Below are 72089 nucleotides of genomic sequence, written 5' to 3'. Positions count from 1 at the left end.
ACCACCCTTTCTTTTGCAGGATTAGGATTTTAATGCTTCAAAAGCCAAAATCTTCTCTCATGAGGTCCTCAGCCTATAATTTCCCCCTTTTAGAGTCACGTGGGTCCTTTGGATGATAGAGATATGTTATATAGATTTTTCTCCCGCGATGGGAAAGTAAACTTCTGTCAGATATCTTTTGATATTGTCATACATTAATTTACCATATTTCGATGCCGTCACAAGCACTTTTAATGTTTCAAAACCATATTCTCGAATCCTCTCTCCACACTCTCCATTAGTTTCTTGTAAAGCAATTCACCAGCCGCAGATACTGTAGACTGAATCGTTTAACTGCTATCTATTTGGTTTGCATCCTTTTGGCAGAACTAAGTTGAGTATAACCTCATTTAGAATCCATTTTGATCGAACTGTACACTTCAGCCACCAGAACTCTTGTTTTCCTTACTTTGCGCTACGAATCGTAGAATGACCTTGTTGTAATAATTTTTATCGTTTATATATCTTCTAGTAACAAATTTTGTTACTTTCAGAGATACAATTCCTTCGCCTTTTTAAAATGCAGTAGCCATTTGGGGCTAGCCTTGAGATTATTTAACTTTAATCCCTGCTTATTTTCATGTCCCTTTTTTAAAGATCAGCATTATGGATAACCAGCTGATGATCCGTAGCCATTAATATTTTCACTTAAGTCCAGCAGACTATCACTTTCATCTTACCACATTTTCACTGTGCCTCTGAAGTAACTTCGAAATGTTTATGTTTCATAGATGAAAGCGACATTTTTCTCTTCTGTCCGCTTTTCCAGAAATTAGCCGCAGATTTCTTATAACCAAAATTAAATCCGGTTTCTGAAGATAGTTGATATAAAGGACAACTCAAGAGTTTCTGACGAAAAGTCATCTTCAGTCATTGCTACATCATGGAGCAACAGAAGTCGTGTAGCAGTGTACAGTTCCGCCGTAGTAGCAAGAGACGTGGAAGCTTATTAAATTTTTGTTGTAACAAAAGCTTTCATTTTGCAAAATTAATTAATGTTGGTTAGGGTTTTCTGCAAACTTTCAGATTATTACAGAAGTTGATAATATAGTTTTCTAGAACTTTAATTTCATTTCAGCTTTTCTGTGAAACACATCTTTCATACTTCATACATTCGAAAATATTCTCTCTAAACCTAATACGCCAAATTACCTTTCGGGAAGTGTTTTACACGTTAAAAGTGAAATTAATCAAAAATAATCAAATACGTATTGCATTGTTTCGACCCCTCTGAACACTCGTAAGATTAATCAAAATCGAGTATTTACACCTGGGAATGTTCCCTTGTTGATTTTTATTTGAAATACGTCACAATTTTTGCTTGTATCTTTATAGCAGATGTACATTCAGATCATGATCTTCGTCATTCTGATATGTTATAGCGAACCAACTACCTTCTTGACATTCTTGATGTTTTCGATGTCCAACGGCTGTAATCATCATTTGGAAATATATCTGTATGGATGGGTGTGTGTATTCCATCACATAGTTCTAACTTGATTGCCTATATGGTGCCACATTACACCCATTCACGAATGAGGTTATTTTCAGACAACTGTACGCAACTAGAGAACATTTACGCCTTTTTTAACCATATTTATGTAAATGTAAGTACAAAATACACCTTCGCGAAGGTGATTGACCGGAGATGGCACATATTCATCACTAGATCAAAACTATATACAAATATCACTATACTTTGCCTCATGTACTCTTTCGTCTACAGCTTTGCCAGCAACCTGTCGATTTAGTTCACTTTCATACCAGAAATATCTGAGCATTTGACGTACGCCAAAAGTGCAAAACATGTAAAACAGATCTCACTAAAAATAGTCTTCGTTCAGTTTTTCACGTAATTATTTACAATATTCGACTTTAGTTGCCATGTTAAACTCAAAATGGTTAAGCCTGACATAAAATTCCCCATATTATGCAGGAAACTGCAAGAGTAAACACCCCCCAATATTTAGAGGTGTTTTTGATGATAGGTTCGTAAGGTACGATAATATGTTTACGTTGTCTCACATTTTTTAATTGCTACATCCTCTGAAGCATGAAATTTTTCGCAATGTTCCACTGGGAAATAGCCAAAAGTCGAAACTGCAATCATAGTGAAATTAATATTCTTTAGAGAGTCTTATACCGCTGCGAACCGCACCCAAGGAAAGGTATCTCGGATTTGTCGCCCCCATGTCCTTTGCTTTGTTCTTGGCTGAAGCCGATGTACCAGTGGCCCCAATCCGTGCAACGAGCCGGAGCGTCGTCGGCGATTGCAAACTGCGTGCTGTGGTACGGGCTGCCACGCAGCGCCGGACGCAGTTCTCGTGTTACGCCTCATACACGCACCCAGTACTTTCCTGGTATCAGTGACAATGACGACGTACCAGTGACGTTTCTCCACGCTCTATTGTTACAGTGGTCTTTAGTCCTAAGAATGGTTCGCTGCAGCCCTCCAAGCTGGTCTATTCTGTGCAGGCCTCTCGGATACACCGGTTCTCGTTCGATCGCCGAACGAAGACACACCGGCTCCTGTCAATAGCTGCGTTGGTTACTGCCTCGGTGCACCAAATGACGTTGCCGAAGTGACCTCGAATCGAAAAGACTTGCGTTGGCCGTTGCGCCATACGACATTATAACTATTACGTTTGTTGGTTTTCATCTTGTAACTTCTTTTCAAGGCACTACTCATTTCTCCCAACTGCCCTTTCAAGTCCGTTACCGCCTCTGGCAGAATAACAATGTCGGCAAGCCTCCTAGTTTTTATTCTTTTCCCTGAACTTTAATTCGCTTCCCAATTCTCCTTCTTCACTGCCCAAAAATGATTAACATTTGGGGGATACTGAAACCCTGTCTCATTCCTTTCTCAATTACTGTTTATCCTTCAGGCCTTTCGACTCATATAATTACGGTCTGGTTCCTGCGCAAGTTACAGTCACGAGGAACTCCCTGCTATCTGGATTTTTCCTCTGCTACCTTCAGAATTTCAACACTGGCAAAAGCTTTCTCTAAATCTAGACTTGCTGTAAACGTAGTTTCTCCTTTCTTCAGTTATCTTCTGAGGTAAATTCAAGGGTCAGTATGGCCGCAAGTGTCCCTATATTTCTCCAGAATCAAAACTGATATTCCCTCACTTTTTCATTCTCCTGTAAGTACTTCGTGTCAGTATCTTGCAACCTCGACTTATTAAACTGATGATTCTGTTATATTCACGCCTGTCAGCACCGCGGTCTGGTTTAAACATTGGTATAAACATTATTATACGAATTCTTCTTGAAGTCTGAGGTTAATCCGAGACCCAACTTGCATACAAGGTGGAATAGATTCATCATTGCTGGCTGTCCCAAGGTTCTCAATAATTCTGAACTTGATCTTAAAATAATTTTCAGCACTTATTACGCCAAGATTCTCATAGTGAATAGGTGGACGTAATATGGCTGATAACGTATTTTGGTGATGTACTACAGACTGTCAATAATACTTGGTAATTGTATTTAACTGAAATCACTGTAATGAATATTGTAGAAACCATGTATCTGAAAATGTAATTTGCCCGTATTTGCAGTAGTTCCTTTCACTGTATGTCATGTTTTATTTTTGTTTGAAATTGATGTAAAGCATATTTTATTTGTATGCATAGTATTTATTATGACTCTCTTCAGAATCATGCAAATGTAAAATTTGGAAAAAATCTCCGAGGGAATGGGGAAAAAGATGTCAATATCCGTGAAAGAGACAAATTTACAGAAGACAACAAATGATCTGGGAACAGTGTTCCAGTTTTCTTGTGATATCGACAGCTACAATTACAATAAATCTGTATAGAAATTAAGGACACTCAGTTAATGTTGTAACATGAGTGTAAATCAAGAAGAATTAATAGGTGACGAGAGCACTGAATGCAAGTGCCAAGTGGTATTTTGCAGAGTTAACTCATATGTAACAATTTTTCGGTGCGTGTCATTGATTTACAGCTCCTCTGCCCTGTACACAATACAATTTTGTCTTTACGCCTCTTTTATCGAGAGGCAGTTCGCGTCTGTGAAGCAGCGTGATCTTGTTAGGACTTCGTCTGTCTGATGTAGCGTCTAAAAGCTTAACCACGAACACTACAACAACAACGTTTGCACTTTACATACTGTATTTGACTACAATGCACCCTGTAACTCATCTTCACATAACTTCTTACGAAGATTTTAGTAGAAAAACCGTAGAACTGAATTATGCAGCACCAAAGTTTTCGACGCTCTTCGCTCCTCACCTTCGATTCGGTTTTCTGCTGAACATGGTGACCGCATCCACTGCTATAACAGGAATTGTGACTAGACTCATCTTGAGAAATTCCTCCTGAAACTCAAAGAGTCTTTTTACAACGTTCGGTCGCCACGTTCTGAAAGAACGAATGTTGAATATTAAATCTGTTCATTCGGCTTGGTACAGTTATTCAAGTTACTTTCTATGAAGATCAAATTTGCTTTTAAGATACAGAATGAAACTGAAAATACAGTCATTGACTTCATTTCATTACTTTATTACTTTTCAAAATTCAGTTAAAATTAATAAAGCAAATATGCTTTTGGAAATTTAAGAAAATGACTTTATGCAGACGAATTTTACTCAAGTGATGTACCAAAGTCAGCTATTAAAAATATAATTTTACAGTTTTAATGCTGAGATAACACTGCAACTATTGCGACTCGTAATGTAACGGACTACTGAAACTACCGACTACCGGCTAGCGAGGTGTGCGATGCCGTCAATCAACTTCAAGGAGCAAGTGAACTTTAACTAAGTGAACACAAACTGAAATACTATTATTTTGTTACAAAACTGTTAATATGAGGACAATCATGAGGTATATTGCCACAGAACTATATTATAAACACTTTTCATTTTTCATGTTATGGTTTTCATATATGTAAACGTGCGATGTGTTAAATATCAATATGCAACCAAGGTTGGCAGTACTGCACAGTTTGTAAGCTCTGTGAACAGGAGTCGGTTGTTGGCGGGTGTAGAGACAATGGGCAGTTGATGTTGAGACATCTTGTAATACGCTTGCTTTGAGAAGGTCAAGGATAGAGGGAACGAAATGATGTATTGGAAATCGTCACGATCAGAATTTAAAAAATAACAGTTGGAAGTTCAAATATGTGTCAGTTCTTACGCAGCAGAATACACACCCTGGACCTCAAATTGATTTAACAAACAGCGGATGGAGAGATTCATCACTAGACCACGAGCGTGCAACAGCGACCAATAAAGGTAAGAAAGTTACATTACTCTGAATTCAAATTGTGATGATACCTTTCTTTCTCCATGTCTTCAAATTTGTGTGTACTCTGCTGTTAGAGTGAACAGCGTGACGGGGACTTGTGATCAACTAGGCACACCAGGGAGACCACACAGGTATAAAATGATAATTTGTAGCTTAATATACTACTACTGATAATAATTAATATTTGTCTCCCAGAGAAAGAGGTGCATTACAGACTGCAACTATTTGAACGCAAAGTTGTAGAAAAATGAGACGGAGTTTGAAATAAATTAGTAACACTCGCTATGTAAAAATGACAATATATTGACCGAAAAGCACTTAATCACAGAACAAGCCGAATTAGGTCTGGCTCTCCTTCACATTAATGATGGTTAAAACGTTCATAGCTTTGCTTATTAATTGGAGTATAGTTGATCATGTGGTGCCAAAACGTACTTCGGTAAATTTCTTCGTATCTGTCTAAAGCGATATAGCAATGGTCTCGCCAAAGCCGAATAGACTGAACGTGCAACCACTGCAAACCCATAATTGAGCTGGTAATTCTTCAACCACAGCTAATAGTAGAGAGGAATTTTTAATACGTATTTACTAATAAACGTCTTCCTCCAATAATTTGTGCGGATATATCACAACGTGCAAAGTTTTGCAAAGCGCACCAGAAAACACGACTATTCAGTCACAGCTGTCTGACTCCTTCTGCCCTGCTCAGTCTGCATGGAGTAAAGTTTTTCCATGTGAAAGGTGATTCCAAAATGAAAGCGGCAAGGCCACCAGTTAACGCTATCTCAGCACTGTCCGCCTGGTATGACCACGTCGAGTTTCCTCTGGCAGAAAAGACGGTCTCCAGATGTAAACGCAAACGCCATCAGCTGGACCTCCTGCACACCCTATCCATCCTTCTTTCTTACGTGATTTTCGCTACTTCGTATATTAATAAATAATATTAATCTGTGGTCATACCGTCCATAAATGATTTGTCTTATCTTCTTAACACTAGAAGAATACACTGAAGAGCCAAAGACACTGATACACCTGCCTAATATCGTGTAGAGCCCCGCGAACACGCATAACTGCCGCAACAGGACTTGGCATGGACTCGACTAATGTCTGAAGTAGTGCTGGAGGGAACCGACAGCATCAATCCTGTATGGCTGTCCATAAATCCGTAAGACTACGAAGGGGTTCGAGGTCTCTTCTGAACAGCACGTTGCAAGGCATCCCAGATATTCTCAGAAATGTTCATGTCTGGGGAGTCTGGTGGCCAGAGGAAGTGTTTAACTTCAGAAAATTGTTCCTGGGTCCTCTCTGTGGTGATTATAGAGGTGTAAGGTGTCGCATTGCCCTGCTGGAACTACCCAAATCCGTCGGAATGCACAATGGACATGAATGGATGCAAGGGATCAGACAAGATGCTTATGTATGTGTCACCTGTTAGAATCGTGTCTAGACGTATCAGGGGTCCCATTTCATTCCAACGGCACACGCCCCACCCCATTGCAGAATCTCCACCAGCTTGAACAGTCCGTTGCTAACATACAGGGCCTATGGATTCATGAGGCTGCCTCCATACCCGTACACGTCCATCCGATCGATACAATTTGAAATGGGACTCGTCCGACCAGGCAACATGTTTCCAGTCATAAATAGTCCAATGTTGGTGTTGACGGGCCCAGGCGAGGCGTAAAGCTTTGTGTCGTGCAGTCATCAAGGGTACACGAGTGGGCCGTCGGCTCCGAAAGCCCATTTCGACAATAAATACTTCAGTTCTGAACAACACACTACGTACATGTTGAATAACACTGTTTTATTATAACTTGAACATTTGGGACTGAAAATTATACGTTGAAAGAAGATCGTTAGTACCTGCATTAAATTCTAGTTATACGCAGAACGCAGTCTCCTTTTAAAAATTCAGAGTTTTTCTTTGCAGATGTTCTGCCAAAAATCTTAGCAAATATTTTCCAATTTTTCGCATGTTATTCATAACAGTTTTAAAATGAAATCACATAAAATGCAGTTTCCTATTTGGAAATGGAATATAACGCCAACTGCATAGCGTGACGACAGAGGCGCTTCCCATCTCTCCATTTCCAGTAAGGAAATAGTAAGTAGAAATACTTGGGCATCACAAAACTTGAAAATGTGGTATTCAGTTTGAATTAAATACGTCACTGACTTCAAACAAACTAAATTAAACTGAAGGTAATTAACCTTGTTTCGTAAGTGAAGTTTAAATGACGCACCAGAGTCATATACCGTTAGTTGACTGAATATAGAGTACTCTGTGAGTACATTTTTGTATGTTTTCTAAAAGTCTCACTCAGATGCTATTCAAAGTTTAGTCAGCTGCTGAAGACTACAATACGTAACCTACCAGAAATTTAGGCTTTCGTGTGTATAGTTAAAATCAATGAAAATTTTTTGTGTGTAAATTGTGTTATAAATGATTGCACTTGTGTCGATTTTGTATGTGATGTACGCAATTGACAGTAGTAGATTCGTAGATATTATAACGTGAGACACATGCACATCTTGATTATAAATAAATAGCAATTTAAAAGAGCACCCGGTGGTGACGTTGTTCAGTTTCATGGTATGAGTTTCTGGTTTTTGTTTGTAGGTACAGTTGAGGAAGATTCCTGACATTGGTTCACTCGTGGCCAAGCACTCCTGTCAAACGAGATCTGTTCTTTCCAAGTGAATCACATTTTTTTAAATCAATAAACATTGTAATTGGACTTCATCCACTACAGACTACTTTATGAATTCATTTTTTTTTATAACTGTGTGCGGCACAAGTTATCACAGCGTAGAGTCGACTGCATTCGTAGAAGTTAGCACTGAGGGTAGGACAACCAAAGAATTACCGCTATCTAAAACTGTTTTTAAAAGGTAATCAATATCCGTAATTGTAAGCAGGAAAGATCAATTGCTGATTTAATTACAGAATAGAAGGATTTTTACCGGATTTACAGTACTCCTTATTGGTCGGAGTATTAGTGACGTTACTGGACGGAAATCAACGTAACCTAGCGTGAGAAACAAACTAAAGTTAAACTGTTAAAATCCAACACAGCCAATGGGAATGACTGATAGTTTCACCTGTTCGTTGTGGTAGAGAAAGCCTTAATGATTTTACACGGTCCACATTAATGTGACGAAAGCGTATGTCTGACGTCTAGGTGCAATAACCACTCACAGGCAGCAGATGGCAGCACTAGTAGTGGAAGGTATACATAGCGTGTTGGGGGACAAGGAAAACAGTGCAGACGTTCTCCTGATGCGAAAACGGAGACTTTCATTTGATGCCCAGAACGGCATAGTCATTGGCTTTCGGGTCAAGGGTAGAAGCATTTCCGAAACAAGTTAGTCTGTAAACTGTTTGCGTACCGCAGTGGCGAAAGTGTATGGGGTATGGCAAAACGGCGCAATCCAAAATCAGGCACAAAGAAGATAACTACGGAGAAACCATGGATAACAGAAGAAATATTGCAATTGATCGATGAAAGAAGGAAGTACAAAAACGTTCGTGCAAATTCAGGAATACAGAAATACAAGTCGCTGAGGAATTAAATAAATAGCAAGTGCAAGCAAGCTAAGACGAAATGGCTGCAAAGTAAATGTGAAAAAATCGAAAAAGAAATGATTGCCAGAAGGACTGATTCAGCATACAGAAAAGTCAAAATAGCCTTCGGTAAAATAAAAAGCAAGTGTGGTAACATTAAGAGTGCAACGGGAATTTAACTGCTAAATGCACAGCGGACAGGAGGGAAGAATACATTGAGCGCCTCTGTGATGGATAAGATTTGTCTGATGTAATAAAAGATATGATTGTCGGAAGGACAGACTCAGCATACAGGAAAGTCAAAACAACCTTTGGTGTCATTAAAAGCAACGGTGGTAACATTAAGAGTGCAACGGGTATTCCACTGTTAAATGCAGAGGAGAGAGCAGATAGGTGGAAAGAATACATTGATTTGTCTGATGTGATAGAAGAAGAAACAGGGGTCGATTTAGAAGAGATAGGGTATCCAGTATTAGAATCGGAATTTGAAAGAGCTTTGGAGGACTTACGGTCAAATACGGCAGAAGGGGTAGATAACGTTCAATCAGAATTTCTAAAATCATTAGGAGAAGTGGCAACAAAACGACTATTCACGTTGGTGTGTAGAATATATGTGTCTGGCGACATACCATCTGACTTTCGGAAAAGCATCATCCACACAATTCCGAAGACGGCAAGAGCTGACAAGTGCGAGAATTATCGCACAATCAGCTTAACAGCTCTTGCATCGAAGCTGCTTACAAGAATAATATACAGAAGAATGGAAAAGAAAATTGAAAATGCGCTAGGTGACGATCAGTTTGGTTTTAGGAAAAGTAAAGGCATGAGAGAGGCAATTCTGACGTTACGGCTAATAATGGAAGCAAGGCTGAAGAAAAATCAAGACACGTTCATAGGATTTGTCGACCTGGAAAAAGCGTTCGACAATATAAAATGGTGCAAGCTGTTCGAGATTCTGAAAAAAGTAGGGGTAAGCTATAGGGAGAGACGGGTCATATACAATATGTACAACAACCAAGAGGGAATAATAAGAGTGGACGATCAAGAACGAAGTGCTCGTATTAAGAAGGGAGTAAGACAAGGCTGTAGCCTTTCGCCCCTACTCTTCAATCTGTACATCGAGGAAGCAATGATTGAAATAAAAGAAAGGTTCAGGAGTGGAATTAAAACACAAGGTGAAAGGATATCAATGATACGATTCGCTGATGACATTGCTATCCTGAGTGAAAGTGAAGAAGAATTAAATGATCTGCTGAACGGAATGAACAGTCTAATGAGTACACAGTACGGTTTGAGAGTAAATCGAAGAAAGACGAAGGTAATGAGAAGTAGGAGAAATGAGAACAGCGAGAAACGTAACATCAGGATTGATGGTCACGAAGTCAATGAAGTTAAGGAATTCTGCTACCTAGGTAGTAAAATAACCAATGTCGGACGGAGCAAGGAAGACATCAAAAGCAGACTGGCTATGGCAAAAAAGGCATTTCTGGCCAAGAGAAGTCTACTAATATCAAATACCGGCCTTAATTTGAGGAAGAAATTTCTGAGGATGTACGTCTGGAGTACAGCATTGTGTGGTAGTGAAACATGGACTGTGGGAAAACCGGAACAGAAGAGAACCGAAGCATTTGAGATGTGGTGCTATAGACGAGTGATGAAAATTAGGTGGACTGATAAGGTAAAGAATGAGGAGGATCTACGCAGAATCGGAGAGGAAAGGAATATGTGGAAAACACTGATAAGGAGAAGGGACAGGATGATAGGAATCTGCTAAGACATGAGGGAATGACTTCCATGCTACTAGAGGTAGCTGTAGAAGGTAAAAACTGTAGAGGAAGACAGAGATTGGAATACGTCAAGCAAATAATTGAGGACGTAGGTTGCAAGTGCTACTCTGAGATGAAGAGGTTAGCACAGGGGGGGGGGGGGGGGGGGGGAATTCGTGGCGGGCCGCATCAAACCAGTCAGTAGACTGATGACCCCCCCCCCCCCCCCCCCAAAAAGAAAGTCGATTTAGAGGAGATAAGCGATCCAGTATTAGAATCAGAATTTAAGAGAGCTTTGGAGGACTTAAGATCAAATAAGGCAGAAGTGGTTGATAACATCCCATCAGAATTTCTAAAATCAGTGGGGAAAGTGGCAACAAAATAACTATACCCATTTGTGTGTAGAATGTATGGGCCTGGCGACATGCCACCTGACTTTCGGGAAAATATTATTAACACAATTACAAGGGTCCCAAGAGCTGACAAGTGCGAGGACTATCACACAGTCAGCTGCATACATCCAAGTTGCTTACAAGAATAATATACATAAGAATGGAAAATAAAACTGGGGGTATGTTACATGACGCTCAGTTTGGCTTTGGGAAAAGTAAAGGTACCAGAGAGGCAATTCTGTCTTTGCGGTTTATAATGGTAGTTAGACTAAAATAATCAAGATCTGGAAAAAGCGTCCGACAATGTAAAACGGTGCAAGATGTTCGTAATTCTAAGAGAAATAGTGGTAAGCTACAGAGAGACGGATAATGTACAACATGTACAAAAGCCAAGATGGAATAATAACAATGAACGACAAAGAACGAAGTTATCGAATTAAAATGGGGTAAGACAGGGATGTAGTCTTTCCGCCCCCCCCCCCTACTGTAGCAATAATGGAAGTAAAAAAAATGTTCGTAAATGGAATTAAAATTCAAGGAGAATGGATACCAATTATACGATTTGCCGATGACAAGTGAAGAAAAATTACATGATCTCCAGAATGGAATGAACAGACTAATGAGTACAGAATATGGAGTGTGAGTGAGTCGAATAAAGACGAAAGTAATGCAAAGTAGGGGAAATGAAGGAATGATGGTCATGAAGTAGATGAAGTTAAGGAATTTTACTACCTAGGCAGCAAAAAAAACAAACGACGGTCGGAGCAAGGAGGACGTCATAAGCAAGCTAGCACTGGCAAGAAGGTCATTCCTGGCCAAGCGAAGTCGACTAGCATCAACTATAGGCTTTAATTTGAGGAAGAAATTTCTGAAAATGTAAGTTTGGTGTACGTCACTGTATGGTAGTGCAACATGAACCAGGACAGAAGACAATCGAAGCATTTGAGACGTAGTGCTACAGACGAATGTTGAGAGTTAGGTGGACTAATAAGGTGAGGAATGAGGAGGTATTGCTCAGAATCGGAGAGGAAAGGAATATGTGGAAGACACTGACAAGGAGAAGGGACAGGATGATAGGACATCTGTTATGACATCGGCAAAAGATTTCTATGGTACCAGAGGGAGCTGTAGAGAGCAAAAACTGTAGAGGAAGACAGAGATTGGAATTCAACGAGCAAATAACTGAGGACGTATACTGAAAGTGCTATTCTGAGATTAAAAGGTTGGCACTGGAGAGGAATTCGTGGCATGCTACATCAAACCAGTCAGAAGACTGATGATTGAAAAAAATATGATATTCCTATGCGGGTTTACTGATATAGCATCAACACCGACACAGCTATTTAGAAAGTGCGCAAAATCTGTTTGGAGGGAACATTGTCTGGCCATGTTCAGAGAGCTGAAAGAAGCTTAACATGAAGTCCAGTTTAGATTTTTCTGGGTTTTTAGAAGGAGTTCATATTATTGTGTAACACTCTAACCACGCTTTGGTGGTGTTTTTTGAGTCTAGAGGTCAAAGGTGAGAAGCATCCTAGGGCTTGGGCATTGAGACAATATAACAGAGCTGAAAAGAAGTATTCTACTACAACGTACGGGAAGAAATTTGAAGGAGACTAACGAGATGGGCGTTAAGACTCAGTGAGCTCATTGTGAAGTGGTGCATAAGCCAAGGAAGAGACAAGGAAATTCAAATGCTTGAGCATAAAGGTAGCCTTGCTCAATGGCAAGCAGTGCAGAATGCTGATGGTGACTGCAAGCTGTATAGGACGCACCACAGTTGAGCATGTATGATAGTATGTTGTGCAAGGAAACTACGTTAGGGCCTCTGGGGGAAGTCCTGAGAGAGGCACATGGCTATGTGCTACCTGGTCATTGAGAGTGTAGGGCGACAAACTGAGGTGTGAATGAGAGGTACTGGTGGAAGAGAAGAAAGGGATGTTGTTGTTGTTGTTGTGGTCTTCAGTCCTGAGACTGGTTTGATGCAGCTCTCCATGCTACTCTATCCTGTGCAAGCTTCGTCATCTCCCAGTACCTACTGCAGCCTACGTCCTTCTGAATCTGCTTAGTGTATTCATCTCTTGGTCCCCCTCTACTATTTTTACCCTCCACGCTGCCCTCCAGTACTAAATTGGTGATCCCTTGATACCTCATGTCCTACCAACCGATCCCTTCTTCTGGTCAAGTTGTGCCACAAACATCTCTTCTCCCCAATCCTTGAATATACTTCCTTATTAGTTATGTGATCTACCCATTTAATCTTCATCATTCTTCTGTAGCACCACATTTCGAAAGCTTCTATTCTCTTCTTGTCCAAACTATTTATCGTCCATGTTCCACTACCATACATGGCTACACTCCATACAAATACTTTCAGAAACGACTTCCTCACACTTAAGTCTATACTCGATGTTAACAAATTTCTCTTCTTCAGAAATGCTTTCCTTGTCATTGTCAGTCTACATTTTATATCCTCTCTGCTTTGGCCATCATCAGTTATTTTGCTCCCCAAATGGCAAAACTCCTTTACTACTTTAAGTGCCTCATTTCCTAATCTAATTCCTTCAGCATCACCCGACTTAATTCGACTACATCCCATTATCCTCGTTTTGCTTTTGTTGATGTTCATTTTATATCCTCCTTTCAAGACACTATCCATTCCGTTCAACTGCTCTTCCAAGTCCTTTGCTGTCTCTGACAGAATTACGATGTCATCAGCGAACCTCAAAGTTTTTATTTCTTCTCCATGAATTTTAATACCTACTCCAAATTTTTCTTTTGTTTCCTTTACTGCTTGCTCAATATACAGATTGAATAACACCGGGGAGAGACTACAAGCCTGTCTCACTCCCTGTCTTGTGAGATGGGCCAGAGTGCTCTACAAAACCTGCCAGCAGAGTAGTAAAGGAAGTTTCTAGCAGAACAGGCAATGGGATTTCTCTACAGATAGTCTTCAGCAGTGCTGTCAAGAACGTGACTGTATGTGGTGCTTTATAAACAGTTACCATTATCTTCAGTTGAAACTTCCGGGCTGAGAGGCCGTGCTCGATATATAAAATTTCCACCTAACGTATCGTCTCCATCTGCGGGAGACATCTTCTGAGGTCGTCCGGCTACTGCCCGACCTCAGAAGACGTGTCCCGCAGATGGAGACGAAACGTTTGGTGGAAATTTTATGCATCGACCACAGCCTCTCAACCCGGAAGTTTCAACTGAAGACAACACCGGCCGTGAAAGCCTACATTGTGTGATTACTTACCATTATTTAGCAGAAACTTTGGCAGCCCAGCAGTACTACTAAGGCGAGGAAGTGGGAGGAGACAATGTGGAGCCACCAGCAGCAGTGACGAGTTAGGACATCCATTTCTTTAGTTTCCTCGGTACACTAAGTCCACCTTTCGGACTCTGGGCCGCAGCGTAACAGGGCTATGCCAGGCCCACCCCTTCAGCAAGCCTGACTCCTGCCCAGGGTGACAGCAGGTCACGACACAGGCCCGGCAGCCGCCTTCGCCAGTGCCGGAACGAGTGGCGCCACAGCTTCCGCCAGCACCCCTCACGGTACTGCCGCAAGAATCCTGGCTGCTATCGACGCCGGGTGTTTGTGGCGCGATTCACGTAGCCAGGTCGCGTGTCGCATACTGGGCACTGACGTCAGCAGTCACGGACCCGCGCGTTGCAGCCAGTCGACGAGGCGTTAGCTGGTGGTCTAACCGACCACGTGACCCTCCTCACGCGGCGTTGGGAGTGTGCTCACTACCCTGCATCGAGATAGTGCAAAAGTCTGCGTAACATAAAGTCTTAATTTTGACAGCCATCTTACCCTGGACTGCCCCTGGCAGCTACCCGCACCGCCCACCATGCTGCTCCAAAGCCACCTCATCACCTCCATGGTCTGATTCATTAACTTATCAAGAGGCCTCAAGACATTCTACTGTATATGTGTCTGAATCAGAATATGCCTGTACAGCAAATGTGGAAACCACGGTTTAATCGATACCAAGTGTGTGTGCAACAATATGATATGTACCTCTCATCCCATCACGCTACTAAATTAAACATACTTGGGATGCGACCAGTTACTATTGCAAAATTCTGTATAATAATTTCGGCATTTTCTAATAATTAAATGGCTGTAGAAGTGTAAATGTGATTAAAAAGAGAATTACGATAGTTAAAATAGACCTTTTATTGTAAATGCAGGTATGGGTGCTGACTCTTCATCCGGAATGATTTTCAATCTCACTGCACTACCTTACACTTTTCTGTTGCACAATCTCTTCTCCTCACCCGGAGAAAGTTAAGTCACAGCAGACGTTCACTTTGGATCTGAATTTTAAATTATTAATAACATCAATGTTTCATTAACGAAGTACTATCGGTTATCAATTCGCATGAGTTCGAACTGACTCAGTCATACCACTGAAAAAGTCTTCTGGTGTACTTACTCGTAGAAGAAACTGGAAACCTGAATAACGGAAAATTAAGTAAACGAGAATAATCATTGCGTGAAACTACTTCATTTTACAATATTTAAGTAACAATTTTTTCCATGTAATTCATTACTCGTCAGAAACGATCCAGGCGGTCAGCTAATAGAATACAAGAAATCGATATCAGGCAACAAGAAAACTTAAAGTAGATGTGTAACGTTGTATACTGTTACACGATGAGATATTTTTCATGAGTCATTATCCACAAATCGAATTTGTGTTTTGCTGCAATGCTGACTTTTTAAGGTTATCATTCACGCGTTACCGTTTGTGGTCATAGACCTCTCATTCGAAGATTGCATTGAACCATAATAATAAATAAATTACAGAAATATATTAGTTAGTTTTTGGTGAACAGTAATAATTAATTAAATTACTAACCAAATGTTGATCAATAAACACTTCCCATTGCATTCCTGATGCACCACTCGTCGACAGGTATTCCACTCAGCTTCTGCATCAGAGATCTACTCTCTCTGACCCGTCGGGCGAAGGAAAAAGATGAAAAATATCGGTTATCAGAATTCTTATTACCATTTCGTGACAGCTTGCCTTTCTTAATTCCGACTGCATATGCATGTATTCAAAACTTTCTTTCTTCCGCTGCCGCAGCTGTAAATTCTGAAGGACTTCTTAATAAGAGCTGATCTCTCGGTTACTTAGGTCGCCCATATTTCTTCTTTATGGTTCCTGTTTGCGGCGATCTCCCGCAGTACTTTCTCCCCTGCTCCCACACTTTAATGACACAGTCTGGCACTTCTTCTCTGACTTTTCTTGACTGCGACTACTGACACAGACATACATCACTGGTGACAATTTATCGTTTTCCCAACATGTTCATTGAGCATATAGGTCAGTATGACCATCTCTTTCTGTGACGCATATCTCTACCCACAAACTTAGTAAAATATAACAATCTTTTGCGGAATTTAGCCGGTGAGTAAACAGACGCCATGGTTACAGAACACCCCACTTCCGCCCCCCGCGTCATGCTGAGGATTGAGCTCTCATTCACAAGGAGCAGGTTTCAGAGCCTTGAATAACAATGATGATTTAGGTTTTACGTTGTTTCTTTAAATAGCTTCATACCAATGCCAGAGTGATTCATTTAAAGTAACCACGGCAGATTCACAATCTGGTCACAGTTGTACTGAGCCGGTGCTAAATCTAATGATTTCGACGTCGACAGGACTCTTAACTCCAATCCTCCTGCCTTCATTTTCTTTCTAAGTAATGTAATTGAATAACACTGCGGACCAGAAGCGTCAAACGCTGTCAGATGTCTACGTAAATTGGCTACTTTGACAGGACAGCATAAGACTTCAGCATGTGCGTACAGACTTCTGCAGTCTGTGTCAGCACTGAGCTACATCCATAACATCAGTTGCTATCCTTCAAGAATACGCCCCTTGATAACAATGTCGTTTATCGTAACTGGAAGCTCCTTTCTACAACTCAGCTAGTGGTAGTCCACTGCTGACTCCGTCTGTAATAAGCAGCAGTGAGCGCGACCTCTGTAATCAAAGCGCAAATATTGAGAAAATATTACTAGCTTGGAAAAACCGTAGGTAAGCGGACATATGTGAGTGCGTGAACAGTGATGATAAAAATGACCTAAATTTCCATCTTTACGATGTTAATATACTTGTAAGCGTTTGCATCCTTCATGTTTTTTAAACTACTGTCCAGCATAGAAAGTAATGTAATTGTGACTCACAGCCCGAATAAATCTATAACAGTACACTGTATCAGTATTGTTTTCAAAAACTAATAAATTTTATAAACTACCTTAACAGGAATACGTTACTCAACCGAACTCTGTTTCATTAATCCCGAACTTCTACGTGTAGTATTGTAATGATGCAGCACAGACAAGTTTATAATAATACTTTTATATCCTGTTCCGGAAAACGTGTGTTCGTCAAGACTGATAGCCTTTATGTGCATACATCCTCCTCGTATAAAAATTCGAGTAAAATATGTTTCGGTTTAATTCCACGGTGTTCATAAGATAGATTTAGGAGTCTTTTTATCATTTATATCACTGAAAAATCTTAAGGGGCTGATGCTCAGCAGCTCGGATTGTTTAGTAGAAATAATTGATAACACGTTTCCATTGACAGTGCGTTATGGTCACCAATAAAATATTATTCAGGATTTTTTTCTTTACATCGTTCTCTGTATGTTGTTTGCGTTCCACACTGCATTATTTTTCAGGTTAGTTCCTCATGGAAGATACATGGTGTCGTTTCTAGATTATTCAATATCACAGTATCACCTTTTAATCGTTGATTCGTTCGTGTCATAACTCAAATCGCAGTACATATTATAATGAACAGAATTACTAATATGGAGAGCACTACAACTATTTAAAAAGTTGTAGCTTTTTTCAGTACGAATAACAGACAAAGCTCACGGATTTGTATTAATGGGAAGTGATTGTGTTAGCTAACGTCTTGACGTGCTGAAGTAACTAAAGACATTCAAAGAGCAAAGCAGTTAGAAACGAAACACAAAGAACTTAGCCCAGAAGATACTAGGCGTACGACACATGCTTCACAGATAAGTATTTTGAAAGATTTAAAAAATAACATGTAGGAAAGGCTAGCAGCCAGAATTCTCAGTCATAACTGATAGTGCAAGTAATACACATTTGTCCGTGTACAATTATTAGGGTATCATGTAAAGTTTTGTGGTAAGTCTCTCAAGAACTTTCCGAGATTTTTGCGGATAATTCTTAACATTTGTATATTATATATGTACAAGTACACTATATATGTTAAGAAAGGTGTAGCCTACATCCGTTCGAAAGTTTATCGTAGTATTGTGTAAAATTTTGGAGTAAATCGGTCAAGAACTTTTCAAAATTTTTGATAACAACGTTACACTACGACTTGTTTTAATGTAGAAATATAGGTTTTATACATTTATTTATATTTTGTTTGTATTTAAATAATGTGTACACGACGTCCGTCCGAAAGTTAATTATAGCATCGTATTAAAATCTCAAGTGCATCGGTTTTTGGTAACAATATTAAATTACGACTTGTCTTTATATGTTAGTACAGATTTATTAAATTATTGCAATTGGTTTCTATGATTCGCTCCACCATCAGACCCGTAGATTCAGAACATTTAACATTAGCATCAAAAAGTAACACCATAATGTCAATGGTAACTATGAAAAAAGGAACGTTAGCTAATATTGGACTTAACCAAATGAAATTACATCTATTGGTGTTAGCAGCACAACCCTAAAACCATAAAAGAACAATAATTACGAATTCCGTCCGATTGTAACACTGATATTTATTGTTGAAAACCATGTGACTAAACCAACAGGTTTGTTGCCCGGTAGAAGCATTCTGTCGTATACATTAGAGTCGAAAAGTTCGCCACAGTTACGCAAATATATTGTCTTACCAGGATGTCGGAAGAATTACTGAACAAACTAAAGCTTAATCACAAGCCATTTGGCATAGAACAGTTTCCAAAATACAGAGTCAGATAAGTTCCAATAACCAAGATAAAGATTTGTAAGAAAACAACACAACTGGGAAATCCCTTCTACAAAAGAGAAGCTTGTAATAGGGAATATGGTTACCCCTAACAGCCACACACATCTCTATGAGATGGTTGAAGATCTTTCATACCTCAGCAAGAGCGGTGCGGAAGTCTGGAAGTGTCCTCGGTGGAGACTGGAGGAATGGAGTTCGTCTCCCTAATGCGTCCTGGCGTAGCCTACAGGACTCAGACCTGGATACGTTGCAGGCCATTCCATGCGACAGATATTTTTACCTTTAAGCAATTCATACACCAGAGCATCTCGATGGGAACGGGCGTTATCATCCGTGAATAAGAAGACTTCGAGAACTGCACTTCTCTGTATCTCTGGGCGTTTAAAGCATTCCTCCCACGACCAACGAAGATGTGCAGCTCCGTACGGCTATTGTACTTGACGCCTCCCCGCACCAAGACGCCATCACCACCAAACCGGTCTCTTTCCACGGTGTTCCTGGGACTGTATTGGCTACCAGATTCTCTGCCGAGTAACGTGCACCGAGGATCATTTTACAACCTGAAGCGGGGGTCATACGTAAAGAGCACATTCCTCTGTTCGTTCATGGTGTAATTTTGATGTTGCCGACCCCACAATACACGGGCCCGTCTCTTTTCTGGCTGTTCTGAGCCTCGAGTACATAGTCTATCGAAAAACAGCAACTTCTGAGGCATCAGAAAACTCTTCAGCCAATTGTCTTGCAGGTGTACTGCGATTTTGTCTGGCAGTAACAGCCAGATATCGGTCCAGCTGTGCGGTGGTTATTCTTGGTCGACCGTGTACTAACCTACGACAAACGTCTCCTGCGTCTCAAAACCATCGCCTAAGCCTCGAAATGACAGTTTGTGGTGCATCCGAGGATACTAAGAGTTTGGCCTGTGTCAAGCCTGCTTACAGGCGGCCGGGTGTTCTGTCCTGCAAAGCAAGGTCCCAATTGCCTCTTTGTGGCATTATATATGACGGTAGTATCCGTTCCTGTAAGAACAGTTACCGTTGATAACCATTCAGCTTTGCTAGAAATGAAATGATAGTTAAATGGACATTTTCAACATGTCCCCAGTGAAGTACATCAACGCCTGTTTGCAGCTAGGATGTCCATTTAATTATTATTTAATTTTTAGCAAAGCTGCATGGTCATCAACGGTAACTGTTCTTTCGGGAACAGATGTTACCGTCATATATAGTTAAAATATGGCTTCCCAGCCATTGACCTTCTTGTGCGAACGCACACGCTACGTCCTAACTCGTACGGGACTTGATAGATTAATCTGCCATAAGTAATGAGAATAATGGGCAAACATCTATTAGGCGAACTACGAATGTAGTGGTGTGGACATGTTGGGAATGTGGGTCTCACGGGGAGCGTGCAAGGGATAAGTCCCTGCAGGCGCACTATCCTCTGTGCCCCCGGTGGCTAAGATGGATAGAGCGTCTGCATGTAAGCAGGAGATCCTGGGTTCGAGTCCCGGTCGGGGCACACATTTTCAAGATATCTCCAGTGAAGTGCATCAACGCCTGTTTGCAGCTAGGGTGTCCATTTAATTCTCATTTCATTTGTGTCATTACGTTGTCAGCTTCACCAAACGATTACCCTTTGCCCACTACGAACGGACAATCAGGACTGTGATATGAGTGATCTCATTCACTGTTCGTGTCTATCTTTCGGTTACGCTGCTTTTCACTGCACGGATTACTCCTTTCCCATGCAGAGCGAACAAGCAGGAACCATAGATGATGTTGGATCTTTGCTCACGTTTTCTCTTTTCATTGTTGTCCTTTCGTATTCATGACTAACTTCTGGGCGCTAGTGTAGAGTTAAGTACAAACGTATAATAAAACATGTATAGTGCAGTTAAATCATTTGAATCACACAGTAGAACTAGCGATATTGTGCAGATATGATTTGCTAATGCAAAGATACATCTGACTGTCTCCGACGTTCCATCCACTTCGTACTCCGTAGTCAAAAACTGGAGTAGGGTAAGGAGACCTATCTCGTCAACAGTAAATATTTTTTATGGTTGATGCTATTGTTTTATTTTGTGCGCCTAGGGACCTTCGGACGATGGAGTGAACCACCGATACCGGTCTCAATTAAATGAATTATAAATATAGACAGCCGACGGTGTCAGTTATTGCTTCGCAAATATTTATCAGCTGTTCTTCTATTACTCGTTTGAAAATGGATGTACAAAAGAATAGTTACTGCGCATGTGGCGTTTTGATGCATCGGATTATACAAAAATACTCATGGGAAATTAAATCCACTTTCAGAAAACTCGAATCCGATACTCTGTCTTTCAGACAAATGCACACATGTCATCACTATCGTTATCTCTAATTCGAGTTTACTTTCCTTTTTTGGCAATATAAACTGGTGTACGGAAGAAAAAGGGCTTTTTATCCTCACAAAAATAAATTCTTTGTGAACATGACCCTAGCACGTTATGAGCACACTAGGGTAACTGATTTCATAACCATATCTATACCGACTGTGGCTGTAATTGTATATTAAATAATTAATTAACACAACTACTTCGTAAGTAGTCACTAAAGTCATACATGTCAGTCACGACGCTTTTCGGAGACTTAGCTTGTACTGACAGTATGGGTATTAGCACCCCCGAAATGCTGTCTGAGCCCTCACTGTATTAGAAATACTGCAAGAACTAAATATTTTGTTAGTTGTATAGAAGAGAATCAGTTAGGATAAAGCAACAATAACCATTTTTAAAAAACTGCTGCATTAATACCAATAACTCTGTTATTTTACATTTCACACTGAAGAAATCTGTTCTGAACTATGCAGTGTTTATAAATTTATAATGCTTATTAGACGATTGTCATGACTGTTAGTCAATATTCAACCACCTTCCATAAAATTTCTAAGAGTACGTTATACGAAATACTGCTCGACATGCCGAAATTGCATTTGCCAAGTACAAGAATTTTAGATATCTCTATTGATTGTACTGCAATTTACATCACTGTATTGTTATGCGATGTAAATCACATAGTATAGCATCGTCTGATGTTCTTCTGGCCAAAATAACTTCTTATGTAATCGTATACGTCTCACTAGACGGGTACTTACATTTCCACAACGGATTTCATCAAAGACCTAGATCCACCCTTGACCGTAGACCTACGAGCCTCCTAGTTTTTCTCTTTCCTCTAAACACGAATACGCCGCTGCCTAAGTTGCAGACTGGGCTGCTCCTACGCCTCGAAAGCGAGCAGACGTAATCATAGCAAAGCCGCCATCAGATGTTGTTGCGGCAGTTCGCGGAACATCTGTTACGCTCCCGTAAAGATCGGTTTCACAGCGGACAGAAAAACACATCCCGCACGTGGATTACAGAACACATTGTGATTGAGACACCCGTTCTTGACCAGAATAGGTCGTCACAACTTTGCTCCCATTGATTCATTCTCGTAGTCAGTGTACTCCCTTCCGGTACCCAGAAGGATGAACACCCCATAACAAAACAATTTTGAACAAAAAAGTCAAGTGTCTTGCGGGATGACTTTTCTAAAAGTAAGACACAAAACAGATTAGAGAAACATTTGAATGATCCATGAAACCATTTACAGCAAGTAAGGTTGTTAAATGTTTCTCTAGCGTGTTTTGGTTTCTACTTCTACAAGAATCATTTCACAAAATATATGAGCTTTTTTATTCTCAATGTTTTTCATTTTCAAGTTTTGTTCAGAAAGCTTGAAAAATATATTTAAATATTGATCGGAATTCTGAAATTGTTAACAGTACACAGATCAAGAGAAAAGAGAGAATTTTAAATTTATGGTATTATTTTATACTTATTTTATTTTTTAGAAAGAACGAATTGTATATTTTCCATATTAATGTACTTTTTAATGTAGAGAACAGCTAAGCCTTGAAGACATGAACCTCTTGACACTTCATTCATGCAGCTGACAACAACAATTTCAAGTTTCTCTCAAATAAATAATAAGCTTTTCCTAATTACCCTGATTATTTTTCAGCAATGAAAACGTTTTTACAAAACTATACTTCATATTGGTCAATTTGATACCCCATTTGTCAAATTCTGACACTTAGTTCGGCTATGAAATTGCGGAAATATGTTTTCTTTAATCATTAAGTTTTTCTTAACAATCCTGATTACTTTCAAGCAATTAAATCTTTCGTTTGAAAAATAGACATCACAGTGGTTCGGTTTGATATCTATGGATCTAGTTGCAGCTCATCTTTTGGCTATGAAAATTCGGACGAAAATCTATTGCGTAATTTCTAGAGAGTCTTGTTTTCGACCTGCTCAGATAGTTAATAAAATATGTGAGCTAAGGCACAGGGGCTAAACCACTGCAAATAAAATTGCACATATTTGACTAGTTTCTGGATTTTTAATTTTTCCTAAGTAGAGCCACATTCTTTTTTTTACTTCTTTGTGCGTTTTTTTTCTAAAAAAATTTTCGAGTGTGTGCATGGACACTAGAAGACCAAGACACATAGTGTATTGAAATAGACATCTTTAAAAGTATTATTGTAATGAAGAGTTAAACTAAGCAACACAAACACTTAGCTCTGTAGCGTTTAACCTCTATCCATTGGAGCTACAGAAAAGATAAAGTCTTGTGAAACGCATTGTGGGTATAAATGAACAGTGAATGGTAACAGTAAATTTGTTGTTTCATTCGATATCAGCAAGGGACAGTACAGACTAACCTAAAACAGTCCCATTTAAAAATGTCTCCAAAATTAATTTTCTTCGAGAAAAGGATTAAAATGGTTTGAATAACTAACCACATAGCTACAGCTTAAGACGGTCGTGATGTATCCTCTAATTACCATTATAGTAAAATTTATTGAAACTCAAGAAATAAGCCACTTAAGTTTAAAAAGAGCGATATAGTTTCTTGTTCATAATCTCAAGTTGTGGATAAGAAAACCATGGATATATAGTCTCATTAGACATTTTGTATATTTTTCAAGTATTTAGCCTATGTACATTGCCCTTAACATTGTTGTGGTGCTATGTCAGTAGGAACATTTGCAAGTAGAGACACTAGTAAGGAAATTTGGATATAATTCCGTAGAAGAAAGTTACAAGTAACTCAAACGACTGAACACATTCCAAGTCAGTACCATCACAAATGGTGTTACGATAAAATAAGTACTACAATATTATGTGAATAATAAAGATGTCTGAATTCTACATGTTACATGAAACTATAAGCTAAAACTATCAGGTACACTATATGAACGGTCTGTACCTTTTTCACATTACAATTTTGTCCCATCAAATAACTGAAATGTCCACTACGGCAACATTCCGTTCACTTTTAATAACTGTAATATGTGATTTGATTCTTCCCTCGCCGTTTGATAAAAAATCATATTTTTAAATCGACAATACAAAAATGTAGGTTTTCTACGGTATTAATTTTATTACAGTAACCAGTTTTCGGCATAAAGGCCATATTCAGATAATAAATGGTTGACTGATGATCATCTAGGCAGAAATCAGTTAAGTAAATAATATGGTAGAATATCCATATATTGTGATTTTTGGTATAAATAACTTTACTGTATACAATATCAAACACGTAAATTGTACAAAAATACGACGTTTATCACCTAGTCATATAAGAACGAAAAAAATGCAGCTGCTTCATACTACAAACCTTGCAATCAGTACTAAAGCATAGAAAAGTATGAACTACCACAACCAAAAATATTAGAACAAATATTCTCAATGTCTCATCATATATGAACACAGTTGTTGTCTATGTGGTGGCAACTTTATGAAAAATTTTTATGTAGGCTCGAAATCGTTTCACATGTATCTGTGTCCACTGTTCTACATGCTACCCGGTAACACAGACATCACTAATAAAAAAGCTTCATTAACTGTGTTTCTGTGGTTCAGAAGGGACAGCATAGGCCCCAAGGATCCTGTATTTCGAAGCAAACGTTGAAAGGAAAGCAGATGGTTATCTTGGCATTGACTTTCACGACTTTGTAGTAGGTAACGTTTGACCTCGCTTGCACCCAGCGATTTAGGATGGACTGAAATGTCTTCGACAACGAAATGCTCTGTAAGAAAAGAAAAGAAGAATTCTAAGATTTAAGAAATGTACATTAGGGTTAATCAGGCATTATATTGCTAATACAAATGGAGCAGTACTAGTAAGACATTCACTACAATAGGAGATAAATGACTTGGAAATTAGCAGTATTTTTTAAACGGAGAAAACTGATTGAAGGCTTAACTAAATATTTTTATTTCAACATGGGTCAGTTGCATGACCTACATTTGTCAGTACACTCACTAGGTGCGGTTGAGAACTAGCGTAAATCAGTGATTAACATGTATCAGTACAATATGAGAACCGAAAGGCTGGAGAAAAAGAAATTCAACAGACATTGTCGCACCAGGTGCCGCCATGAGACTATTGTTGCTACTGAGGGATCTCATGTTTGTTATTGATCTGTAGGTACAACAATAGTGCATTATGGATAAGCCACAATTCTGCGTAGAAAGCAGAAAATTTTGCTGACTTGCGGCACACAGAGCTACTTCTGTATCCGTATTCTGCTAGCCACTGTGAAGTGTCTGGCAGAAGATGCACTGCATACTATTTCTCGTTCCACTGGCGTATGAAACGTGGGCTCAGCGACCGCTTAAATGACAATGTTCGCGTGGTAATTTGTCTACTCTTATCTTCACCATCGCAATGGGAGCGATAATTATGAAGTTGTAGTATATTCCCAGATACTTTGTTTAATACTGGATCTTAAAACTTTGTAATTACGTTTTATAGCGATAACTGAAACTTGACTTCAGCATGTCCGTGCGGTCTCCCCCTAGACGGGTCGCGCGAGTGTTTTGTAAGCACTCTCCTTTGTAGGCTGACGACATGTGCCCAGTCTGCTTCCAATGAACCAAATTTTGCCATCTACTGTACCAATGACTGAGCCTGCATGATCATTCCAATTAACGCCTCCACAAACTGTTAAACCTTGGAATTTGGATGAATTGTGGGATTCCAATTATGACTCATTAATATCATAGTGAAAGCGTGATACATCCCAAAATACAAGGATTTTAAGCAGACTACATTCAGACGTTTGATATTTCATTCTATGAAGGGGGAGTAGGAGTTGGGTGGTATGCTCCACGTTGTGGGGTGAGACCAGCGGTCGCTTTCATATTATCATTGCTGGTAGTGCAGCGGTGGTGAGCCTTACAGTCTCAGGCAATTTAATAACGTCATTATGGTAACCCATTCTTAACTCTTCTATAGCTTAGTGTAAATATGATTGTGGGTGTGGATTTTCTAAATCATTATTTTTGTGAATCTGATTTTGATGCATTTCAGCAGAAGCTACAGGTAGATGAAACACATGCGCTTGTGCCTTTCGTAGCACAAAAGATCAGTGTTCGGGTACCTCAAAAGTTCATTGCTTGGATAAGTTGTATGGCAAACAAGGGACGACAGCACTTCATGTACTCTAGAGACAGAGAGCAGGAGCACCAGCGAAAATATGTAGTCCTCTAACAGAGGATCAGATACGAGATAGGGACCAAGTAGTTGAGAGAGTTCTCGAGAAGAATGTCAAAGCGTAGACCGTTTCCTGGCTGTTGGGAACTTCACAGCTGTGGTCATTTGAGCTGTTTAGGACAGTTATTCTTTTCCTTGTTCGACTCTGTTCCTTGCTCTGTTGTTCAGTTCTCTTCTTACGTCAACGAAATAAAGAGTTTTGATTTTTGAGGTTTGGAATTGAACGAAGTGATCGTTGGTTGCACGTTGAAAAGGGGGTTGTAAAACTAAGAGTTAAGAACGAAAGAGAACTGACATATCTAAAGATGACGACAGAGGCAGCATGTGATCATTGTTAAGAACAACACTGAAAGTCTACTAGTTAAAAAGTTGGGAGATAATTTTCAGTTTTTAATGAAAAAGAGGAAAGAAACTGAGGATAAGACAAAATGTTGCAAGTAAGAATACAATGATTATTCGGTAATATAAAGTTACCATCATTGATTAGTTTTGTAAATGCTAAATGCAGCGCATGTAGTGTAGGAAAATGGAATACGTAGCCGTGAGCGCTAGTGCTGTAGTGGTATTAATGTTAAGCTTATAAACGTATTGAAGTGGACAATCCAGCGTTAAGCATTAGCACCGCAACCAATCACATTTTATTTGTTGTTTTAAAATTCAACGGACTGAGCAGCGATCAGTGCCAGTATAGAATCAAAAATTTTCATAAACATAGAATTAATGTCTAAAACAAGATGAAAATGACAACCTAGAAGGCATGGAATTAGTTAATTCAAGATATACAATCCAAAATTTTGAAATACCCAGGTCTAGTCATTATTTTTAAGAATTTGTAAGAAGGGTGGAAAAGCTTCGAAGATTCCGCATTATGGGCAAATATAATCATGTCATGGAATATACTTAACAGACCGTCATTTTTTCTGTTTTCCATCTTTCCCTTAGTTGCTCTAAATTCGTGGAGGTATGTGCCATCTATGATCATACATGAAAGCAGTTGGTTTATTGCCACACGCGTTTCGCTTATTTTATTTGGGAAGTATCATCAGTGACCTTAAATACATTGTCCTATTATACATACAATAAACGTTTTATTTGGTAGATAAAATATGCTCTTATATTACGTTTTGTCGTGTTTTCTCACTTTTTTAGGTTAGAAGCAGCTTTTGTAGCACAAGTGCCGTACTGTGAACGTATAACACCGAACGATACGTTCGCAGTACGGAACTTGTAAAGAGAAAATTTAATATATCAGCATATTATATCTACCACATAATACGTTTATTGTATGCATAAAAGGAAACATATATTGAGGTCACTGATGATGCTTCCCAAATAAAAGAAGCGAAACGCGTATGGCAATAAACAAAGTGCCTTCATTTAGTTACATAAACAGTACATACCTCCACGGACATATTTAAGAGAATCTGGAACGGGTATAGGCCACATCGGATTAGTGTCACGTGTATAGGCAAGTGGTGGTATTAGGACACCCTAGCATGGACAGGTTCTCGCGTTTGAAAACCTAGGTCACAGTTGAGTACAAGACAAGGCAGGTAAGAGATCAGAGCCGAAGTATGCGACGGCACCATCGCACAGATGTGTCGAGCAGAACACCCACTTGTTCCGCTACCTTTCGTCTGGTGTTACCGCAAAAGAAAGAGAAACAGGTGGAATGCCTGTAGTCCGCCCCACAACAGTCTAAATACGACTATCGCTGCAGAGGGTAGACCATGTGGTGCGTATGCCACAACAGCGAGAGGTTTCTAAAAAGTTGTCTTCTTGTGAAATAATGTACAAGGAGCAGTACACCTAAAAAGTGTGTATAATGTTGTGTATTTTATTTCTTACAACTACCTAAGATTTCTGCATGTTATTTGCATGTTAAAGTCATAGTAACAGGATAAGTGTGATTTTACATGGCCATAGCGGTAGGGATACTTGGAAATTCAGTAGTAACAGCAAATGCAAAATCAATAGGTGACGAAAGAGTTGCTTTAAGAATAAGATTTTGGTGGTTGCATTAAAGACGTAAGTTTGAACAGAAAGTTGTGACTGGTCTTGATTTCTAAAACTCCTGGAGTTGTAAAAAGCGATGGAGTTGGCGTGAGACGTGGCAGGGCTATGTTATCTCATTGGCAACACTTTTCCGAACGACAGTATTACGTAATTTAGGAAGTAGAGTAAGAGAATACGTTATGGTAAGACATTTTCTAAATATGTGTTTTATTTCAATCAAAACTGATTGGTGCCCATCGTATCTAAATCCGCCAGTTGGAGACAGTTAAGTGAATTTTAATTAAGTAGCAGGCGATATCAGAATTCGGGGTGGGTGCAGCGTACTTGAGAAGGATGCAACTCATCCAGATGGTGCGATAGCGATGGGTCGTAACGGGACAAAAGCGAACAATTTGGAATGTTGTGGAAGCTTCATGCAGAGTACTGCGTAAGAAGAACTCAAAGTAAGGGAAGACGCACCTTTGTTTGAATGAACTCATATCTGTGACCCTGAAGGATGAGAGAAGAAAAGTAGTCCTGTCAAAAAATATGTTTGAGAGGAGGCAGAGATATTACAAAACTATTAGAAGAGGGATTCCGGGAGAGTAAACCAGAGAGGAACAAGTGAGGAACATTAAAATATGAAAATATCAGAATTGTGTTGGCGTCACAGCTCGTTGTCAGAGTCAGATTGCGACGCGTATTGACTGAGGACAGACCTGCAGCTGATGGCAGCTCAGCTTCGGTGACGCAGTAAGCTGTTTGGTAGTTCAACAGGTGTTCGCAGAGTACAAATACGTACAGTTGCTTAGGAAGTCACTTTAATTGTTGTTTACCAGTTTTACTTCTGCTTGTGACAATAACTACAGATTTAGACTTGGTTAGGTGAGATGAACAAATCTGTTGCCATTCTGCTACGTCATCCCTCACACTGGTGCTGGTAAGCAGGACGACACTTCTCCTCTTCGGCGTACTTTTGCAGTTGTGAAGCAGGTAATCGCAGATGGTCTCCTGGGTTGCGACCGCGAGTGCAGTTTTTATAGAAGCACGGATTCTTGTCTGTTTCGATCCTAAGCAATGTAGAACAATCTTGGCGTTTGTAAAGTCCCATTTTGTAGCAGTATATTTTATTTGGTATTTCGCTGGGATTGCTAGGTCGTCAAATTTACGTGACACGAAGCTTACTCGAAATTCGTGGCTTCAGTGCAGGCTCTGTGAATTCTGGTGCGTGACATACAAAGTATTTATCTTTGATTTAAAACTTTCACTGCTGTATAGCAACATAACTAGAGACCACCGGACCTCACGATATAGGGTGAGATTCGGATGGATGATTCGTTTCCTTGCCGATGGGACTGGTGACACCCCGGAGAAGCTGAATACTGAACAGTAGTTTGTGTGTTCACAGAGAAACAATATTCCCGGAAACTAGTTTTTTTCTTTTTGTCAGTTCATTATTAAAGTTGTAACTAGGAGATTAATAAACAGTTCTTTATGAAAGTCGGAACCATTTTCCCTTCGGCAGTTTGTTTTTACCAGACGCATTGGGTCAATGAACTTCTATTATAGTTTCTCTTCCACACTCATGCCCATAAATTAAGGATAATGCTGATACATGGTGAAACAAGCTCTGGTGGACGGTTTGCGGGTTTAAATCACCTCGGGTTATGACCATGCGGTGCATTTGACCTGCGATCGTCGCACGGTGGCGCTGGCAGCAGTCCACATACGCAGAGGTGTGTTGGTGAGGTGCAGCGAGTAAGTGTGCAGACGTTTTCAGACGTGCTAATGGTGACTGTGTGTTTAAAATGGCTCAAAGAACACATATTGATGACGTTATGAGGGGTAGAATTCTAGGGCGACTGGAGGCTGGTCAAATACAGCAGGTCGTAGCACGGGCCCTCCGTGTACCACAAAGTGTAATCTCAAGACTATGGCAACGATTCCGGCACAGAGGAAACGTGTCCAGGCGCTGCAATATGGGACGTCCACAGTGTACAACACCACAAGAAGATCGATATCTCACCATCAGTGACCGCAGACGGCCACGGAGTACTGCAGGTAGCCTTGCTCGGGGCCTTACCGCAGCCACTGGAACAGTTGTCTTCAGACACACAGACTACACATGACTGAACAGACATGGTTTATTCGCCCAGAGGCCTGCAAGGTGCATTCCACTGATCCCTGGTCACAGCAGAGCAAGTAGAGCCTGGTCTCAAGAACACTGTACATGGTCATTGGAACAGTAGTCGGAGGTTGTGTTCAGGGAAGAGTCCAGGTATGGTCTGAACAGTGATTCTCGCCGGATTCTCATCTGGCGTGAACCAGGAACCGGATACCAACCCCTTAATGTCCTTGAAAGGAACCTGTATAGAGGTCGTGGATTGCTGCACGCACATCCCTGTATGTCTTTGACAGAAGAACTGTAACAGGTCAGGTGTATTGGGACGACATTTTTCACCAGTATGTCCGCCTTTTCAGGGATGCAGTGGGTCCCACCTTCCTCCTGATGGATGATAACGCACGGCTCCACCGAGCTGCCATCGTGGAGGAGTACCTTGAAATAGAAGATATCAGGCGAATGGAGTGCCCAGCCTGTTCTCCAGACCCAAACCCCATCGAGCACGTCTGGAATGCTCTCGGTCGACGTATCGCTTCTCGTCTTCAAACTTCTACGACACTTCAGGAGTTTCGAGGGCCACTGGTGCAAGAATTGGAGGCTATACCCCAGCAGCTGATCCAGAGTATGTCAACCCGTCGTGTGGCCTGTGTACGTGTGCATGGTGATTATATCCCATACTGATGTCGAGGTACATGCACAGGAAACAGTGGCATTTTGTAGCACATGTGTTTCGGGACGGTTTTCTCAATTTATCACTAATACTACTTACAGATCTGTGTCTTGTGTGTTACCTATGTGTCTACGCTATTGGCGCCAGTTTTGTGTATTGCCCCGTTGTGCGGCACCATATTCTGCAATTACATTTAATTTATGAGCATGAGTGTAATTCACGTGTGCATACAAAACCAACGCGAGCTCGGGGTCAGAACGAATCCACCAGGTGATCCAGATAGGGTTCAACAGGTTGTAGCGGCACTGATACGCACTGAATGAGTCATCACCAGCTCGTAGTAGGCGTCCGGTATCACTAGTCCGCCAGTTTAAGGCTGTATTAGGTGTTTCTAGAAAGGCGAGGTATGTTGTCTTTTTTCCTTTTCACCTGTCCGATAAACCTCGCTATGCACAGATACTGGTGGATATGGCGAATTAGGTTACAGTGGCGACCGTTCTCCATCCGGAAGACTCGGGCTCGCGCTCACCTTGGCGACGCTGGTGGTGGCGCTGTAGGGCTGTAGCGCGAGCGCGCGGTGCAGCGGCGTGGTGGCGGGCGTCTCCTCGCCGCTCTCCGCGTCGCTGTAGTCGGAGGCGTCCCCCTGCCGCGTCACGATGCGCGCCGTCGCCTCCTCCGTGACGTCACCGACCTCCGCCTCCTGCTCCGCCAGCCGCTGCAGCGCTGCCGCCAGCTCGTACGCCATCAAAGCCACTCGCTCTGCGCACACCACACAGCTACTCAGGTCTAACGGTGCACGACGCTGGTTTCCGTAACGGAAAAAACATGCTTCCGGCATAGTCAACCGTCAACACAAACACACATCCCAGAGAGGGCGGAGGCGTCGGCAGATAACATCATCTTGGCCTCGGGGAAACTGCCTCTAGACAGCGCAAGAATCAGCAGTGATCAAGCAAATCAGAAGTCAATAAAAACCGTGGCATCAAAGTCATATAAAGTACGTTCACAGCGAATGTGGCCTCTAAGAGAAAAAGTATCACGATGATTCTCGATTTGCAAAAAAATGTTGTTGTGTGGAACGTGACTGCCGAGGGGGAAATAGACTGAACATTGAATGAAAGGGTAACACATTACGAATTGCAGCGTGAAATGTGAAAAGTTCTAACTTGATAAAAATGCTAGAAAACCTGAGAAGGGAAATGCATATGATCAAGCTATAGCGGTCAGTGAAGTAAAATGGAAAGAAGACAAGCATTTCTGGTCAGACGAATATAGGGTATTATCAGCAGCATCTGCAAATGGTGTAAATGGAGTAGGATTCTTTAGAAATAGGACGGTGAATGCCACCCATATGTTGTGCAACATTTCAATACGTTAGCAGTCCTGTGTGGGCGGGGACTGTCATCGATAAACAGAAATTCGGAACCTTCGGCACCCTTAAACACACGGACATGATCCAGAACACTCTCCCTGCAATACCGCTGTACTTTAAAGGTACTTCGAGCAGAGATATGCAGTGGTGTTCGGCCAATGCGCGTAATGCCTGCCTACACCATAACGCCTAGGCAGCACCGATGACATTCATAAGGATTCTGTGGTGTGTAAAGTGTTTCACCATATCTCTACGCTTCACTCGTCACAGTCACGCATGACTCGTCGGAGGACATCACTCTAGGCGGCTGTTGCTGACCCCAACCAACGTGGTTCCCACACCAACGGACTCATCCTTGTTGATGGCGTGATTGAAGTGGTATTCATTTAACAGGCTTCCAAGTACGCAAATCAGACTGTTTTAATCGCCGCGAAATGGTTCCGACAGTTACACATATACTGGTAGCGGCTTCAAGGTCTGCAGCAGGCTGCCTAGAAGTGAGACGTCCTTCCCTTTTCGCCACTAGAGCTACTTACCCTCTTGCGGTGCAGTGGTCCATCTACAACCACCGGCGTGACTTCACACAGCATTTCTACCTTCAGCGCTCTTTTATAACCATGAGGTGGCACTCCTCGACACCCCCATTATTGTGGCCACAGTAGTGACATTTTGTTCAGCTTCGAGTCGTGTAACTCAAATCAGGTCTTGCAGCACGGAATATCGCACTAACCGGTTCCACAACAGCCTTCGTCGAACACTGTTTTGCGTGAACTGTCGAACGCATACAGAGCATTAGTGGATAGGTTTCACTGCAGTTAACACATCCCGTCTTCTGTATTTTCTTTCACTAGCATTAGTTATGTGTTATTTGATACAAAGTCCTCCACAGGATGAAACATAACATCCATTTTGTAATTGTAAATAGTAGCTTCCTGTCTGGTAACAATATGTTCTTTAGCCAAGGAAGTTGTAAAAGTTTCTCACATACCCAAATCAGGGAACTTTACAAAATCGATAAGTTGGTTACTGATATCATCGTTCTGCGCTTCTCATTTGGAAGATAAATTCCTTACAGATCTTGATTCTATAATTGGGTATCAACCACAATAAACTGTATTATCGTTGTTCACAATAATATTGCTATTTGCTTTGTAATTTTCTCGCACACTGAAGTTATGATTGAATGCTAGATAATTACACATTTCCGCTTTGTTAAAAATCCCAAAATACTCTTGTATTTTATCCAGGTCTATGTCCTACCCCTCACATGCCACGCCTAGTTCAATATCAGATAATCTGCAGCACTGTGTCACATAGTCTAGACGCTGCACCATATTATTCCATATGAACACTCATGTGCAAGTAACACCAGAAGGGAATTTTTTTCAATATTCCTCGCACAGTCACATTGATGTTTCTGTGCAGGAGAAACGGTAGTTTCGCCTTTGTCCTGTCTCAGAGAGCTAAACTTTGAGAATTTATCATGTAAAGAACTGTTAAATACGCCAAACATTTTGTTTTGAACATTACAGACCATCCTTTCTCTAATTGTTCTTGGCTGACCAGTAGTTCAAATGATATGAATGCATGTTGTCTGTTCTTTCGTAGATGTCCTAAAGGAGAGGTACCACGCGGTATTCGCAGCTGTGATACAAATTATGTAAACCGAAGATGGATGGGAGAGAAAGGAAAGTAAAGGGAAGGATTTATTGCTTTCAGCCGCATTTGGACTTTATGCGGAATCAGCAGATACGAGTGAAAAATGTGTGCTAGAATGGGATTCGAACCCGGGTCCTCCTTCTCACTCAGCAGTTGCGTTAACCACTGTCATCTGAAAGCAGCAGTGTTGCCAAGTCACGCCCCCACTTAGCGCTACTAGTCCGCACTCCCTCTCCATGCCCACTGTACAAGCTTCTTTGAGATTTCCACAGGATGTCGAACGTAATTACGCATCTGTACTGAAGGTGGTGGATTCATTGCCCATCAAAATGAGTTAGCTATAGGTGGTAATATGGGTCGGCTCAGAGGGGTGCAGAGATAGTCCGCGCATTTGTGATAAACACTGCGTCCAAATGGAGCACTAGTTAACGTAACTGCCCAGTAAGCGGGAGATCCGAGGTCTGAATCCAAGTTCTGATGTAGCTGGCATCAATAGTTCCTTCCCGTTCCTTCATTTCTCCAGCCTCCTCCTTCAGTTTACGTATCACTAGTACAAAGCTGCCCTCTCTGACAGGAACATGATACATGTACAGTCCACATATCCGTAAAATGAGAAATAGGAGAAGAGCGAAATTGAACTGATCAATAGATTTCGACTTGTCTGAGGCCTTGCTGACGCAACATACGTACACATCTTATCACTGTCCCCTTGACATCACATACATGCAGTGAGAGGGGTCAGAAAGAGCCCAAATTTGTGTGATATCAAGAGGACATTGTGGGACGCAGAGAACAAGTAGGCAGCTCGGGGGTACGTACTGATTGGCAATTTCGTTATAATGGACAAGAAAATACTGGACCATGATTGGGGGAATTTAAATTCATGTGTCTTGGTTTATCTCTCTGACGCCTATTTCCATGAATGTGGTGTGGCGTAGGAGAGGTGAGGGGAGGGAGGTTGCAGGGGGAAGGGGATGTGATGTCATCATGTGTTTTTCCCTGCCCCTGTATGTAGGCAACTCAAGGCCCAGAATTCCCATCGCATCGCTATTCGCATCGGCTGATCATTTATTCCTGTTTTCGAGTACCAGGGCCTCTACTTCTCTATTGCCCATTCTTCGCAGAAAGAATGTCGGCCTGTTCGTTTTTCGTCATCCAGACTCTTTAACCAGACTGGGAGTGTCTGCAGCACCTAACCACTGTGTCAAAATGATGGTTCACTGTTGCTGTACACTTCCACTAATTCAGAATTCAGCATTATTCTCCTCAAAATACAGAGGACGAAGTACTGCATGATATTTTTGCTTTTAAAATGGACTGCGCTGTTTTATTTGAGCTGCTCTAACGTCGTGCTACAGTACTGTAACGCTAAGATTTCAATGTGTACCAGAACTGAAGTCATTCACTTCAAACAAGTAATTTTTTATGTAACTTCACTTTTTCGAGCTGATAATTAGTGCTTTATGATTATCTCTCGTATGAAAATCAGAAGCATGAAAAGTTAAGCATCTTTCTCCTCAGTCTGAAGTGCTACCAAAATTTGATAGTCCAAAATTGCAGTTCTTAGGTAAACGATTTCTCGGCTCCTACAGTTTATCGGCTCCGTGGACTATGGCGTTGTTCTTCTGACTTTTTCTCAGTGCTGTTGTCAAATATGTAGTTGTGTGGTACATAAAGGTGACACAAACGAGCAAAACAGCAAATGTTTTACAAACAGTAGTTTTTAAAGGCGCATACTCAAGTTTCGAAGCAATAGCTTTACTTTTCCTGGAGTTACTTCAATTTGTTGTTTATTTTCTTTAATCTGAAAATACGAACGTTTCCCTGAAGTTTATCAAGCAGGTCTGTGCTCACACGACAGCCGGCACGACTGACTCACCTTTCTGGGTAAGAGACTCGAGCAGCCGGTCGCCAGCGGCTGCCGTGGTCGCCTCGGTGCTGGTGCTTGCGGGTTCCTCTGCTGACGTCACGGGCGCCGCAGCCGCAGGTGCAGCCACGGCCAGCAGTAACAGGAGCAGCATCTGGAGGGCGCTGCACGTCGTGCGAGCAATTGGCGGCGGGCCACTGTCTCCACACATGGCTGTAGCATTTGTATAGGCACTGTACAACTAAACACCCAACACTTCACAGGAGCGACGCCCACTGACGATCATTAAAATTGCAACACCGTATAGTAACGCGAATAAAAGTTATGTACTTTGTTATACAGTATAGCAGGAGAATAACTGATAATATTTGTAGTTGATTTGGATACACGGTGTGGCACCTCTGGTAGCAACAACTGCCCAAAAGGGGCTGGGCATCGAACTCAGCAATGACAGCTCCCATACACGAATACGTCCGTCGTAATGTTGTACACGTAACTAGGGCTCGTCTGAAAAGATGATGTGGTGTCATCCCGTGTCCAGTGTTGTCACCTCTCTTCTGGAACGTCAAGGGAAGTTTAAGAATGATCGCTGTACTGACAATCGGTGGTGTTCCAGACGTCGTCACACTTCAGTTGCTGGAAACAAGTCCATTACCTCACTCAAGGTACGTTACTTTGATGTATACTCCTACGCAGCTGAATGAACAAATGGCTCTGAGCTCTCATGCGCTAGTAGAGTGGGGACATTGACACCCTGCATAGAGCTGAGAATGAGCACCTGAGCCCATTGATTGCATCTACACATGGCGGTCATGAGATCACATCCAAATATCGAGGAATCACTAACAACTGTGTCGATATGTAGCAGTTCTACCACGGTGGAAGCATACGCGATCTTACAAACTATCCATGTTCTAATGCGATTTCTGTATGACAACCTGGCTAAGTAATCATTTCTTATAGATTCCTGTACTTTTGACTCCTTTGTGCGATTATGCTGAAATGGTAATCGTTTACATATCCAAGCATCTAGTACTCTTCACGCCAATTCGACGTTTCATAATATTGCCATTTTAGTAATCATCAGTGTAAAATCATCGTCGCCTACACTACTGTCTCTTAGCAATAAGCACAACTGAAAATGAGGAAACAAACAGTTGACCCTTGTTGTGGAAAGAACAAATGTCATTGCTGTATGTATTGTGTTTTATTGTGATTACAATTGTAACGGTTGCATGGTTAATATAAAATTTAAAAAATGGGAATGAGCCTTTGGTGCCATTGGCCGGGAGGCCCTTACGGGGCAGGTCCGGCCGCCGTGGTGCAGGTCGTATTACATTCGACGCCACGTTTGGCGACCTGCGCGCCGGATGGGGATGAAGTGATGATGAAGACAACACAACACCCGGTCCCTGAGCGGTGAAAATCCCCGACCCAGCGGGGAAACCAACCCGGGCCCATAGGACGGCAATCCGTCACGCGCTGACCACTCAGCTATCGGGGTGGACAATATGAAATAAAATTACACATTCGCGTGGCTGCCTCGATACTTTTGTTTCTATCTCACCAGCATTTTCAAGCAGATGTAGACTTTTTCCAGTTATTCGGGATGAATGCATTTAGAGGTTTAAGGGTAAAATGTAAGTCCACCGTGGTTGAAGGTCTCCAGACTATCACTAGCCAACTTTTAATACACCTTATTCCCTATAAAAATGAAACTTAAGTGTGTATCCAGTGGATCTGCATCTTAAAAATATTTACCTTTGTTAACTGCTCATAAGAAAATATGGAATTTGCGACTTATTCGGTCTGACAAAATACAAGTCATATCGTAAGAGAACTGGTTACAAATTAGGTTGCCAATGTGTAACTGGCATACCAGCATACATAACATCTAAATTAAGGGCTAGTCTTTTGTAGGAAAATAGCTCCAGTAAACAGTAAACCTATTGCAGGTCCAAGGTCGAGTCTGGAAAGGAGACAGAATCTAGAGAAGGTCATTTACCAAAAAAGTTGTGAGACGGTAGGTGTCCCAGTCCTTGAATACGATTTTTATTCTTTGCCCATTATTAATATTATTGTCAGTTCTACACATACATACTGGTCAGTAGGACCTTTCATTAAAGTCAGAAATGCTTCTTACAGTAATACCCTTATTGCTATAAATAACATTCAATCTTCATCTCTTAATAGAATACTATCAACGGCCTTCAGTCGCTTATAACAGGTAATTCTCAAAACAGAACCACAGTAACCTATTTATTTGTTGTTACACTTTCGCACAATTACTTCAGTATTGTTGTCCTACTTAGCATATTCATTGTCTTTTGGAAAATTACACGTTTTATCTGCAACGAACAACATAGCTTTATTTTTGCCGTACTGCCAGTGTATTTCACACGACTTTGTGAAAGTTCTTAATTTCATGCAATTCATGCGTGTAGGCCATCTACTGTCCCATTCACATCTACGTAGAGTCATCGGGAACTGAATCGTACTGCCGTGTTATATTGTAAATACCCAGCACCAAATTTTATTTGAATCCTACTACATTCTTCAACGTTGCATGATAATAAAAACATAGATGCATTTGCTGTAGTCGTCGCTCCGATTAAAGCAGTGGACAGTTCTTGGTTCATAAACAAGAAATACAAGAATTGATTCGCCGCTTCCACTGCAGTATTAGAGCAGTCACCCATTTACTCGGGAAACGGTTGTTTTATCTAGGATTGCTTCCCCAAGCGACCTGTGTCCGTGGACGTTGATTCCTATCCACAAATCTTTATTTAAGATGGTATACATTACATTTATGAGTGCTGGTCGCTGTGGCCAAGCGGTTCTAGACGCTTCAGTCCGGAATCGCGCTGCTGCTACGGACGCAGGTTCGAATCCTGCCTCGGGCATGGATGTGTGTGATGTCCTTAGGTTAGTTAGGTTTAAGTAATTCTGAAGCATTTGAACCATTTGAACACTTCTGAGTCAACATTTGCGAGCGACTTTCCCTGCTATCTACATCTACATGATTACCCTGCAATTCACAATTAAGTGCCTGGTAGAGTGTTCACCGAAGCTATTTTTCTACCGTTCCATTCTCGATCTGCGTGCTGCAATCTTTCTGTGAAAACTCTGATTTCTTTTATTTTGCTATGATGACAGTTCCCCCCTATGAAGGTGGGTCCCAAAAAAATATATTCACACTCGGAGGAGAAAGTTAGTAATGGAATTTTCATGAGAATATCCTTACGCAGCGAAAAACGCCTTTTCTCTAATGAGTGCCACCACAATTCACGTATTAGGTCCGTCGCGCTCTTTCCCCTATTTCGCGACAGTACAAAACGAACTGCCCCTCTTTGAACTTTTTCGATGCTCTCCGTCGATCCATCCCATACCACACAGGACGCACAAGCGTAGTGTAGAAAGTCTCTTTGACGGATCTATTGCATTTTCTCAGTGTTCTGCCAATAAATCATAGCCTTTGGTTTTATTTATCCACAACGTTATCTATGTGATCGTTCCAGCTTAAGTTATTCGTAACTGTAATCCTTAAGTAATTAGTTGAATTTACAGGCTTCATATCTCTGAGATTTATCTAGTAACCGAAATTAAGCATATTCGTTTTGTTATTTATTTGCATGACTTCACACTTTTCATTATCCAGAGTGTATCTTTTCGCCCCAAACATATGTCTTTTTTAAGTCGTCTTGAAATTTGTTTTGATCATCTGATGACTACTAAAGACGGTAAATGACAGTATAATCTGCAAACAATCTAAGAGTGCTATTCTGATTGCCTCCTAAATCGTTTATGTAGATCAGGAATAGCAGAAGGCCTATAACACTTCATTGTGGAACGCCAGATATTACTTCTGCTTCATTCGATGACTTTCCCTCAGTTACTACGAACGGTAACTGTTTTGACAGAAAATCACGAATCCAGTGGCACAACTGAGACTAGACTCCATAGGAACGCAATATGATTAGAATTCGCTTGTGAGGTACGGTATCAAAAGCTTCTGGAAATGTAAAAATATGGAATCAATTTGACATCCTCTGTCAATAACACTCATTATTTCTTGATAATAACTAGCTAGTTGTGTTTCAAAAAAGAACGATACTTTCTGAATCTTTGTTGGCTGTTAGTCAATAAATCGTTTACTTCGAAATAGCTCATAATGTTCAAAAGCAGTATGTTCCAAAATCCTACTGCCAATCGACATTAGCGATATGGATTACTCTTACTTCCATTTTTGGGCACTGGTGTGACTTCTGCAACTTAGGTATGGATCTTTCAACGAGCAATCGCTTGGTATAATTGCTATATGCTAAGTACGGAGCTATTGTATCAGCATGCTCTGAGAGGAAACTGACTGGTATACAATCTGGACCGGAGGCCTTGCCTTTATTAAGTGAGTTGTGCTCCTTTGTACTCCGAAGATGTCTATTTTTAAGTTACTCGTGCTGGCAGTTGTTCTTGGTTCGAATTCTGGAATATTTACTCCGCCTTCTTTGTCGAAGAAATTTCGGGAAAACATAATTACTAATTCTCCTTCAGTGACACTGTCATGAGTAACGTCACCAGTGTTATCGACCAGTGGTGGTACAGATTGTGTTTTGTCGCTGGTGTACTTTATATGGTGTAATCTTTTACTTTATATGGTGTAATCTTTTCGGAGTTTCTTACGGATTTCCAGACAGAGTTTCGTTATAGAAAATATTAAAATCATCTCGCATTGAAGTCTGCGCTACATTTCGAGCTTCTGTGAAACTTCGCGTTCTTTTAAATTTGGTAGGCCATTTTTCGGTGCTTTTGCAACAGTATTCTATCCTCTTTACTATACCAAGGGGGATTCCAACGTAGTTTCTGAGTGCGCTAAGTCGCATAACGTGATAGTTGATATCACTGATCTGCTAAGGTCACCATGTTTTTTGACTGCATGACTTACAATGCCATTGAAGCATACCCTCTACAAAATAAGCACACAAATTTCTCATCATGTTTCGGATACTGGTGTCAGCCACAGTACATGCTCAAAGAGAAGGCCATACCTCAGTTGTCGCTTCCTGCCCGCCTTTCATCGTTTCCTGATGGTGTTTTACCTGCCTCCTAGAGTGTAAATAAGTATTACACCTGCAAGATGTCTCATCTTTCGCTCCTTCAAGATTACAGTTTCGTGCAACAACGTCATACCATCGCTTAAAATTATACGTATCAGTTTTGTTTTACGTTTATCTAAGCAATTAAATGTCGTAAAACCATTCATTGAAGACTACAAATTCTGTCCAGCTTTTCATTCGTTCTTCTCAATATAGATTTTCTGCGCTGTTTTGTTGCTGTCTAAGCCTTAGCACAGGAACCAGAATGTCGTGACTGTTCAGTTCGTAAGAAAAAAGAAAATCCAGGAAAGCAGCAATCCGTTCAATTTTGTGGTTGTCAGGTGTTAATTCGTTAATCACAGTTTCATGCAAAACATTCGGAGGAATCTTTAGAAAGTCTTTCGACGATTTAAATATAGTGAAACGCAGGTATTGATGATATTTTTCGTTATTTTTCTGTACAAAATCCTTATTGACTACACATGGACGCCTACATTCGTAATCTTCATGTGCATTCGTCAATGTAATCGCGAACAAACGATACCACTCACGCACAACAGTTTCATTCATTACATTTGATCCGTATAAACCACAAAATTCACGATAAATGTCAACCACTTTAAGAATTTTTTCCAATAAATACTATAGTGCAGAGCAGATTTCACATTTGGTGAGATTTTCAGTTGCAGTGCTCATTTTGAACGGTCACTGTAGTCGGACGAAAGCTACACGGCTTTCTCGCCGTCGTAACTCTAACAAGGGAATGGTCCAACCTGACATGACGAAACACGCCCTGAAATTTTTTGTATAGGAAGAATACACCGAAAGAAAGACCGTGTCAAAACCTTAACTGTTAAGATGAACAACAATTTTTTTCAAAAAAAAATGTTGAAAACTGCCAAATTCGTAACTCGCCACGTGCTTGGAGCCGTCTACAGCACTACCGGAACTGTAGCGGACTGTGCGTGCACAATATTGCAGGTGCATTCCTGGGTTGACGACGTATCGGTAAACAGATGGCACGACTCGACATGATCGTAATTTGTAAAGCAAATTTCAGTTTTCGTTGACAGTTTCTCTGAAACAATTGTCTGCAGTTACTGTTCACTCAAATCTGTAACTTATTTAATGTTCATAATAATTAACAGTTCCTTTTGTCGTAGTGTAAGTGTTAATAATGAAGATAAAACTGAAATAATACTCATTGTGTTTAACGATTAACGTTAAGCAATGTACAAACCCGGTTTTGCCTCTTAAAATCTGATCGTGAATGTATAAATGGAAGAAAGTCTTCCACAAACTAATAAATATGGTCCAAAATGGAACTCGCAAAACTGTATAAGAAAAACTGTCCAAAAGATTTACTGTACAGTATGACAACTGTCCCGTTTCCCCATTAATAACCAACATAAACCCCTAAACTTGAATAAATATTGTGAACAACAGTTCGTCAGACGAGTCTTCCAGCTGTTCGTGAGAGGCAATGCAGCGTTACAGATGGTGATTTACGAGAGTGAGTCCTACAAATCACAACTAAGATCAAAATTGCTCATTTCAAAGTTCTCCCGACATGGTTAAGCTGTTTCAAGAACTTATACCATATATGAAGTTAAAAAACAACGAAGTTTATTTCAAATAGAAGTGTAGAGGAGGCGCCATTCAATCATAGCTGACATGAAGACGAAGCTTGGTGTTATCGCCACATATGCTCTGTCCAACGCCGATCAGTCAGGTTTCGTGAAAGTAGTGCGAGCAAACGGCGCTTTATCATTTCGAGGCCAACGAAAACAGGATCTGTTGCGCAATCGATTTATGTTATGATACATTCATATACAGCAAAAACAATGATAACTATGAGTGGATTACTGTATCCGCAGCTTTATATGTGTCTTCAGGGATACCCCAAAGCATATTAGGACCGAAAATAAGAAAGTACTGTTTAGTGGAACTACCCTTATCATCGATGTATCAAAATCTTGGAAAATGGAATTGATGGTTTACAAACAGCTGGTTTGAATCATACTCGAAAAACGGAATGCAAAATATTGCGCTGAATAATTCATACATGTTGGAAAGATACAAAATTTCAGTGACTGGAGTAAAAAAAAAGGTCACAAATGGAGTCTCTCAGGGTTCAATTTTGGATCCACTGCTATTCCTTATGTATGTGATGACCTTACACTTGACATTCAACTAGGAAAATTGGTACTTATTGCAGACCTTATCAGTGTTATAATAAATCTCATTAGAAAGAAAGCAGTAGAAGAATTAGTAAATAATATTTTCCAAAGAATTATTAAGCGATTCTCTGAAAATGAACTCTCTCCCCTTCCCCCTCAAACTTTGAAAAAACGCACTAATTTGTAGAACAAATAGCCCCCACCCCCCATGAACCACGGACCTTGTCTTTAGCGAGGAGGTTTGCATGCCTCTGTCATACAGATAGCCGTACTGTGTGTGGAATCACAATGGAGGGTTTGTCTGTTGAGATACCAGGCAAACGTGTGGTTATTGAAGAGGTGCTACAGCCTTTTCAGTAGTTGAAGGGGTGACAGTCTGGATGATTGAGTGATCTGGACTTCTAACATCAACCAAAACTGTCTTATTGTGCTGGTACTGCAAACATCTGGAACTGTAACATTTCCCGAGGCAATGGAGCTATATTGTATGGTTAAGTGATGATGGCATGTTTTGAGTAAAATATTCCGGAGGTAAAATAGTCCCCCATTCGGATCTCAGGGCGCGAACTACTCAGGAAGACGTCGTTAGCAAGAGAAACAAAACTGGCGTTCTACAGATCGGAGTGCGGAATGTCAGATCACTTAATCGGGTAGGCAGGTTAGAAAATTTTAAAAAATGGAAATGAATAGGTTAAAGATGGATACAGTGGGAATTAGTGAAGTTCGGTGGCAGGAGAAGCAGGACTTGTGCTCAGGTGAATACAGAGTTATGAATACAAAATCAAATAGAAGTAATACAGAATTAGGTATATCAATGATAAAAAAGTAGGAACGTGGATAAACTACTATGAACAGCGTAGTGACCGCATTATTTTAGTCAAGACAGACACGATGCCCACACCCACCACAGTAATATAAATTTGTATGCCAACTAGCTCCGCAGATGAGTGGGAGATTGAGGCAATGTAGGATGAGATAAAAGAAATTATTCAGATAATTAAGGGAGACGAAACTTTAATTGTTATGGGGGACTGGAATTCGGTAGCAGGAAAAGGAAGAAGTGAATATGGACTTGGGGAAAGGAATGTAAGAGGAAGCCGCATGGTAGAATTTTACACAGAGCATAATTTAGTCATTGGTTGGTTTAGGAGAAGGTTGTATGCGTGGAAGAGTTCTGGAGATAATGGAAGGTTTCAGATTGAATTTATAATACTTACACAGAGATTTAGGAACCAGATTTTAAACTGTAAGACATTTCCAGGGACAGATGTGGAGTCTGGCCACAACTTATTGCTTATGAACTGCAGACTAAAACTGAAGTACCTACAAAAAGGAATGAATTTGAGGACATGTCACCTGGATAAACTGATAGAACCAGAGCTTGTATAGGGTTTCAGAGGGATCATTGGGGAACCATTGATAAGAACGGGGGAAAGGAATACAGTAGAAAATGAACAGGTAGTTTTCAGAGATGAAATAGTGAAGGCAGCAGAGGATCAAGTAGGTAAAAGGACGAGGGCTAATACAGATCCTTGGGTAACACAAGAGATATTGAATTTAATCGATGAAAGGAGAAAACAAAAAAATTAAATAAATGGAGCAGGGGACACGGGATAGAAAATCTCTACGATGAGATGCAAAATGGCTAAGCAGGAATGACTAAAGGACAAATGTAAGGATGTAGAAATCATACATCACTAGGGGTAAGATAGACACTGTCTACAGGAAAATTAAAGAGAGTATTCGAGAGAAGAGAACATCTTTATGAATATCAAGAACTCAGACAGAAAACCAGTTCTAAGCAAAGAAGGAAAAATAGAAAGGTGAAAGTAGTATATAGATGGTCTGTACAAGGGAGATGTAATTATGGACTATATCGTGGAAATGAAAGAGGAAGTAGAGGAAAATGACAAGGGAGATATAGTACTACGTGAAGAATTTGACAAAACACTGAAAGACTTAAGTCGAAAAAAGGCCCCTGGCATAGACAACATTCCGTTAGAGCTGTTGATAGCCTTGGGAGAGCCAGTCATGACAAAACTCCTTCACCTGGCGAGCAAGATGTATGACACAGGCGAAATATCCTCAAACTTCAAGTAGAATGCAATAGTTACAATTGCAACGAAATCTGGTGCCGACAGGTGCGAAAATAACCAAACCATTAGTTTAAAAAATCACGGCTGCAAAATACTAACAGTAATCCTTTACAGAAAACTGAAAAAACTGGTAAAAGCCGACCTCGAGGAAGATCAGTATGGATTACGGAGAAATGTAGGAACACGCTAAGCAATATTGGTCCCACGACTTCTCATAAAAGATTAGGCAAAGGGGAACCTTCGTTTCTAGCATTTGTAGCCTTAGAGAAAGCTTTTGCCAAGTTGACTGGAACACTCTCTTTCAAATTCTGAAGGTGGCAGGGAGCGAAAGGGTATTTACAATCTGTGCGGAAATCAGATGGCAGTTATAAGATTCGAGGGGCAGGAAAGGAAAGCAGTGCTTGAGAAGGGAGAGAGACAGAATTGTAGCCTATCTCCGATGTTATTAAATCTGTATACTGAGCAAGCAGTAAAGGAAACAAAAGAAAAATTTGGAGTAGGAATTAAAGTTCAAGGAGAAGAAACAAAAACTTTGAGGTTTGCCGATCATATTTTAATTCTGTCAGAGTCAGTGAAGGACTTGGAAGCTCAGTTGAACAGAATGGACAGTATCTTGAAAGGAAGGTATAAGATGAACACCCACAAAGGCAAGACAAAGATAATGGAATGTAATCTAATTAAATGGGACTATGCTGACGGAAGGAGATTAGGAAATGAGACACTTAACGTAGCAAATGGGTTTTGCTGTTTGGGGAGTAGAATAGCTGATGATGGTCGAAGTAGAGAGGATATAAAATGTAGACTGGCAATGGCAAGGAAAGCGTTTCTGAAGAAGAGAAATTTGTTAACATCGAATATAGATTTGAGTCAGGAAGCCCTTTCTGAAAATATTTGGGTGGAGTGTAGCCATGTATGGAAGTGAAACATTTACAATAAATGGTTTAGACAAGAAGAGAATAGAAGCTTATGAAAGAGGGAGGCCAAGAGATGCAGATTCAGTAAGCAGATTCGGAAGTATGGAGGTAGTAGTAGTTACTAGGAGATGGAGAGATAGAGCAGCATAGAGAGTTGCATCAAACCACTGTTTGGACTGAAAGCCACAAGAGAACAAAAACAAATACTCTTATCAACAACTGGTGTACCACTTGAGCAGGAGTCATTAAGAGGGTAGAACGCTTCAAATATTTGGGTTTACATATTGATGCAACCCTGAACTGGAAGAAGCATATTACTGAGCTTTTCAGTATGCAGCAAAAAATTTTTTTGATTATTTGCGCAATAATACAAAATATCTGCCAGGTGGAGAAGCAAATTCAATTTAAAATGTTTTCTCTTGCACAACTCCTTCTATTCAGTTGACTAATTTGTACTGAAAAACGTAGCCAATAAGAAAAATAAATGGATTAAAATAAAAATCTCGTTTCTAAATGTTGTTCAGGAGTAGGAATAAAATAACAATGTGTTCATTAACAATAACACTGGCCATATGTTCATATCCTATAAACTGATTCGTTCCACATTATTTCGATAAATGTATCATTCAAATTATCTCTGGAGCATGTAACGAACTAACTAAGTAACTAGGATCTTTCCTACAGAGGTGACTTTTTAACATTTCATTTCAAATGGTTTATAGCCAGTTGTGGAAATTAATTCATTGCTTCTGTTGGACTCTTGGCCTGGACATAAAGATGCATCTGTCGTGCAGGAGGAAAACGAAACGACTTTCGGTATAATTCATATTTTACACGGAACAACCAGTGTGACTCCCAATAAAGAATTTTTCGACTGAAGAAATTATTTTTAAGGAAGTTGTCGACAACATGACTTCCGATAGCTTCATGTCAGTTCAGGTTTATTAGGAGAACCGTATTCTCAAATTTCAGTCGTTTGTGCAGTAATCATCCTCGGAATGCAGTACAACAATCATATAAACGGCCAGGATCATTTCTTACTCCACAGCAAATCCGTATAAATAAGACTAATGATTGCTGTGGTGCCTTGAAGCATTAACTTTTCTTTCGTCGTGTGTGCCTGATGTGAGGAAAATGTTTGTTTTCGTCATTCAAATGACACTTCGCCTTATTGTGACATCTGAGTGGAATAAACAAGGAACTGTTCCATTATCACTAAAACATACATTATTCAAAAATTATCATAAGAACTATGCTATAGAAAATTTTATAAAATGATGTGCGTGTAAGAAATGTTTCATTTCATTAAGCTAAAAACACAATTGATGAAAGTCGTCTGTAATGTAACAAACACTGCCTAGATTTTCTTTGCTCTGCGAGTCACCTCTGTAAGAATTACGTTTGTGCCAGTTTAGCTTTCAATACGAACTGCCTCTTATTCAGAACATTAATGATACGTGACATTTTCTTAATGGTTTAGGAGCTCCAAATTCGCTAGTGTCACTGTCGATTCTAGCAAAACGCTGTCTTGTCACGGCCGATCGCGCCCGAGGCTGGAAGGGCTGTACAAACCGCTGTAATCAGTTGTTTTCGTGCGACGAAATCGAGTAACTTCAACAGCTTTTAAAAATACTTGCACTGCGTTCTTAGCAGTTAAAATTTTGACATTGTATTTCTTTCGTCGTATACTTCCTGCATAAAAAATTTCAGGGTGGGTTTCGACATCTCAGATTTTACCATACTCTTGTAAGTATACTGACCCACTCCGTTAGTGTAGCGGCAATTCTTCCCCCAACCCCAAGCTACATGAAAACCGACGTTACTATCTGTATAACTTTCGTAGCAATAGAACACATGTGGATCACATAAGATAAACGCCGTCAAAGGGCTGAACGCATGGTAGTTATTGAGCCGATGAGGATTGTCTAATAGTTCAGAACTGAGGTGTGTCAATCATAATTGAGAGAGAATTGTCTTCGGCTGAATATAAACATAGTTAGGTATCTGTTTCATGATTTCACATAGTACTTGCTACTGCATCCGGCTCACATACAAGATGATGAATAGCCATTAAAGGCACAGTCAGGAACTCGAAGCAAGTCAGATACACATTGGTGATCCCTGGATACTACGTGGAAATTCCAAATTGCTTTTCTGACAGTTAATTAGGGGAAATAGCATGTAGCATGTGAGATGTTTTGAGACGAGAAACTATCGCAAGCCTTTAATAATTATTGTAAAGAGTGTTTATATACTTCAGTGCAGAGTTCATAATGTTTCCAACACACGAAGAAGTAAAGGAAGTTACCTAGAGTGTTGCTCTTGAGAATCAAATACGATCAGCTTCATTGATTCCTTCCAGCAGATGACAAACATTTACCGGTAATTCATAACAAAATAAAAAAGTGAAATTAAAAAATTAAGAATAAGGTTACTGGATAGAAATCTGGAATTAAATTCACGATATTAGTGCTCGGTTTAGTGACCAGGAATTGAATGTAGCCGCTTCTTCTAGCTTTCAAGGACAGAAGATTTCCTCTTCTACTGGGACCCTACTATTTCTTTATTGAACGTAGTTGTGCGACCTGAGTGTAGGCAGTGGATAACAGCAGAGCAGATGTCGCCGATCACAAACACATTGTTATCATTGTGTGGGCTTGTGGAGGACACGTATACATGTCGTTATATGACGATCATCTACATGTTGTTGAGCCTCAGATAAACTCTTAAGTGATTTATAATCTACAGCGCAGTGGCCCAATGGAAAAGCGTGGCGCGTAGAGACAATGTAGATAAAACTTTTTAGGCATTACAACACGAATCAAATCATTTTAACGGAAAATTAAAAACTCCTAATCTGTATTTTAAGTTTATTGTTTGAACATTAACTCTCACCAATAAACACTTAATTTGTAGATATTCAAATTTTAGACTTTTGGTTTAACTTAACTGAATATGATTTGGTAAATGATTTGAACTAGTGACCCAATTCTTCCTATCGTATGCGAACGTCCCTACATCGTCACAAACCCACTAAACTTAAATGAATATGCCACGCATAGCGTCCTTACTAAAGCCCTTAATTTTTTTGCGTTTGATGATCCTTCCTTTGTCACATTAGCTAAATATGGATTCCCTTGTGCGCCTTCTCTCTTCTTAAGAATTTTTACCTTGCACTGAATCTTACTGCGAGTGCTTATGCATTGGAATGCCTGTCAAAAAATCCGTAACGGTACAATTAATTAACGAACTATATAGAATTCTAAACCTATTAACTTTACCTGTACGCGGTCTGGTCAGCGTATTTACTAATACTGAGCCCAATATGTTAACTATCTAAAACAATTAGCTAAGCAAAGTCAGTCATTAGTGCGGTGCGATCAGATAAACTACATAATCTACAGAAACCACCATCTGTAACCATATAGCAGGCTAGACAACATAAAAAACCCACTAATTGCACATCTACATGCTCTGCTCTATGAGACTACTGCTACTAAACTATGCCGTTCTCGCCCACGACAAGACGCTAAATTAGACAAGCGCGTTTAACGGACCTCCATAGTATACAAAATCGCACTTGTCAGATCATTCACAGTCGATCGCAGGGAATTATAATATGTCTCTAGCCTACGAATATGCTAAGAAAGCATTGTTGCATTCTCCATGTCTCCTACGGTTAGCTTTGACTACACTATAATTTTAATTTTTGCACCCTCAAACTATGTGAATGCCTGCCATGATAATAAAATTACTACTCTGTTCATATGCATGTAGAACGTGGTCAGTCACAGTCTCAGGGACTCGTTACTTTGCGCCGTTTTCCAGTTGAAGGTAGCCAGGCAGATCGTAGCTCTCGAAAAGTCAAGCACTTGGACATCCTTAAACGCGGTAATGCACACACGTCTGTGGTTCCGTGAGTTATCACTTGTTAAAAGCTCATTACCAGTCGAATTGTGCCTTTCTCGGAAATGACAAATTTAAGCTAAGTGAGCAAAAGCAACGTTTGTTCAGTATGAGGAAACAAACGAAAAATACGTTGGGCGACGATGTCTCTGGCAAGCTGCTAGAATCTGTGCACAGATCGGTCTGAATGACTAACTTCAGTGCTAAATTACTCGGAAACGTCGAAAGGTATCAGTTCTTTTCTTAATAATTATTTCACAGCACAACATTCCCTGCAACACCCTTACAAGCTTTCCAGGCAGTCTCTTACCACGCTGTATAGTCTCATCTGAAATCGACCTCATTAGTGCCTAATCATAACTGTCATCTTCTATCAGTAATGCAGTAGAATCGTAGTTTGACCTTTGGGTGTATTTGAATCAGACTTAAGGTGCAATTCTAGTGTTACAGTTACCTGTGCTTTCCAGTAAAAGACGTCACGGGTAATATTTATGAGTATTAGCAGTCATATTTCTCAGAAGCATCGCCCTTCTGCTTGCTGCGGTTTTACCTCTCACCGGTCAGAGATAACCACAGCTTCTCATGATCATTACCATGTGCAGTAATAAACATAATCAAAACTAACTGTCATTGGGTACCTCTTCTTTCTTGTTTATTTAACAACTGAACTCCTGAATGAATTTTGCAGAAAAGTGCATAAAACATTCCTCTTCATTGACCTAGGCATTAAGTGTAATCATCAGTTGTGTGCTGATGATGGCAAGTATTTACGAAATTTGTGCATTTTACGTTAATTTATTTCGAATATCTCAAGAGCAATACTAACAAACCCTTAACTCTTTAAAATAACAAAAGTATTCTGTAAAAGTCTCATTAGTCTAACATTCTTTTCCAAAAGATACTCATGCAGAAGATGTTCATCGATACAGTGTATTACATTTTCAGAAATAACAACAATAATATTTATTGTGTGTACAAAACGAGCCTTTCACTAATTTCCAAAATAACTGTTTCCAATCCGGTGGCCATCAAACATTATAGAACTACTTGTATATCCTCGCCAAGTAAGTCTGTTGCCAGTAATGATACCCAACAACAACCGCCAGTTCTGAAAACTGTGTAAAAGGAACTAATCATTTCAAAAATCATGCAGTCTTGCATTGATTCATAACTAGAAATCAAATTTTCGGCGGAATCTTACGTAATATAGCCGCTTAGAACCTGCACACCTTTCTTAAATACTTGTCATCAGCAGCAAACAACTGGTGATTACACTTAAACAGTGTGAACGACTCATTGATCAGGCATTGTAATATTAGCCAACTGTTCTGGTACCGCGAATGGCTGAAAGCAAGGGCCAACTACAGTCCTCTTTTTCGGAGGGCAAGAATCTCTACTTTAAGGTTATATGATGATGCCGTCGTGTTGGGTAAAGTATTCCGGAGATAAAATATTTCCCCACTTCGGATCTCCGATCGGGCACTGCTCAGCGAGAAGTCATTATCAGAAAAAGGTGAACTGACAGTCTGAAGATCAAAGCGTGGAATATTAGATTCCTTAGTGGGCCAGGTAGATAAGAAAATTTAAAAAGCGGAATGGACGTATTGATGGTAAATATAGTGGAATTTAGTGAAGTGCGGCGACAAGAAGAACAGGGCTTCTGGACGGGTGAGTACAGGATTACAAGTAGGGGTAATGTAGGTATAGGGCTAATAATTAATAACAAAACAGGCATGCGGGTAAACTACTACGAGCAGCATAGTGAACGCATTATCGTAGATAACATAGCTACTACGAACAACAAAGTGAACGCATTATCGTAGCTAAGACAGACACGAAGCCAACACCCACCATAACAGTACAAGTTTATATGTTTACTGGCTCCACAGATGACAAAAACATTGAAAGAATGTATGATAAAGTAAAAGAGGTTATTCAGATAGTTTACGGAGACAGAAATTTAACTGTGATGAGGGACTGGAATTCGGCAGTAGGAAAATGAAGAGAAGGAAAAATAGTAGAAGAACTTTGCCTGGGGAAAGACACTGAACCCGCCGGGTAGAATTTAGCATAGAGCGCAACTTAATCGTTGCTAATACTTGGTTTCAGTATCATATCAGGTGGTTGTATGCGCTGAAGAGATCTCGAGACGGTGAAAGGTTTCAGACTGATTATGTAGAAATACATCGAAAGCAGCTTTTAAATTGCAAGGCATTTCTAGGGACAAACGTGACCTCCGTTCACAATTTATTGGTTACGAACTACAGACTGAAACTGAAGAAACGTCAGAAAGGTAGGAAATGAAGGAGATGAGATTGTGATAAACTGAATGACATGGCGGTTGTTGTAACTTTCAGATGTTAAAGATAAGACTGACAGAAACTCAAAAATGGCTAAGCAGGAATGACTAGAAGATAAATGCAAGGCTGTACAAGTGTGCATCAGTAGGATAAAGACAGATATCAGCCAGAGAAACATTAAAGCAAACTTTTAGGAAAATAATGCAACTGTATGAATATCAAGAAAGCTGAAATGTGGAAAGAATACACTGACTGAAAAGAATCGCAGCACCAAAAAAATTGTTGATGCAGAGAAGTGAAATTTCGGTAATACATTTGTCTAGACCACATATTTAAATGATTAACATTGCAAGATCACAGGTTGGCGTAAATACGAGATAAGCCATTTCAGTTGTGAAACATTTATACCGGTATAACCTCCGGAAAATTGAATGCAAGCATCCAAACGTCCATGCGTTTTTCTGACATGTTCCGGATGTCAGTTTCTTGGATACAGTGTCATGCCTGTTGAACTAGGTCGATTAATATACGGACAGTTAATACCGTTTGTGGATGAAGCTAGAGTTGTCATCCGATGATGTCCCATCGTTGTTGTTGTAGTCTTCAGTCCAGAGACTGGTTTGATGCAGCTATCCATGCTACTCTATCCTGTACAAACTTCTTCATCTCTGAGTAACAACTTTTTACCCTCCGAAGCTTCCCTCCAATACTAAATTGATGCTCCCTTGATGCCTCAGAAAGTGTGCCACCAACCGATCACTTCTTCTACTCAAGTTGTGCCACAAACTCCTCTTCTCCCCAATTCTATTCAGTACTTCTTCATTAGTTACATGATTTACCCGGCTGGTATTCAGCATTCTACTGTAGCACCACATTTCGAAAGCTTCTATTTTCTTCTTGTGTAGACTATTAATCGCCCACGCTTCGCTTCCATACATGGCCACACTCCATACAAATACTTGCAGAAAAGACTTCCTGACTCTTAAATCTATACTCAATGTTAACAACCTTCTCTTCTTCAGAAACGCTTTCCTTGTTGACTGTCTATCTGTGTGTCCATTTTGTTAACACCACTTTTTCTTATAACGGGTACAAGTATCAAGCTGAAATTTGTGTCGAATACTAAAGTATAGGGTTCCTTGGCACTGTAAGTCAATTAAGTCAAAAGACGCGGCAATTTATGCCACATTTTGATACTCTCAATCTCACTAATCAAATTTATACAGTAGATTAACTGTCTATATACATAATTAAGTTTGTACGGAACCGTCAGAGCGTGAGTCTTAATCGCAATTGTCCGGTTTCGTGTTTACAAAACTCGACCATTAAACATTTACAAACTAACGTAACTGTTATATCGCTCTTCTGACTTAAATCTTTTATACCTGACACTGACACCAGCGTAGTTAGAGTCAATGTGTTTTATATGTTATAATTAGAAATTAACAGTTTTCCAGTTTTTTTTCTTCCCGGTTTATTCTATTACTTTTGCTGTGAAAACATTCACGATTCTAGGTCAACGGGACGTACCCTATAGGTTTTGATGAGTCTTTTAGCTAAAATAAGTGAAGTAAATTAACATATTTTTTATCGCATTGATTTGAAACTTAAACTCGTTTCGTCTCCAAAGGACCGTAGATTCCGTATTTGAAATAAATTTCAACTTGACAGCTGTACCTGTTCCTGAGAAAAAGGAGTCTTAACAGATAGACGGACGGACAACGAAGTGATCGTATAAGGCAGGGCTCCTTTTCTACCGATTGAGGAACGGATACCGAAGAAAGTAAACTGATAATTTTAAAATGCATTTTCAAAGTCAAGAACCTTTTGGCGTCGCCGTTTAATTAAATTTTAAAATATTTCTACCGATCATTCTGTGATACGCGCGTTGCTAACGGTACAGATTTTTTTTTTAATTCAAGGTTGATCAAAAGTGCGACGGTTACAGTTATAGAATCGCTTGCGCTTTTCTACGCTTGATAATAACCTTTAAACTCTTGTGTGTATGTCTTCATATCAGTCAAACTTTTAGGTTCTTAATGATAACAAAGTGCAGTCAACACGCTACACTACGCTTCCTACTACCAAGTATTGACAGGGACAGACCCACACACTGCAGATTAATCATTGACCACCGTTCGCTTAAAACTTAAAATATGAAATGTGCATGTTCGTACGTTTGCTTCCAAGATGGCCGCCGAGTAAGTGACGCCAGAAACTATTTCCAGAAAGTTAAGTGATCTAGACAGGAATATAATTTAGTTTCACACCATCAACAAATTAAATACGTGCATTAGTGTATCGTTTAGTCTTCCCGTTAAAGGTTTCACTTTTCTTTGCGTATTTTTTTCAGAAAACACGAAAGGTCGTAACTTCGCGAAGTCACGTTAGGCTTAAATTTTGTAAACGTGTTTGTTTCTTGTTTACGGTAATTTGACTAGTTTCTCGGTAACAACTAAGTAAACTACTGTAAATAGCGTATAATTTCATTGTTTTAATACAGATTTTTTAAAAAAAAACAGCGGAATTTTAAGTCAGAAACTTGCTTACTTAATTTGTGAATAGGGTTAATTCTTGTAACGTCTTTTTTTGATTTTCGGTAATTTAATTGATTTATTCTAGCTAAAGTATTATTTTTGCCATGAGTGAGAATTGCCTGACTTGCCGTAGAATTGTTAGTTCCGGGGTTTGGTGTGATGGATGCAGTAGTTTTTTTCACTGGGGTGACTGCAGTGGCGTGGGTGTCGGGAAAGTGGATCAGGCTCATCAGTGGTTATGTAGCATTTGCAGTAGAGATAGGAAGATAGTGGAACAGGTGGGGAAAATTGCTGCCCTTCAGGCTGAGCTAGATCAGGCTAGGGAAGATCTGGACAGGTTAAGGAGGGAGAAGGGCAAAGAGAGGTGGGAAGTGGAAACAGGTAACAGGAGGAATAGTCCTAGAACTAAGTCTGACAGTTTTGTGGTGAATGTCAAAAATAAGTTTGACCTGTTGCTTCAGTTAGAAACTGATGAGCCTCAAGCAGAGGTAGGTGTAGACAGGACACAACAAACTTTCAATGGGAAATTGAAAAAAAATGCAGGAAAGTCATGGACAAGGAAGAAAGGTTTGTTGTTAGGCAGTTCTCATGCCAGAGGTGTAGGCCAAATTCTGCAGGAGGAATTAGGACCAGAATACCAGGTCACAAATTGTTTTCAAACCAATGCTAGTCTGGATAAGGTGACAGAGAATTTAGGTTCACTCTGTAAAGGATTTACCAGGGAAGACACCGTGGTTATTGTGGGAGGGCCAGGGAACAGTATCGACAGAGATCCTGGGTACAGTATACATTGTGACCTGGTAAAGATTGCGTCGGCATCGAGACACACCAATGTTCAATTTGTATCTCTCCTGAGACGCCATGACCGGCCTCATTTGAACTCTTCTGTTGGGAGAGTTAATTTGGAGTTGGAATGGCTGCTTGGGTCGGGTGCGGGGGCTCATATTGGTGTGGTTCCTGTTGATTCTCTCAGTAGGAGGGACTATATCAGGCACGGCCTATATCTCAACAGGAAAGGGAAGGGTAAACTGGCTGGGGTAATAGCAGGAAATTTAAGGGGAGGAGGCACCCCCCCCCCCCCCCCCCCCCGTTTGAGCAGCACCTTTTTTTAGGATAGGACAGACAGAAAGATGTCAAGTTCTACGAGAGGTCAGCATTGAAAGAAATCTTCAGTTTAGGAAAGAAATTAAACAGCACAATTCTAGCACTTTGGATCACCAATCACAACTGTCAATTATAAATTTTCAGCAATCACCAGAAATTTTATCTCCACCAAGTTGTATCTCAGTCAGTTGACATAATCTGTCTCTCTGAACACCATGTGACCACTGGTATAGGAACTAGCCCTAAGCATAATGAGAAATTCAGACAGGAGAGTATTGCAAATGTTAGAATAAGAAAAGGTTCTCATAAAAGTATAATTAAAAATAATGTAAGTATATTTAATCAAAATATTGGGAGTTTAAAGAATAAAATAGATGAGCTTCTGGTTTGTTTAGAAGATTTAGAAGCTGAGGATGAAATAGATATACTATGCCTGTCTGAGCATCACATTGTAACTAATATGGATAAGGTAAATGTAAGTGGATATAAGCTCTCTGCACATGTAATTAGAGAAAATATGGCGAAAGGAGGAGTTGCCATATATGTCAAAAGTTATCATTGTGCAAAAACTATAGAAACAAAAAAGTGTTGTGTAGAGAAACATCTAGAAGCATGTGCCTGTGAGCTTAAATTAAATAAAGGCACATATATCATTGTAACTGTATATAGGTCCCCATTGGGAAATTTTCATCTATTTCTGAAAAATTGGACTCCTTGTTGTGCTATCTGTCAGACAGGGGGAAGCAAATTATTATTTGTGGGGACTTCAATGTAGATTATCTGAAAGAGGAAATAGAAAAAATGACCTTGAAGTATTACTCATTTCTTTCAATTTGACACCCATTATTGATTTTCCTACTGGGGTGGTAAAGGATAGAAGCTCACTGATAGATAACTTCTTTATAGACCAAGATAAGTTGAACCAGATAAATGCTCAGCCTGTTGAGAATGGTCTTTCTGATCATGTTGCACAGCTAGCTACAATATATGACATAGCTCCATTCAACAGTACTAAACAGTCCTCCAAAGTAGTATGTTCAGTCAATGACTTAACAGTTGCAAATTTCAAGGAAAGCCTACAGCAGTTAGACTGGGATGAGGTGTACCGTGAACCTGATGCCAATTTAAAATATAATTTATTTCATGACACTTGTAAATGCCTTTGAAAACTGCTTCCCCAAGAAAGTAGTTAAATATACTCGTAGGAAACCATGTAACAAACCACGGCTTACTAAGGGTATAAAAAATCTTGTAACCGGAAAAGGGAAATGTATCTGACAGAAAGAAAGAGTAGTACCCAGAAACTATCAAACATTATAGAAACTACTGTGCTATATTAAGAAAAGTTATTAAAAATTCAGAAGTATGTGTATCATGTCTGAAATCTGCAACTCTGATAATAAAATTAAAACTATTTGGAATATTATAAAAAGAGAAATAGGTCAACCAAGAGCACAGGAAGACAGTATTACCATCAAATTGAATGAAAACTTTATGAACAAAAAGTCAGATGTTGAAAATATTTTTAATAATAATTTTCTAAATGTTGTAGATATAGTAGGATACAGGTGTTCATTAGAAGATGCTAGGCTGTTAATGGAAGAGGCCATACCTATACAATTTGATACAATTGAAATCTCATCCACTTCTCCCTCTGAAATTAGGAAAGTAATAAACTTGCTTAAATCAAAAACTCACATGGAATTGATGGCATTTCCAGCAAAATACTAGAAGCTTGTTCTCAACGGATAAGTAAGATTCTCAGCCACCTGTGTAATAGCTCTCTGCAACAGGGCATTTTCCCTTATAGACTGAAATATACTGTTGTTATACCTTTGCATAAAAAAGGCAATAGATCTGATGTAAACAATTACCATCCAATCTCCCTTCTAACAGCTTTATCCCAAATTTTTGAGAAAGTAATGTATTCAAGAGTAGCTTCACATATCTGTAAAAATGAAGTACTACCAAAATGTCAGTTTCGTTTACAGAATGTTTTTCAACAGAAAATCAGTGATCTGAATAACCGAACATCACCCATTGGGATTTTTTGTGATCTCTCAAAGGCTTTTGATTGTGTAAATCATAAAATTCTGCTAGACAAGCTCAAGTATTGTGTCATGAGTGGGACTGTGCACAAATGGTTTAATTCGTACCTAACTGGAAGAGAGCAGAAAGTTGAAATAAGCAGTTCTCATAATATACGAAGATCAGCACATTCCTCAAACTGGGGAACTATCAAGAATGGGGTTCCACAAGGGTCAGTCTTGGGTCCTTTGTTGTTCTTAATATATATTAATGACTTGCCATTCTATATTCATGAAGAGGCAAAGTTAGTTCTCTTTGCTGACGATACAAGTATAGTAATCACATCTGACAAACAAGAATTCATTGATGAAATTGTCAATAATGTTTTTCAGAAAATTACTAAGTGGTTCCTTGTAAACGAAGTCTCACTGAATTTTGATAATACACAGTACATACAGTTCTGCACAGTAAATGGTATGACGCCATTAATAAATATAGACCTTAATCAGATGCATATAGCTAAGGTAAAATATTCAAAAATTTTGGGTGTGTCCATTGATGAAAGATTAAATTGGAAGAGACACATTGATGATCTGCTGAAACGTTTGAGTTCAGCTACTTATGCAATAAGGGTCATTGCAAATTTTGGTGATAAATATCTTAGTAAATTAGCTTACTGCGCCTACTTTCACTCATTGCTTGCATATGGCATCATATTTTGGGGTAATTCATCGCTGAGGAATAAAGTATTTATTGCACAAAAGTGTGTAATCAGAATAATAGCTGGAGACCACCCAAGATCATCCTGCAGACATTTATTTAAGGATTTAAGGATATTCACAGCAGCTTCTCAGTATATATACTCTCTTATGAAATTTGTTATTAACAACCAAACCCAATTCAAAAGTAATAGCAGTGTGCATAACTACAGTACTAGGAGAAAGGATGATCTTCACTATTCAAGATAAAATCTAACTTTGGCACAGAAAGGGGTGAATTACAGTGCCACTAAAGTCTTTGGTCACTTACCAAATAGTATCAAAAGTCTGACAGGTAACCAACAAGTATTTAAGAAGAAATTAAAAGAATTTCTGAATAACAACTCCTTCTACTCCATAGAGGAATTTTTAGATATAAGTTAAGAAAAAAAAGAAAAAGTTGTTATATTAACTTAATTATGTTGTTAAATTAACTTAATTATGTTGTTAAATTAACTTAATTATGTCATGTATTGGAAAATTTCACTCGTTCCACATCATTACGAAATATCGTATTCATTATCCATGGAACTAGTATTAATCTAATCTAATCTAATCTGATATGCTGCTACGATTCATTCAGGTAACGATAGACATAGACTGTAATAAATTCAGTAGCCCTATAACACATTCTATTTTAAGGAACCATTTGCGTACCTTTTTTTATATCATAAAATGTCGTCGACAGAGAAATCATCTTAAATACAACAAAAGCTAGTCTCGAAAACCTTTTTCGTGAGGCCATATGAAGTATGACGCATGACGTGAAATGTTTAACGAAACAATGCAAAAGTAAATCCTTCAGTACGTACTAGGTTTCGAAGTCGTAATTTTCCCATTGCACGATATCACTAAGTAATTCTGAAAATCTTTTTGATACAGTACATTTATATGGTCGTATCTGAAGCAATGATTCGACCTCAGACACGAGCCCGTGTCAGCTGTTACCTGTATATCAAGACAAAGGTGTGAAGGTAAGGCTGAGTAACACTACTCCGCACTCCGTATCTCCAGTACCTGTTGATGCTGTAGGATTCTGGTGATCCTGATACACTGTACCACTGCTAATGACAAACACGTCGTGAAAGCTGATGAACCGATTACATCACTCCGTCCTCGTGGGCGCAAAAGAACCACGTAAACCAGAGGTAATGCTCGGAGTGAATTTACTCTTGGTGCTCGACACGACCTAACTCAAAACTGGTCGCCACCTCCCGGCAACTGCCCGTGAGTTACGTAGCGCAGTACACGCCCGGCCCGCCCCAGATTTATGATGGCAGTTGTAAACGTATTAGCGCTCCTATTCTCAGGCGTTTGTTGCGAGACGTAGTTGTCACAGTGATAAGAGGTGTACCTTCTACTGATTTATTGATTACGCTGTTTGTTGTAGTTATTGTCTGTTCCCCACCTTTCTCCTCGCTTTGTGTTCACGGTAAAAACATACAGACAAAAATCGGTACAATCCTCGGCAAGTGGTGAAGTGTATTACACGAATTAAAACATAAAGGAACGACTCATGCCGGTGTTTTGTGTCCTTTCGCATTATTATGCGACTCCGCAGCGATAAGAAGCGTATGTAATAGTCTTCTCTTGTACGGGAACAGCGAAAATGACGCCGTCTTCACAAACCGTAAAAGCAATCGCAAAGGTCCAGTTTCCAGCAATGATCCCCTTTTTATTTCTTGAAGAGTTTCTATTATTTTCATATTACAATTAAGACCTGTCAAGGGTGTTCAGCTGAAAACAGACCGCTCTGCATGGTAGAGATCCATATACTCTGAAATCATAGATCAGAATGATGCCAAAATGTTTTCAGACATTGTTGTTCCTATATAGCTTCGACGTTCATTTATTTTTCATAACAATTGAAGGACTGAGAGTACAAGTGGTACAAATCGTTGTTGTCCCAAACTGAGTAAAAGACTGTCAAAGTTAAATTGCTGTTTATAAATTAAATGAATCACTATCGAAACATTAGATATTTTTTCCTAACGATCAGTTAGTCCGTGAATAGTTGTCGGAATGGTTCGAGATTGTAGTACTTCTGCAATATTTCTTACAATACGTTGAAAGAATTTATACTACTTACGTCTTAAAACATTTTAGAGTAAATTAGGAAATTAGGTAGGGGGGGGGGGGGCAATCTGTATATCAGTACTGGCTAGCTGGGTTCTGGAATTAATTTGTACTTGGAGATTAATAACGTAGATTTTCCACAATGGTCGCCTGATGTATTTAGAGGAGTAGTGATATGTTCTTAGTAGTTATGAAAATACACATAACAAGACGCAATACCTGTTCCGTAACATGTACTAGAATTGTAAAAATTGCACGAATTGTATGGTCGAAATAAATGTAATCCCTATTATGATTGGCCGACGTTGGGGAAATGAATTTGGATTCCAGAAATATTGACCCTGCGACATCTCACAGAAGACAGGTTTACGAAAGCCAAAGCTACATTTACAGCATTTGTAGACTTAGAGAAAGGTTTTGATAATGTTGACTGGAATACTCCCTTTCAGATTCTAAAGGTGGCAGGAGTGAAATACATTGAGCGAAAGGCTATTTACAATTTGTATGGAAACAAATAGCAATTATAAGAATCAAGGAACACCAAATCGAATCAATGGTTGAGAAGGGAGTGAGGCAGGGTTGCAGCCTATCCCCGACGTTATTCAATCTGTATACTGAGCAAGCAGTAAAGGAAAAAAAAATGGAGTAGGAATTTAAGTCGAGGGAGAAGAAATAAAAACTTTTATGTTTGCCGATGACGTTGTAATTCTGTCAGAGACAGCCAAGGATTTGGAAGACAGTGTCCTGAAAAGAGGATATAAGATGAACATCAACAAAAGCAAAACGAGAATAATGTGATGTAACAGAATTAAATCAGTTGATGCTGAGGGAATTAGATTAGGAAATTAGACACTTAAAATAGTAAATGAGTTCTGATAGTTGGGAAGCAAAATAACTGAGGACTGTCGAAATATGGTGGATATAAAATGTAGACTTGCAATTGCAAGAAAAGCGTTTCTGAATAATAGAAATTTCTTAACATCGAGTATAGAATTATGTGTCAGGAAGTATTTTCTAAAAGTCTGAAAGTATTTGTATGGAGTGTAGCCATGTATGGAAGTGAAACAGTTTAGACAAGAAGAGAACAGAAGAGTTTGAAATGTGGTGCTACAGAAGAATGCTGAAGATTAGATGGATAGATTATGTAACTAATGAGAAGGTACTGAATACAATTGGGGAGAAGAGGAATTTTTGACAAAACTTGTCTAGAAAGGGGATCGGTTGGTAGGATACATTCTGAGTCATCAAGGGATCACCAATTTAGTACTGCAGGCTAGCGTGAAAGGTAAAAACGATAGAGGGAGACCAAGAGCTGAATGTAGCAAGCAGGTCCAGAGGTGAAGGTTAGGAGGTGAAGCGGCTTGCATAGGATAGATTAACATGGAGAGTTGCATCAAACCAGTCTTTAGAATGAAGACCACAACAGCAATCAGACACATTCTGCAGTCAGCTCAGTCACTCTCTCCTTCAGTTTATTCAATGATTTTTCCTCGCGTCGTTTACGGAATTTAAGTTCACCTGGTGCTAATATATCCGTCTTGTGTTTGACTTGTCTTCGTGGTGACAAGCAGTCATGTGTTTGAATGTGTTTTTGAAGACAAGGAATGATATGCTACGTTGATTCGGTTTCGAACCAATTTAAATTCATATTCTGTTTCTCATTTCAAACTTCCTGATCATTTACTGGGTATTTAAGTGGACTTTGGCATAACCTTTGTCTGCCGCCATTTTGCGATCGCTTGTTAACGAGGCGCCACGTTTGTGTCAGCTAGTCGTTGCATTTGATGAATTTCACCGAGTACTTTATTTCATAAATAGCATCCCGTGTTTCTAACAATACATAACCTTGTTCTGATGCATGCGTTTTTAGCTAAAAAGGTAGGTCCTATCGGTGGACGCTGTTTGGAGGGTTGTTATGCATGATCCTGCAAAACGGTGTTTGTTCATGTTTGACAAACTACCTCTAATAGATTATTATTCGAGGTTTCTAACACCTCTTGGCAAACGATGCACGTTCAAATCCTTCAAACTATAACAGCATTTAGCCAACTCGAAGTCATATTGCCAGTGGATGTCGAGTGTTTCATATTTGGCTATTATGAGTACAGTATGAGGTCTTCACCCTCACTCCACAATAATCAGCTATAAGCTACTCTCTACTACACTCCTGATATTGCCAGAATCTTGCTAGTGACATTCTTGTTGAGTGATGTTCCGTTTCTAAAGCTATGCCTGATATTTCCCGTTACGCGATCCAACTTAAGCGAATGCTGTTCTTTCAACTTTTTTCTCATACCAAATCAGATTGCCAGTCACGTGGGTCATTACTGAGTCTGTTACGAACCATAGTTTCTTTACATCAGGACAAGTTAAGTTTACTACGTAGAAGATAAACCAAACTGAAAAGAGCACACACCTTACAATACGAACGTTAAATATTTCGCAACACAACAATAAATAAATCATTAAAAAAATTTTTAAAAATGAAATGAAGCTTTGGAAATACACTCCTGGAAATGGAAGAAAGAACACATTGACACCGGTGTGTCAGACCCACCATACTTGCTCCGGACACTGCGAGAGGGCTGTACAAGCAATGATCACACGCACGGCACAGCGGACACACCAGGAACCGCGGTGTTGGCCGTCGAATGGCGCTAGCTGCGCAGCATTTGTGCACCGCTGCCGTCAGTGTCAGCCAGTTTGCCGTGGCATACGGAGCTCCATCGCAGTCTTTAACACTGGTAGCATGCCGCGAAGCGTGGACGTGAACCGTATGTCCAGTTGACGGACTTTGAGCGAGGGCGTATAGTGGGCATGCGGGAGGCCGGGTGGACGTACCGCCGAATTGCTCAACACGTGGGGCGTGAGGTCTCCACAGTACATCGATGTTGTCGCCAGTGGTCGGCGGAAGGTGCACGTGCCCGTCGACCTGGGACCGGACCGCAGCGACGCACGGATGCACGCCAAGACCGTAGGATCCTACGCAGTGCCGTACGGGACCGCACCGCCACTTCCCCTACGATCGTCTCCATGGGAGAATAGCAGCCTGCATTGCTGCGAAAGGTGGATATACACTGTACTAGTGCCGACATTGTGCATGCTCTGTTGCCTGTTTCTATGTGCCTGTGGTTCTGTCAGTGTGATCATGTGATGTATCTGATCCCAGGAATGTGTCAATAAAGTTTCCCCTTCCTGGGACTATGAATTCACGGTGTTCTTATTTCAATTTCCAGGAGTGTAGTAATAACACAAACTGTTAACAAATTTCGAACAGAAATGTAAATCTTTAGTTAATTTAGCGACGCAAATCGGTAAATTATGAAGACATAGTGAGGAACCTAATGAAGGCGTACTGATTTGAGCTAAATAAAATATTTCCAGTTTGAACCGTAATGAACTGATTGACACAGTTTCAGTGGTCCATAGGCTTGGAACCAAATACTTCGCTTTAATCTGATGAAGATGAGATGTACCTAGTCGCGTGCTGGCGCTAGCACCGATACTGTCGTCCTCGTGTTATTCCACGCTACACTCACACGCCATAGTATTTGTGCCACGGCTGCCGGTGCATGAATATTGCTGCTGTATCAACTGACCTAATTTCGTCTGAATTATGAGCGTTGCCAAGCCTTCAATGGTCTTTACTGAGAGCCTGCAGAACCCGGCGGCATCCGAGGCTGCGCCCGGCACGGCCGCTGCTGACAGACTGCTGCCTGCTCCCGCTCACTCGCCGAGTTGTGCCCACTCCCCTACCCATGGTGCTCCCCCTAACTAAGCGCTTCAATCTCAGAGGATTTTTTATCTTTACACTGCCCAATCCCCGAACCAGAACCAACGATCACAAGGTCGATGTCCCTGCCATGACAATCTTTGTAGATCTTTGTTGACAAGAAGTATGAAGAGAAACGAGAAATTGCATTTTAATTGTAATAAAAATCCCTATTCACATTAGGGGAAAAACTTAACAAGTCTTATGTGTGAGTGTAGCACTAAGTTCTGTTACATGTAACATGTTACATATAACTCCTTCAACTCCTGCAAATGAGAAAACAACTACTGCATATCATATATACAGTTTGGGATCAGCATATTGCAATTTTGCTTATGAATCTGAGGAGCAAAGCAGAGAAAACAAAGCAGAGTTAATCTAATTGGTGTATTAACATGTGCACACACCGTATTAGAACAGCAATTTAACTGACAGAGAATTAACAAAACAAGAAAGAGAGTTACTTGAAAAGGGGCCTAAACACAACATAAACACAAACCTGTTACACAAAATCATAGAAAACCTGATCACAGAACCAGAATACATAATAAAGCAAGAAGAAAAGTTGGAGAAGTAAAATTTCAATGCCAACTTCACATGGGAACTTGTAGCACAAGATATAAAACACCAATGAAGGAGAACATGACCCACATCATCTCAAAAGCAAAACCAAACAAAACAGAGCAAAATATATCTATAAAACTAAACAAAAGACTCCAAAAACACAAAACAATCATCACCAAGCAGACAAAGGGAATACACTTGTACTGATGAATCAGCCAGAGTACATCAAGAAAACAGAATAATTTATAGAACAGAACAACATCATCAAGTTAATCAATGAACCTCCCATGAGGTACCAAAGAAACTTTCAAAAACTCTTCAAAACCCTCAGAGTCACCATCACAGAAACTCAAGCCAAATACATGACATTAAAGAATTCCAAAGCACCCAGCCTCAATAGTTTACCAACAATATATAAAAATAACTGTCCAATTAGACCAGTAATCTATTTCAAAAATGCAGCAATTTACCACCTAGCTAGACACTTACATACATTACTACAGAAATTATACACTTTCACAGACAACAGAAACCTAAAACGTATCAGTGAACTGATATAAAAGATAAAAGATATAAACATACCATCAACAGCAACCCTAGTATCTTTTGACATCACATCCATGTACAGAAATGTCCCAGAAGAAGAAACTATCAGCATTGTTAAAAAAAACTTCTGCATTATCAAGGGGACATAACAAGTAAACACATAGATGAAATAGAAGCCACTCGAAAGATCATAACAGTACAGAACTACTTCACTTTCAAGAAAGAGTTCTATCTGCAAAAAATTGGCCTACCAATGGGCTCACCCATCAGTGGTCTACTTGCAGACATATTTCTAAACCACAATGAAAACAAAATATTCAATGAAATCATACATCCAAAACAGTACAAAATTATATACTGGTACCGATAAGTAGATGGCATCATTTGTTTGACTGATGAAACTGGTACCCAAATAAAACAAACACACATTGACATAAATACAGTCCACCCAAAAATAAAATTCACCATTGAGACAGAAGAGGATATGAAGGTTAATTTCGTAGACATTACCATACATAGAATCAACAACAAACAAAATTTTGGAATTTTCAGGAAACCTACAGCCACAAGTACAACCATTCAAATCAACTCCAACTACCCACAAGCAACAAGCACAAACACACTCAAGTTTCAGACACATGTTACACAGGCTCAACAGAACTCTACCGGGCAAACTCAACTACACACAGGAATTAAATAAAATAAAATAAATAGTCAGACATAATGTTTACAACAGACAAATGATAAACAAATTAAAAGAGAAGAAACCATCAACAAATCACCAGCCACAACAGAGAACCAATAACACAAGCTCCAGACAAACACAGGATACCAGGAACACCCTACAAAGAGTACAGCACGGCACATACTAACATACAGCTACAAAAACGTACACAGGGTGGGAAACATACTGAAGAAACAAGGGCTACAAATAACATTCCGCACAAATAACACACTACAGAAGAATCTAAGAGATAAAAACATCTCTGCAGACAAATTCTCCAAAGCTGGAATATATCAGTTAAACTGTAGTTCATGCCACTCGGTCTACAGAGGCCAAACATGAAGAAATTTCAAAACAAGGTGCTCCAAAACCTCAGAGCCCTAAGAAGTGATAGTACACACTCCACTAATACAAGTAAACCACCACTCAAAAAACACTGAGACTGGTCTTGAGATCCTCAGAAAAAGCAACAGTCTCTATCAAATACTCACAATAGAGGAGAACTACCACATACAAAAAGCAGTAATGCAGGGAGCGAGAGTCCTGAATGAAAATACAACACTGTGCAACAAAACACTGGTTGGAACACTCAGTGAACTATACAAAGGTGACTCCCACAAAAAAAAATAAAAAAAAAGATTTCTTCGTTCTCTCCCCACCTCCCTTTCCATCTCTTTCCCTCTCATACACACACACACACACACATTCAAAATTAGCGCCATAACAAACACAAGACCAACGATGAACAACTGAGCAACGACAATAACATGACACCTCTCACTGAGTGTGCTGTCAGAAGTGTCTGCTCAGATCACATTTCGTCATATTTTGTGTAAGTGCATGTGAGGTGAGGTGATGAACGAAAATTTAAGAAAAACTGAGTGAAAGCAATGCACTAAATAGCAGCTGACTGAGACACCAACCAGGGACACGTAACAGGACGGAAAATGTAGGTACAGAAACGTACATAACCACTACCCTCAAAACAGCTCTCCACAATTACGCAATAATTTTCTTCATGGCTAGTTTGCAGAGCAAATGCTGTCAAAGAAACGAAGGAAGCAAACACTAAAATTGATTTATAATAATACAGTTCAGTTAGCGATGTAATTTTAAGGTGAATGTCTAAACAAAACGAAGCAAATTGCAAATATTGTATTTCTTACAATTTGTATTATTACAAATTTCATACTGTACTTTACAGAAATAAAAACTTTACCCACATAATATGACACATTGGTGTTGAAACATGTCTGCGTAAATATAAAAATAAACTAATTTTGTTTGCATAAGATTGATTTCAAAAACTACTCTGTTATTGGAACAAATGATTAGTAGTAGAATGAAGTACGTTGGATATTTAGGCCGTTTTATCACCGGCTAAGCGGAATGTGCTCAGCTATATCCTCTGGAAACTTCAGAATCTATCTGCAATATTTCCCTACACTACATTACATCCTTAAGAAGTTAAAAATATTGTGTTATTCAACTAATACTGGGTAATACCTGAGCGTCCTGTTAATACGATGGACAGAAGTGTAGAATTCTTCACTAGTTTCACCAAGATAGTACCGGTAAAGGGTCATTTCACTGCTTTGACTGTCCCAGCAATCATTTGCAACAAATTCAGGATGAGACGCCTTATCTTTTTTTTTGTCACAGCAGTCAAAACGTGACGTGCCCTTGATGTGGTTGAATGTTACAGCAGGTCTGTACTCGCTTACTGTGTTCTGCACGAATGCTGCCATGTTTTGAGATTAATGCTGCTTTATCGCTTATCTTCGGTGCCATCTCGATTGCAGAGCTGTGGTGGGTTCTCACAATATTTTTTAATTGTGTTTACCTTTAAGCTCACTTTGTCTTAATTTCCATTTCAGCTCTGTCGGTAGACTTTCACTACATTTACTTTAGTAAGACCAAGAAATTACGCCCATATTAAATAATGTTGTAAGGAATGAACCTCCTTAAACAGGAATATTACAAGGCAAACATAAAAAAGGATACTAACATAATGAAAAACAATACAAACAGACATATCCTAAGTTCCAAGAAAACTACCACTTGTACGTATCACTAGTGCGTAATAAACGGGTGACTAAAGGCCAACCAAATATTGGTAACCAAACACTAACAAAATCATTCACCACAACACTCGAATATGGATGAAAAATTGTCCATTGGCCATTCTCGCTATCTCTCTGTGCGTTTTCTACTTACCTCCATTCTACCTACAGCTGTCACCCACCTGCTAGTCTACAACTGTCACGGTTCAGTTCCATCACGTCACAGACTCGGTTCGGATACCACCGCAAAGGTTGCGGACCGTCGGAGACGTGTACATGCCCGCCGCAGCTGCTGGAAGCGCTGCGGGCCTGGCACGGTGGTCCGTGAGCGGTCTTCCCTGTCCAGCCTGTCCACAGGTACAGATCGCCTGCAAGCGAACATCAGCTTGTGTCGGATTCCAGGTCGCCACGGGCCTCGGACTGGCGAGAAGCTGTACTCAGCAACAAGATTTACCGTCGGCGTATTGCCCAGGGTCGCTGTCCGCTTAATTTGGGCTTGTATGAACTGGATCTCAAGCGTGCTGCTTTGTAGCCATGCTAGGAACCAGTTGTGTGGCAGGGAAACTGGGGTACGAAGGTCCTATTAATTTGTATTCATTATTTTCTATTCATTGCCGGGTCGTAGACGTGGGGTCCTTGCTAAACAACGTTGCCGACAGAGCGGCAGCTGTTTTCTTTAAGGGCATCTGTGATAACTGATAGCTGGTTTTATTGTTTATGTTTTGTTTTTCAGTGTTTTGGTTCCCTTAAACATCTGGTGATCACTGTTTATGGTTGATTCTGTGCAAGCGCCAATGTCGATTAAAAATCATATGCAACTGTTTTAAAATGTATGTTGTTTTGAAAAAAATGTAAATAGCGCCATAGATCGGAGATTTCTGCGGCATGTATTATAAATCTGGCATTTTCAACTAAGTATTGTGAAAGTTAAAATGTATCGAATTTTTAAATTTCTATACGGCACGCTGCTCTGTATTTTCCCTTTAACGGTTGCACATTTGGGTTATTTGCAACGGTGCTAATCGATAATAAATTTTAAGTGGTGACTCGCCTCTTGATTTGGATTTGATCCGATTTGATTGGATTTATAATAAAGATTATACCTGAATATTCTGACACAGCTTAGTATCTGGCGCCAGAACTCCTATCACCATAACGAGTCACAACCACCCTATTTCCCTCTACCCTACGTCAGCATTCACTGTTCGCCAAGCCGTACCGGGTAGCCGCGTGGTCTAGGCAGCCTTGGCACGATCGCGTGGCTCCTCCCGTCGGAGGTTCGGGTCCTCCCTCGGCCATGAGTATGTCTGTTGTCCTTAGCGTAAGTTAGATTAAGTAGTGTCTAAGCTTAGGGACCGATGACCTCAGCAGTTTGGTCTCATAAGACCTTACCACAAATTTCCAAAAATTGCTGTTCACCAACTTGTCTTTAACACCCTGCACCCCCTCAACCCCTCACACCTCCCCACCTCACGATTCTGTATCGTTAACTTTCACACTGCCGCTTCATCCCACTCAAATATTTAAATAAATACAAAGAAAAAAATCAAAATAGCGCACTTACGTGAAAGCATAGGTCAAAACAACGTTTTTGAGACAAAAGGAAAGCAGCATTCAGGAAAAGCTGGTAATGCTACACAGGCAAAATACATAGACACATTTTTACACAGAAGAATGCAGCTGCACAAAAGTCGAGCGATACACAATCGAGTTTTACGTTATAAAACGTGTAGTGCTGCAAGTTAAAGTGTTATTAGGCCACAGACACCAGTGTCGAAAGCAAGAATGCCTGAAAAATGTGAGGCCACATAATAAAACAGAGAGTAAAAAGAACCTCTTTGCTTTACCATGCTTCGAGACGTAACACAGAATAGTTAGTGGAAAATAATGTGGTTTAACGTTGCATTATGAAGTTATCTGAGTGCACCACATACCGTTCATAATAACAGTCCTATATGACTAAAATAAACTTATCTGCAGGACTGAAAAATTACTTACATCTGCTGACATCTTTCGAGTTTTAACTACAACGCGTTTCGCCGATAGTGATAAACTAAGGTAAATTCGTATGAAACTATTGCTTGGGAGTCCCTCAAAAGGGATTTTCAGCCACCTGGTTGCAAGTTCTTCCTACTGAACGCCACTTCGTTGACCTGGATGCTCTTAACCTATCTCAGTAATCCTCCCAGGGAAAGGGAACATGCAATTTTGGAGTGAAATACGAACCACATGTCGCAGAGTGGAAAATTCCTGTGTGCGACGAAGACTCGTTCCCGCAACCTTAATGTCTCCCAGCAAGCCCAACTACCATTAGCAAGAAAGAGAAAGCAAATACAATGACTAGAACACCTGTTCAGTGTGGCTATTAGTTTGGGAGTCCACAGCAAAACTAAAAATAAATTATCTGACTTTCTAAGAAGTATTATTTACCACGCATCAAGAAACCATAGACCTTGACGCCGTGAGGTGTCTTGTGTTTCTCAGCCTTTTGTAGGTGCAACCACGTCGGGAAGGGTGTCCGTGGAGAGCCCACTTTAACATATGGTTCCTAAGGACAGGACAGCAAGCTTTTCAGTAGGTGCGTCAGTACGACTGATCTGCCCTTGAAACATTAACAGAGACGACCTTGCTCTGTCGGTACTGAATTACGGCTGAAAGTAGGGAGAAACTGCGGACATTCTTTTCCCCAGTGACACGCAGCTTTAGTACTCGTTTAAACTATGATGGAATCCTCGTGGAAAAAAATATTCCGAGTGGAGGCTTCAGTTTACTGACTCCCTCCAAGGTGACATTGTCCTCATCAACGGAACACCTAATCTGAAAGCAACACCAACCCAAATGTCATCCTCATATCTTCCAACCTCCTTGGACGTCTCACTGCAGAAGTCTTCGACCCAGTCAGAAGTTACCACCTACCTGTCCTCCTCACCACACGCTACACACTACCAAGTCGTCATGTGCCCCATCACCATCTGTAGGTGGACCATGACTACTGCTATACTAACTGGAATGCCTACCAGGAATCCACAGATAACCGAGTGATATGCTTCATGCTACAGCCTTCCTGCTGAAGACCTTGTCATATGCTATCTCCCACCCATGTCCCTGCTAA

The 72089-nt window shown here is 40.1% G+C and overlaps 1 protein-coding gene across 2 annotated transcripts; it reads right to left on the bottom strand.

Moving 5' to 3' along the window:
* Positions 1-24135: 24135 nt before the first annotated feature.
* On the bottom strand, positions 24136-60437 carry LOC126303359 (uncharacterized). Of its 2 annotated transcripts, none has more exons than XM_049991786.1 (4): positions 60181-60437; positions 36329-36529; positions 31948-32177; positions 24136-25162 (listed from the first exon to the last, which is right to left on the bottom strand). In XM_049991786.1, exons 2-4 carry the CDS (start codon positions 36525-36527, stop codon positions 24992-24994), a joined length of 600 nt encoding a protein of 199 aa, XP_049847743.1. In that variant the 5' UTR covers positions 36528-36529; positions 60181-60437; the 3' UTR covers positions 24136-24991. The 2 variants fall into 2 exon arrangements, with proteins under 2 accessions (XP_049847743.1, XP_049847745.1); XM_049991788.1 differs by having other exon boundaries at positions 60250-60437.
* Between the last annotated feature and the right edge of the window lie 11652 nt (positions 60438-72089).

Source organism: Schistocerca gregaria, chromosome 1 (assembly GCF_023897955.1).
Source record: "Schistocerca gregaria isolate iqSchGreg1 chromosome 1, iqSchGreg1.2, whole genome shotgun sequence".
In the NCBI taxonomy this organism is placed as follows: Eukaryota; Metazoa; Arthropoda; class Insecta; order Orthoptera; family Acrididae; genus Schistocerca; species Schistocerca gregaria.
This window is presented reverse-complemented; position numbering and strand designations above follow the sequence as displayed.

What these genes read in the sequence shown, in the direction of transcription:
- LOC126303359 (XM_049991786.1), bottom strand. Translation starts at nt 36,527, where the DNA reads ATGTGTGGAGACAGTGGCCCGCCGCCAATTGCTCGCACGACGTGCAGC. An exon ending in CGAGTCTCTTACCCAGAAAG is followed by an intron (nt 32,178 to 36,328) that starts GTGAGTCAGTCG and finishes TGGTGTGCGCAG; the next exon opens with AGCGAGTGGCTTTGATGGCG. An exon ending in CCACCACCAGCGTCGCCAAG is followed by an intron (nt 25,163 to 31,947) that starts GTGAGCGCGAGC and finishes CTTTTCTTACAG; the next exon opens with AGCATTTCGTTGTCGAAGAC.